Here is a 72,089-nt window from a genome sequence, read left to right as displayed (position 1 = left end):
TTCTTGGGATTATCTCAGTTCACCAAGAGTTAGTGCTGGTGGTAGAGAGGATGATGGGCCCCTTCTCCACAGTGATTTCTCCCCTCAATGACAGTGGCAGGGCCAGGCTGGATAAAGGAGCAGTTATGTAGAGTGCAATGCTATCCCAAGACTCTTGGGGTCAGAGTCCTGGGCTATCTCCATCTTGGGTTCAGGGGAGGGTAACGACTTAGGTTGTAATAAAAAACTCGATAAATACAAAATATATAAAGAACTATGGAAAGATCTACACAAAGTGATGTAAACCTAAAACAATAGAACTAAATCTGTAGTTGACAGTGGGAAAAAAGGGAGGGAGGGAGAGAGAAACAGAAACTTTTTGTTGGTGTTTGTTAATTTATTTCTACCTTATTAGATGCCAGTGGTTTTATGTTCAAATGTACCCTTGTCTTTCATGTTTATTTGATTGTTTGATTTTCATGTTTATTAAATTTACACGAGTATGTTTTTAAAGAAAAGAGACAAAATAGGAGAAGGAGGCAGTAAGGAAAAGAGAAAAGAAGGGGAGAATTGAAAACTACATTACAATCATAAAACTTAGAACTCATAGGGTCACAGATTTAGACTTGTAAAGGATGTCAGAGGTCAGTAATCCAACACCCTAATTTTATAGATGAGGCTCAACGAGGTCATGTGACTAGCAAAAGGTCCCACAGGTTAGTAAAATAGCAGGACCAGTATTGAACCCAGAGCCTCTCACTCAAAACCAGAGCTGGTTCCACTGTGTCATTTTCCAAAAGATCTTGGAAATAGTCTAGTCCAATCTTATAGACATACTTACTGGAGCTAGAATATGAACCAAAGATCTGAAGATTAAAATGTAAAATTTATCATGATTATTAGAGTTTGGGATTTAAAATTTAGAAAGAAAAGTTTTGTAATCTTTACTGCCATCCTTTAGTACTGAATGTGCTTATTGGTCACATTCAGGATTTGTACAAGCTATGGTAGGGGGTAGAAAGTGTGAATGATATTCAGATTAATAAAATTTACATGAAAATGGTAGGTTAAGATATGTGTGTGTGTGTGTGTGTGTGTGGTGTGTGTGTGTGTGTGTGGAAGGCTTCAAGGAGTACAAAGAAGAAGTCGCTCTATAGTTTCCTGTCCCACTCCCTTTTCCTCTTGCCCTACCTGGAGACATGCACAATTTTAGCTCAAGAACAGAATGGCCCACATATAAGGTGGGGTCAGTTTTCCCTATTTATGATTCAGTGCTGGCCCTCTCAGAATGAGGCTCTGCAGACTATCTTAGTTGTCCCTCCATAGGAGGAAAGAAAGAATTGATGATCCATATAATTTTTAAATACTAGTAACACCTTCCAACACTACTAGTATAGTAAATTAGCTACTGACCTAGAATGTTCATTTTCTGAAATTTGGGGCAAATAGGACAGTGCCCTAGACATACAACAGCTATCTGTCCTCCAAACACTCCAAACTTAATATATAATCAAGGACTGGTAATGGAAAACAGAGCATAGATGCAAATAAAATTACTTTAGTGATGGAAAATGGAAACAGAAATGTAATATGAAAATATAATTTGGCTGCAAGAGAAATAGTAACCAAGTTAGGTGATGGTATCACTCAAGTAAATAAGTTCCTAGACTATTGTGATGACTTGTTCTTTTTCTCCTCTCCCTGAAACACAGTAATCTAGATTTTCTCCTCTAGCCCACTGACAATGCTTCCCATAAATAATAATTTCCACTGAAAGAGAGAGAAATAATGGTCCACTGTCCATTAAGATCCCTTGCCATTGATAGTGTAAACAGGAGTTTATTTGAACAGGTTTGAACTCATGTATACAATGTGTAACAACTGTTAGCCAAAGAAGACCTGGTAGGAAGCATTTGGATTTATTTTTCCTTTAGGGTCCTTAGTCATGGAGATCCACAGAATTCCATTCTGTCGATCCTCCTGTTCCTCCATGAGACCTCTCAGTGAGTGAATGAGAAATTGTGGATTATGCTGCCATCAGTATGCTAATAACCTGCAGTCTTTTGACTCCACTCTTCTGACCAGGTGGCTTTCCTATTCTTCCAGCATTAGAATAAAGGGATTCTCTAGAAATTGATTAATGGTGATGATAATGAGTGGTGTTTATTCAGTTGTTTTCCATGTAATGTGCTATAAGTGTTCACTCATCTGTAATAAGGAGCCCCATGTGCTGGGCGTTTTCAGGAGCATGCACGCTTCTACCCTTTGTCTGCAAAGGTGACAATGTTAATGGTATTATTGTATTTATCAAACCTCCTGCCATCTGTAGAGACTCTGTGAGGCTGGTTTTCAGGCAAAAGGATTGTTTCAGTATAGAAGAGGGGCATGTGTGAATTTGTGTGTGTGTGTGTGTGTGTGTGTGTGTGTGTATGTGTGTGTATGTATCTCAGCTTTGGGTTTCTAAGATTTTCATTCTTCCTTTCTGTCAGCAAATCAAATACAAGGACCTGGACCCCCTAGCATGTGTTTTGAGAGACTTTATCAGCCTTAGTTTACTCATCTGTAAAGCTGGAATAATAATGCTTTTATTTCTTACGTAACAGGGATATTGTGAGGAACAAATGAGATCTTAAGAAGTGCCTTGAGACTTTGAAGCCTATATCATGATAAGTAATATTATTATCATATAAAACATTTTAGGTACAGAATATGTTATATATATCACATTGTATAATTAATTATTATTGTTGATAAATTGGTCACTACCAGCAACATCATCCAAAACATTTGATTTGGTTCCCATGTATCCCAATCTGATTCAACTGTTTGGGAACTTAGAAAATTTAGAAAAAAGAGTTAGATAAGCTAATTATGCTTAAATCAGCCCATCTTCATTACTTCATGCTCAGATTCACATAAGGGAAGGTTGAAGGTCTTGAAAGGTCATACCTCGGGGAGAAGCAAAACAAGAGGAGGATATAGTCAGAGAGTTGGCAGGAAATTCAGGCCATGTCAGGGGGCTAATTATGCAGTGGAACTTGAGAAAATCGCTCTTGAACTTGGTAGACCTCAACTCTCTAGGTCTCTTCAATCTTCCAAGTTGAAAGCGGGGGTATGACTTAGACCCTCTCACCTCCACAAGATAGGACAGCTGGTTGAGGCAAAAAAGGGTCATAGGTTTATAGGGAGGGGTGGATTCTCACTTAGTAATACCTGATTGGTTTCCTGTCTTCTACCATAGACAGAGAGACACTAGGTATCGGTGAGACCCTGGCTATGTAGGCATGAAGCAGAAGAGGATGACAGGAGAGAAAAAATCCAGAGAAGAGGCCATCCTTCTGCAAATCAGTCTAGGTCAGAACCCACCAAATTTTGTTTTGCTTCTTACCAGGGGTATAGTGGACTACATTAGATCAAATAAATGGAAATAGCTTTTGCTCTGTAGTAGTTTAAAGTGTAAATACAGAAAATGTTGATATATGTAATACATCTATACAAAATAGACATAATTACAACAATAAAACTATAAAAACAATAATGTTACAAAGCTTTGGGCTTCCCTCCATCGCTCACTGAGAATATACTTGGGGATCCAATATTTTATGAGAGTTCTCTTACATTTTCACCTTTTCTATGTAGCCATTGTTAAATATGACTTAGACTTCATACTACAACCAAAAGCAAGATAGTTTAATCAAATTAGGAAAAACATGGTAATATGAAGCAGAGTTGCTCAGTAATTTATATGTGGCGTAAAATGCTACAAACCAAGTCACTTTCCTAAGGGACAATATACCCCTATGTCCTACTTCTTAATTTCTCTGTGTTTCATGACTCCTAAGTATGTAGGTTTCCTAGTAGTTGCTTCTGCAACTTCTCCAACATCTATATGTGAATATATGTATATATGTGTGTACATGTAATATCTCTGTGTATGTATGCATATGTACATGTGTACACACATATGTGTATTTTTTTCAATCAGCAAAAATCCACTCTCCCATCCCACATTGAGAAAAAAAGAAAACAAAACCACTGCTCCAAATATATAGTCAAGCAAAACACATTTCTGCATTGGTCATGTCCGAAAATCTATATCTATATCCATATCCATATCCTTATCTCATTTGGTACTCCAAGTTGTTTACTTCTCTATCAGGAGATACATTCTATATTTTATCATTAGTCCTCTGGGTCAAGATTGGTCATTTCTTTTATTTTTTAAAAGCCTTTTGACTTTATCTTAATGTTTCTATTAATCACCTGCTTTTAAGATTGGTGACAATGAGCTCTGTTGTAGCAAAGAAATGGAAACTAAAGGGATACCTAACAATTGTGGAATGGTTGAAAAAGTTATGGTATATGAATGTGGTGGAATACTGTTGTGTTATAAGAAAAGATGAAGGAGATTTTTTTCAGAAAACCTTGAAAGACCTGTATGAAATGATACAAAGTGAACTGAGCAGAATCAGTGGAACAATTTATTCAATAACAACAATATTGTAAAGACATCTCTGAAAGACTTAGAAACTTGAATCAACACAGTGACCAGCTATGATTCCAAATGACTAATGATGAAACATTCTTTTCCACCTCCAGATATACTCAGAGTACAGATTGAAACATAATTTTTCCTTCTTTTTTTCAGCTTTTTTGGATACGGCTATTGTAGCAATTTGTTTTGCATGAAAATACATATTTTAATGGACTGATTTCTTATCTTCTAAATGGGTGGGGCAGGGGGAGAAGGGAGGGAGAAAATTTGGAATAGAAAATAAATAATAAAATAAAACAGATAACAAGGGTAAAGTATTGGTGGCAATAGTGTAAAGTAGAATTCTCTCCAATGTCTGCAGGCTGAGGTGAGGAAACATTCTCCTTTTGTGGTTTATCTTCCCTTTCTGGGTCTCTGTTGGACTCACTTTTAGCTGTAGTCTTCTCACACAGAAGAATGAGTATCTGGGGGAGCTGATAGAGTCTCAGTCATGCATAGCAAGGAGGAGAGGGTGGTTATAAAGAATTTTCTCATCCTGACAGGATGGGACATGCTTCATAGCCACCCAGTAGCCACCGACTCTTTCCTCCCTCTTCTATCCTTTTCCACTATCCCTTTTCAGAGCCCCATTCCAGAAATACTGCCACATTTGGCTCCAAAACTTTTGGGGAAATAAAATTCAGGGAGAGTCACTTAGAATAAATTAAGTGGAGTTATACATTATAATTCACATTTATATGGTGCTGATGTTTTACAAAACGTTTTATATACTTTATTTTTTTGATCCTTGTGATGGTAATGCAGTTACTATTACCTTATTTTGTAGATTAGTAACCTGAGGCTGCCATTTTAGGCAAATTGCTCAGTATCACACAGCTAATCTGAGACAGGATTTGAACCCAATTGGTACTGAATTCCCCACTAATATTATAAACAAGCACCAGTGATAATATTTTTGTAGGGAATACAGAAAAATCCTGGAGCAGTATAGTCTAGCAATGTCAAGAACTCGGGTAGAAGGGGGTGATGCATTGAGGACAAGGAGGAATCACCAATTTAATTTCAAGTCAAGAAAAGTTTTATGTAAAAGGTAATACTTCAGGGGTTGGAGGCAGCCTTTCAATGGAAGAAAATAGAAAGTTTGGTGAGTTATAATAGACAAGGTTTGCTTTATACTCTGAGTACAGTGATTTGCATTTTTATGTATTTGTATATTTTGCAAATATTGGCCTACTCCTAAAGATAGCCATGGGCGGTCAATTTCTTTATAAAATCCTGGAACCCTTCTGCTTTGCTAGCTGCTTTGCCTAGTGAGAGCAGTGGAGCAGAAAGAGATTGAGAATCTAAGTTATGCTAAGTTTGGAAAGCCAGAATAATTTTGCAGTTCTATTCAACAACATTTATTTAGCACCAACTGAGTGCAATTCTCTGTAGTAGGAGGTAAGGATGCAAATTTTTAAATGAGAGTCCTTGCCCTCAAGAAGCTTGAGTTTTTTAAAAAATTATTTTTTTTTTTATTCTGAACTTAAGAAATAAAACACACGTTTCCATAACAAAGTAGAATAGGAAAAAAAGATGATTGTACATGAAACTGCAAATCTATTATGTACAACTTGCTATCCTTTCAAATACATAATAAATTATTATGTGACTTTATTTTCCCTCCCTCCTCTCCCCAGGATGGCAAACATTAGACACAAATACATATGTATGTGTCTATGTGTATACACACACTTACAAACATTCTATAAATATTTCTGTTTAATCAGTTCTTTTTCTGGATGCAGATAGTGTCTTCCTTCATATGTCCTCTATAGTAAATTTGAGTATTTATAATGGTTAACATGACTTAGTTGCTCAAAGTTGTTCTTAAAACAATATTGTTACTGTATACAATATTCTCTTGGTTCTGCATGTTTCACTCTTCATTTTTGTGCCAATATATCCATGTTTTTTTCTAAGATCATTGAGCTTATAATTTATTACAGCACTGTAGTATTCCATCACAATCATATTTCACAACCTATTCAGCCATTACTCAATTGACAGACATGCCTGTAATTTCCAATTCTTGCTGCCACAAAGGCAGCTGCTATAAATATTTTAGAACATATAGGTTCTTTTCCTTTTCCTGTAATCATCTTGGAGAGTAGCCCTGCTGGTGGTATTGCTGGTTCAAAGGATATAGGCAGTTTAATAACTTTTTGGACATAATTCTAGATTGTTCTCCAAAATGGTTGTGTTAGTTCACAGATCCACCAACAGTGAATTAGTGTCCGAATTTTTCCATATCCCCTCCAACTTTTATCACTTTCCCCTTCAATCATTTTAGCCAATCTAATGGGTATAAAATGATACCTCAAAGTTCTTTTAATTTGCATTTCTCTAATCAATAATGGTTTAGAGCATTTTTTCATATGACTGTAAATTGTTTTGATTTCTTCATTGGAAAATTGCCCATTTACATCCTTTGACCATTTATCAATTGAGGAGTGACTTGTACTCATATAGATTTGACAAAGTTCTTTATATTTGAAATATGAGACCTTTATCTGAGACTTTGTCTTTTAAAATTTTTCCCAATATTCTGCTTTCCTCTGGTCTTGCTACATTTGTTTTATTTGTCCAAAAACTTTTGAATTTAGTGTAATTTAAATTATCCATTTTATACCTCACACTGCTCCTATCTCTTGGTTTTTTTTTCATAAATTGTTCACCTATCCATAAGTCTGATAGGTAATATATTTCATGTTCTTCAAATTTTCTTGTAATATCTTTCTTTATATCTAGGTCATTCATTTTAATCTTTTCTTGGTAAATGGTGTAAGATACTGGTCTATGCTCAATTTCTGCCATAAAGCTTTCCAGTTTTCCCAACAATTTTTGCCAAATTATGAATTCTTATCTCCAAAACTTAAGTCTTTACACTCGTAAATACAAGGTTACTATATTTATTTGCTGCTATAAATTGTATGTCTATTCTATTCCACTGATCTATGTTTTTATTTTTTAGCCAGTACCAGGTAGTTTTGATTATTACAACTTCATAATAAATTTTGAGATCTAGTACTGCTAAACCTCCTTTCTTTACATTTTTTATTAATTCCTTTGATATTCTTGATTTTTTTATTCATTCAAATGAATTTTGTTATTTTTTCTAATTCAGTAATTTTTTTTTAGTAATTTAATTGGGATGGCATTGAATATATAAATTAGTTTAGGTAAAATTGTCATTTTTATTATATTGGCCCTGTCTACCCATGAGTAATTAATGTTCTCCAATTATTTAAATCTGATTTTATTTGTATACATTTTAAAAATAATTTTATTCATATAGTTCCTGGGTTTGTTTGGTAATTATATTCCTAGGTATTTTATACTGTCTAGAGTTACTTTAAATGGGGTATATTTTGGTATCTCTTCTTGCAGAGTTTTGTTTGTGATACATAAGAATGCTGATAATTTATATGGATTTACTTTCTTCCTGTTACTTTGCTAAAATCATTAATTGTTTCAAATGAATTTTCATTTTAGTCTTTGTGATTTTCCATGTATATCATCATATCATGTACAAAAAGAGATAGTTTTATTACCTGACTTCCTATTCTGATTCCTTCTTTTTTTTCTTCTCTTATTGTTAGGATTTCCAATACAATATTGAATAATATTGGTGACAGTGGGCATCCTTATTTCACACCTGATCAAACCTGAGAAGGTTTCTATCTTATCCTCATTACAAATAATGTTTGCTGATAGTTTTAGGCAAATACTTTTTATCAATTTAAGGAAAACTCCATTTATACCTATATTTTAAGTGTTTTTGATAGAAATGAGTGTTGTACTTTATCAAAAAGCCTTTTCAGCATCTATTGATAAAATCATTTTTTTTTTACTTTTATTATTGATAGAGTCAATTATGTTAATAGTTAATAGTAGGAAACTTGTTTTCTCCTGGCTTATACATCAGTACTCAAATAGAGGCGAAACACTCACAGCCTACTAAATCTCAAGTAATGCTCAAAATGAAGGCCAGTCTCCTTCCCAGAAAATAAAGGAGATCCAAGAAGCATATTTCTTTTTTAGATACCAATAAAAATGAAGTGTTCCCTAAAAGTTAAAAAAAATGGCAAGAAAAACTGCAATGTGGGAACAAAGAAGAAAAACAATTTGGCGGAGCACACAAAAATCGTGTAAAGTGCCAGGAGGTTGGAGTGTGAAAGAACATGGCATTGAGAAACAATGAAGGAAGGCCTCCTGACTCTAAGGAGCTAAGTAATGGACTGGAAGCTCTTCACAATAGCCACAGGAATCAGACCTTCTGAGCTGGAAGCAGATGTTTATTCACCAAAGAATGATGATGTGAGTCTAAGAGTGCCCTCAAGGTGAGAGGTCACACCATAAGGGTCACAGCAAGAGAAGAGCAGTCTGGGCTGGGGGGGGGGATGGCTCTTTGCTGAGGTGGAGGGACATGGACTGCATTTTGTTTGCCTGATAATGACTTGAGAGAGGCTTGTTCTCTTCCTTTGGCGTGTGCCCAGGATGTGATGGAAAATCTCCTAAGACTTGTCAACCCAATGACTACCCATTTCTGATGATTCATGCAGACACAAATGATACTTCCATGAGGAATTTAGGGAGCATTGCTTTATAACTGCCAAGGGCTGATTTCGAAAGGGCAAAAGAATAGAGAGGCTGGACCTGGTGATTTGAGTGTGAAGTGGGAGGGGAGAGAAAGGGAGGAACCTGGGATCAGATTATTGCTGGCAGTATAAACTGCAGATACCTTGTATGTACCTCTTTTATTATTATTTTAAAGGAAAAAAATAAGAAGAAACTTTTTTAATGAGACCAGATGAAGAAAAAAACAAACAAAATGGTTTGGGGCCAATTTGAAGACATATTTCTAGTGGAGTGCCTCCAGAATTTGCACCTGTTCCTGTGCTATTTGATATTTTTATTAATGAGTTGGATGAAGTTGGATAGAAAGCATGCTTGTCACATTTGTGGATGACTAAAAACTTGGAGGGATGGCTTTCACACTGGAAGATGGGGTCAAAATTCAAAAACATTCTGATGGATTAGCTTTCTGGGTGGAACTGAAGAACATGACATTCACTAGGGTAAATACAAAGTGTAATACCTAGGTTCCAAATATTAACTTTATAAACACAAAATGGGGGGAGCATGTCTAGGTAATTAATAATAATAATAATTCATATAGTGCCTACTATGTGCCTGCTACTATGTTAAGTATTTTACAAATATTATCTCATTTGATACAACAATCCTGGGAGGCAGGTGCTGTTATTACCTCTACCTTAAAATTGAGGAAACTGAGACAAACAGAAGGTAAGTGACTTGCTCAGGGTCACACAATTAGTATGTGAGACTGGATATGAACTCAGGTCTTCCTGACTATGAGGTCAAGAGCTCTCCCTATTGTGCTCTATTCGAAAAATAATTTGGAGTTTTATGAGTAGATGAGTATATGCATATATATGAGCGTACTCATAGCCCATATGAATACACAGTGTGATATGGCAATCAGGAAAGCTGAAGGGGCCATAGGATGTGTATAGAAAGCCATAGCTTCTAGGACTAAGGCGGTAAATTACTGTGATTTACTCTGCCCTGACAATTTGGAAGTATCAGTTCTGGGTTCCATACTGTAGGGAGGACATTGATAAGTCTGTTAGAGTTGGACACCTAGGAATGATGAGGGGCCTTGAATTCATAGCATGTTAGCATAGGTTGCAGGAACTCTGGATCCTCAGCCTAGAAAAGGCTGTCTTAAGATATCTGAAGGGGAGTGAATTTTATTTGGCCCAGAAGTTAGAACCAGTAGCCATCAGTAGACGTTGGAAAGAATCAAATTTAGGCTTGATATAAAGAAAACTTTCCTTTCAATTAGAGCTGTTGGTACTGTTCATCCTTCATTCTGGAGGAAGACCAGTGGCATCATGAAGGCGATATCTTGACTTAAGAGTAAATTGAATTTAAGTGAGGCAGAGCGGCACAGAGTCATTAGTCTCGATCTCTCCTGAAGTCATTGGAGTCCAGTGGCAAGAAAAAAGTCAAGGTGATTGATGATGGCCCAGGATGCAGTGCAAAAATTGAAATACTACCTTGGGCAGGAGTGGGGTCCTCAACATTGGAGACCTTTAAGCAAAATCTGGATGACCCTTTGTCAGGTGTGCATCAGTGAGAACTGTTTTGGAGGATATAGGTTATATTGCATGGTCACTAAGGTTCCTGCCTATTCTGAAAGTATTTAATTTTGTTATCTAAAAGTAAATTCCAGTAAAGTTTTAAAGATCACATCACCCCTACACTACAGATTACAGATACTTTTTATAAGAAAGACCATTTTACCAGACTCCTTCTGTGAGACAAGTGTGATCTTGATACCCAAGCCAGGAAAAGATAAAACAGAGATGGCAACAACTACATACCAATAATAGGTGTGTGTGTGTGTGTGTGTGTGTGTGTGTGTGTGCGCGCGTGCGCACGCGTGTGTGCATGCGTGCGTTTTGAAGGAATGGGTTGGGGGACCAGACCTATGATTTCACTGGTTTAAGGAACTCTTACTGAGGAACTTCCTCTATCAATAACAAATTTTCACTCTTTTAGAAAGAGTTACTCTTTTAGAAAGAAGATAGATGATTTGCTCATGGTAACAAAGCCAAAGTATTCAGAGGTGGACCCTGAATCCAATTTTGTCCCATGTAACTCTTTAAGAATGTGAACATTTGTATTGGTAGGAAGAAGAGTGTCAGAGATACTTAGCAATTTTCAAGTGACAAAATCCAAGAAAGGTAGCAAAAATAAAACACATGATCACAAATGCACAGAAAATGAATAATAAGGAAGGATAATTAGGATTCCTAATACAAGGGAATGAATTTGACTGACTAGTTATCTTTGAGACTTGGTGAGATATCGCTGAGACTTAGATACTATGACTGGATTCTTTGGACAGATATTTACCAGATTTGAAAGGAATAGACCTGGTTGAAGTGGAAATAAAGAAGCTTTAAACATTAAGCAAATATATCCATTTGAGGAATTACAGGGACCAAATGGGAGAACCTTGGTGAGAACATGCTGAGAAATATCAGTGGAAGCAAGAAGGAATTGTAATTTCAGTACGTACAGCAGGTCACCTGACCAAAGAAATAGATGAGTTCAAGAAACAAACCACAAAACTGGTTCAATGGCATCTGATACTAGTGATGAGTGACTTCACTTATCTAGACCTCTCCAGGAACTTTCTTTTTGCCAAAAGCAGGACATCTAATAATTTATTAAGTTGCCTTAATGCCAATTTAATCTTTCACAAAATCAAGGAACCAAAAAGGGGGAAATTCTAATTTGGACCTGGTTCTGGATCAGCAAGAATTTGGTTATTGGGATGGAAATGATATAAACTCTGCAGTAGAGAGAGAGGAATGATTATTCTCCTTTAGTATTTGCAAAAGAGGAGGGGAAAGTAGGCTAAATTTTAGGAGAACATATTTCTTTTTTTGAAGGCAATCAGGGTTAAATGACTTGTCCAAGTTTATATAGCTAGTAAGTGTCTGAGGTCAGATTTGAACTCAGATCCTCCTGACTCCAGGGTTGGTACTCTATCTATTGTGTCACCAAACTGCACCATGAAAATATTTCAGAAAGTTCAGAGAAGGGAGTATAGGATCCCATAGACTAAAATTTTGTGCAGGAGGTTGGTCCAGTAAAAATGGGAAGATTACAACCAAGAATGAAATGTTGAAGACAACAAGATGGGAGGGTGAATACAAAAGTATGATGTAGTTTTTAAGATATTGTAAGAAGCATTTATAATAATAATAATGATAATGATATTGATAATAATAATACCAGCTAGCATTTATATAGCTATTTGAGATTTGCTTTGATGGTGGCAAATAACTGCACATGTTATCTCGTTTGATGATTATGAGTAAACTGCTACTATATCCCCATTTTATAAGTGAAAAAAAAAACAAGTTTAAGAAAGGTTAAATGATTTGCCCAAGATCACATAGCTTAAGCTTTGTAGTAATTGAAGCTGGCTAGGCAATGTAAAGGCAATAAAAAAGTAGTTTTATTTGAAATATATTTGGGGAAAGGAGCATAATCAAAAAAAGAAATAAAATCCCTACTCAAGAGAATGGAACAATGACATTGGACAATAGAAAGAAGAAAAATCTATTCAATTCTTATTTGGCTTCTGTTCTCTCTGCCAAAGAACATGATCTTTGGACTGAAAAACACAGAACAAAAATTACTTTTAGAGACTTAATACTCATAGTAAGGAAAAAAGTCAGTAGCCAGCTGCCCTTGATAAATTCAAGTTAAATTGATCTCAAGTTGAGATTAATTAAATTCCAGGAAAATGAAATAGCTGGCAAATGTGATTACTGAGCCACTGTCAGGGCTCTTTGAAAATTCATGAAGAGATAGTCAATAGCTTTGTAAAAGAGGCAACAAAAAAACTTAAGAAAATAACATCTTAAAAACCAAAATAGGCCAAATGGTAAAAGAGGCACAAAAATCAGCTGAAAAGAACTCTTTAAAAAGCAGAATTGACCAATGGAAAAAGATGTACAGAAAGACACTAAAGAAAAGAACTGGCAACTAGAAGCTAATGGCTCCATGAAACATCAAGAAACAATAAAACAAAATCAAAAGAATGAAAAAATAGAAGAAAATGTGAAATATCTCATTAAAAAGCAAAAAACAAAAACCCAACTGACCTAGAAAATAGACCAAGGAGGGAAAATTTAAGATTTATTGGACTGCCTGAAAACCATGATCACAAGAAATTATAAAGGAAAACACTCCTGATATCCTAGAACCAGTGGGAAAATAGAAATGGAAAGAATCCCTCAATCTCCTCTTGAAATGAATCCCCAAATGAACACTCCTAGGAACTTTAGAGACATCTCCACTCCAGATGTTCATATGAACTCTTTTTGCCTGGACTGTGGTAGAGCCTTCCAAGCTCATATTGGTCTGATCAGCCACAGTCAGACACACTATACCCTGACTCCAACATAGTGATGTCATTTTGATCCTCTTTGAGAATGTCAACAACCAATCAACAGCTAAATTCCAGAACTTCCAGGTCAAGGAGAAGGCACTGCAAGCAGCCAGAAAGAAATAATTCAAATATTATGGAACTATAGTCAGTATACACAAGATTTAGCAGCTTTTACATTAAAGGATTGAAAGGCTTGGAATATGATATTCTCGAGGTCAAAGGAGCTAGGATTGCAACCAAGAATCACCTACCTAGCAAAACTGAGTATAATCCTTCAAGGGGAAAATGGATATTTAATGACACAGAGGACTTCTAAACATTCCTGATGAGAAGAGCAGAGCTGAATAGAAAATTTTATTTTCAAATACAAGATTTAAGAGAAGCATGAAAAGGTAAACAGCAAAGAGAAATCATAAGGAATTCAATAAAGTTAAACTGTTTATATTCCTACATGAGATGATACTTGTAACTTCTAAGACTACATGGGAAGATTATAGTTGTAACGCCTAAGAACTTTATCATTATTATGGCAGTTAGAAGGACTATACATAGACAGAGGACATGGATTTGAGTTGACTATGAGGGGATGATATCCAAAATAAAACAAAATTAAATTAAGGGATAAGAAAGAGAGAAACACTGGGAGAAGGGAAAAGGGGGGCACAGAATAGACTAAGTTATCTCATATAAAAGAGGTACAAAAGAGCTTTTACCCTGGAGGGGAAGATAGGGTGTTTTTTATCTTTGTTTTCTTTCACTATATGACTAATATGGAAATATGCTTTTCATGACTGCACATTTATAAGTATCAAATTGTCTTCTCGAGGGAGGGGGAAGGTGAAGGGAACAAGAGAGGGAGAGAATCTGGAACTTAAAATTTAAAAAAAAGTGTTTCAAATTGTTTTTACATGTAATTGGAAAAATAAAATATACAAATATTAAACAAAATTTCATGGGGAAGGGAAGAGATTTTGCAGGACTGGAGAATGGCAAATTATTCAATTTTCAAAAATAGGTAAGAGTCATTTTCAAACTATAAATCAGAGAACTGATTTTTAATTCTTCAGAAAATTGTAGAACACAATATTAAAGGGTTTTTTTAGTGAAGATTTCAAAAACCAAAAAGTCACCATAGCTTCTCAAGAACATATCCCGTCAGGCTAGCCTATTTTCCTGTTTTGGCAGGAGACTGTTAGATTGATCGATCAGGGAAAGATGCAGGAAAATTTACATATATTTTAGCAATGTATTTGATACAATCTCCCATATTATGCTAGTAGACAAGATAGATAGATGGGAGCTACATGCTAGGTAGCTTCAGAAATAGTGGAATGGCCAGATTTCATTAATAGTTTGATGTCAGCTTGGAAAGTAGTCTCTAGTGCAGTGCCGTAGGTATCTATGTTTGACATAATGCTGTCTAAAAGGAATTTTTTTATGATTGACTTGGATAAAGGAATAGATGTCATGCCTTTCAAATTTTCAAAAATAGCATTAGTTCATAGATTCTGGTTGCAAAAAGATTTTTAGCAAGATGGAACATTGGGTCAAATCTAGCAAGATTAAATATAACAGAGATAGATGCAACATTTTGTTTCTTGGTTCCAAAGATCAATTTCACTATTCCAAGACTGGAGAAGTGTCTAAATAGCAGCTTGTCAAAAAAAAGTATTGCAGTGGACCAAAAACTCGGTGTGAGTTGAGAGTGTGATACAGCAGCAAAAAAAAAAAAAAAAGAAAAAAGATAATGCAATCTTAGACTGTCTTATTGCATGCACTGTTCATAACTAGGGAAATTATAGATTATACTCTGCTATAGTCAAACTACGTCTGAAGTAACATATTCAGTTCTTGACACCATAATTGAGGAAGGACACCAATAAACAAAAGAACATCCAGAGGTTTATGGCAATGATACACGAGGATCAATTTAAAGAAGTAGGGATGCTCAGCTTGTGGGAAAGAGAAGGCTTTATGGTGGACGTGATAGCTGTCTTCAACTATTTGAAGGGAAAGAGTGAATGAATGAATGAACATTTATTAAGTGCTTAGTGTATGCTCAGCATTGTGCTAAGCATTAGGTGTACAAAGTAAAGACAGTTCCTGCTTTCAGGGAAAGTTTTGTAATTGGGGGAGAGAACACCCTAAATGATCTATAGCCAGTGAAAGATATTTTGGTCTAGAATGTTACAGGAATGGTGAGTGGGGCTTTGGGACATTAGATTGACAAATTCCTTCCAGGAGTAGGTTGACTTGATCATGATTCCAGAACTGCAGAAGATGTTGGGCATGTGCAGGCTCTTGGTTGAGCTGTCAAGATGTCCAGGGTAGTAGAGAATAAAATTAAACATGGTTGGTTCACCTGAAATAGTGACCCAGTTGCAATAAGTACCAGTCTGGATAGTGGGGCCCCAGGTGGAAGTTCCAGAGATGGAAAGAATAAAACCTCCAGGGCATGGTCTCTGGTCAGGACAGCAAGGCTGTTGGCAAAGCGGTCTAAAAGATGACTGGGAAATAGGGAGTTAAGGTATAATAATAATAACTAGCTTTAGGGTTTGCAAAGCACTTTACAAACATCATATTTTAACCTCTCAACAACCCTAGGAGGTAGATACTATTATTAGACCCATTTTACAAAAGAAGAAACTGAGGAAGACAGAGATTAAATGACTTTCCCAACATCACATGGCTACTTAGTGTGTGAGGCTGCAGTTGAACTCAGGTCTTCCTGACTCCATGCCTAGCACTAATTACTGGACCATGTAGCTGATTCAATCATGTAAGTTCCAAAGAGGGTGCTTTCAGCTTGACCTAAGGGAAAAACTTCCTAACAATTAGATCTATTCAATAGTAGAATGGACTGCCTCAGTAGTGGGTTCTATCCAGGGATGTGCTAGTAAATGTTTAACATCAGGTTCTCTGAATAGCACTACTCATTTGAAGTTTAATTTGCATTATTAACATATCCTCCATCATTTTCTTAAGTCAAGATGAGAAGACAATAAATCAAACTCTGATTTGTAGTGTTTGCCCACTTCCAAGGTATAAATGCTCACACTAAAAATTTAACCATCACTTCCAGCAGTCCTCTGGTTCTCTCCCATTAAAAGTCTTCAAATATTAACTACAAAGCACACAGCAAAAGAACTGATAAATACAAGTATATATAAAATGGTTTTACATATATACATATTCGGGTCTAATGGTAGCCATCTCTCGGGTGGGGAGAGAGAAGAAAAAAGGAAGAAAAAACAAAGTTACATGATTACTTTATTATGTATTTAAAAGGAATAGCAAGTTGTACATAATAGATTTGTAGTTTTATGTGTAATCTTTTTTTTCTATTCTTCTATGTTAGGAAATACTTGTTTTATTTTATAAGTTCAAAATAAAATTTAAAAATCTTCAAACAGAGGCTAGATGACCACTTTTTGAGGTTGGGATGGGATCTTATTCATATAAAGGTTGGATTAAATGATCTTAGAGATCCCTTTTGAGATTCTATGCTTTTGTGATTCTGAGTCTCTGCCATGGCACCTCTTATACATTAACTTCTTGACTTGCTGTAAGACGTAGTCTTCAGTCCTCAGTCCTCAATCCTCCTGATTACTAGATTGCTGCCTGCAGCATCCTATTTCACAAGCTCATTTTCTTCTTCAGAGGATTAGTAAAATTTAACCTTGCTTGTGTTCAGTTATGCAAAGAAAATGGAAACCATTGGAATAGAAGAGAGTTTTTATGGTAGCCAGAATAATGAGTTGACTTTTAAAGAGGCCTGCTCTGCTGTTTTTATTAGACACACAGTATTGAGGACATTATGGAGAAGTGTCACTGGCAAAAACAAACAAAAATGGGTCCTTCAAAGAACAAAGTAAATAATGCCTCTTTTTAAAGAAGCTTCATTGGGTGAAGGGGCGGAGTTCTACTAAATTAGTTTCAAAACTACGTCTTCATCAGGGAGAAGCTAGCAGTTACATGAAAGCAAATAACAGACGTATCCAGGATTAAAAATAAAAAGCAATATTAACATATGTGGATGGACAGAGCAGTCTTATTAGTCAAGAGAATTCACTGTATAGAGTAGTATGCTGGGAATCAGTAGACCTGGGTGCAAGTTACAGCTCTGCTATTTAATAGCTTGTGTGATTCAGACAAATCCTTTAACTCCCTTGAACATCTGGCTCCTCATCAATAAAGTAAGGGAACTGGACTAGGTAATCTCTACCTCCCCTTTTAGTTCTTCCGTTCTAGGATGGGATGGTCATGCCTTTTGTCTCCATATCCCAAGCTTGATTCTTTAAACTAAATGGGATAATCTCAAGTTATCAATAAAGAATTTTCTCCAGGCACGGGGCATTCGCCACTATTGCAATTTCAATCTTCCCTGATGAGTACTTAGGGCCTACCCTCCTCCATATTTGTAGAGCCTGCTTGCTGGGTTCTACTGGATTGCCCCTAGCTGGCTTTTAGTCAAAGTCTTCTCCCTAACCTGGAATGGAATTTGGGCTGCTCTGCTCCAAACCTTATTCTGTGATAATGACAGAGGAGCTACCCAAGAACCATTGTGAGTTGGCTGCTTTGCGATTGAGTAGGAGGTGGCTGGGCAGGACCGCTCAGAGGACAGCAGAGATGTGGAAAAACACCTCTACATTTCTGTTTCTAATAAGTCTTTCCCAAGTCCTGGAGAAAGAAGGGAGGTTCAGACTTATCAACTGATAATACTTTCCAGACAAATGGCCATGAAGATTATATTTACAAAGAAAGTCTGGTAAGCTGATATTTCTCAAAGTCTAGAAAGCTTTCATCTGATGTAGGCTCATTAATTATTACATGTTTTTAAGAGGATTCAATTCAGTGCCACCAAAAATGTGATGACCCATTTAATATCAATTACCTATTTAAGTAATGACATGACATCTATCACTCTGGGGCCTAGGTACTCATACATACCAAGAATATGCCAAAATAAGTTGGATCTGGTCTATGTATCACTCTATAGGTGAGCAATATATAGCTTATGAAACAGTTGTTCTGGACACCTATCTGTGGTTCATGAGTATTCATGAGGCTCTAACCACCACCCATACCCACATCTTATCTCAGCTCCTGCCCTGAACTGAGAGTGGCCATAGTGGCAGAAATGTCATTGAAGAGGACCAAGCTCAAAGACAAGAAGGGGCATTAGATCATACGTCATGTGAAAGACTCTGCAGGCCTTGAATAAATGAACATCAAATGAACAAATTGTTGTACCCCCACCAAATCACGCCAACTCTGATATAACAGATGTTAATAGCACACCAGGTACAGGAGAGACAGCTATGTTACCATTTATCAGATTTGCATATGACATAAAGCTGAAAAGTGTGAATTAGAGAAATTGCAACAGCAGTGTGCCCTATGTCTGAAATTAAATCTTTGTTGGTAATTTAAGATCATATGATTTAATATAGAAGAGTTGTCTTGGTAGGAGGAAAGAAAAGATATTAGTATTCGGTTATAGAGACAGCTGGTGGTGCAGTGGATAGAACATTGGACCTCAAGAGTCAGGAAGACCTGAGTTCAAATTTAGCCCCATGTACTTATTGTGTGACACTGAGAATGTCACTTGACCTCTGTCTACATCAGTTTCCTCAACTTGGTTCTTGGTTATTGTGAGGATAAAATTAGATACTATTTATAAAACACTTTGTAAACCTTAAAAGCACTATATAAATGTGAGCTCTTATTAGCTATCATTATTATTAAGAACTGGAAATCAATTAATAAATATTTATTAAGTACCTACTATGTGTTAAGAACTGTGCTAGGCAGTGTGGATACAAATGCAATGAATGAAACAATTCCTACTATCAAAGAGCTTACATTTTTACAAGGGACTGGAAACCACCTTAGACATTATAGTCAAATCCCTTCATTATACAGATTTCCCTATATTGAGTATCAGCTCATCAGTCATTTATGCTGTGTCCTCTTGAGTCTGAAGCTGATATGATCATGGACTGCAATGAGGGTGGTAGAGCATCGAGTGTTAAGAAAGTAATAGTCCCATTACACTCAACCCTAGTCAGGCCACAACTGGACTATTGCATTTAGTCCTGGGTGCCACATTTTAAGAATGACATTGATAGCCTGAAGAGTAGCCAAAGGAGGTGGTGAAGGGCCTGGAGTTGATGCCATGTGAGGCTAAGCCTACAGAGGTCTATGAAAAGGTCTATGAACATGAAAACTGCTTTTGTGTATTTGAAAGGCTGATCACAGTATCATAGATTTAGAGCAGAAAGGAGTCTCAGAGACCATCGAGTTGAACCCTGTGTTGGGATTAGGCTTGTTCTCTTTGGTCTTTGGCTCAAGAAGGTGGAACTAAGAGTTATGAGTGGAAATTACAAAAAGACACTTTCATGCTTGCGGTCAGGAAAAAAAATCTTAACAATTAGTTATCCAAAGTGCAATGGAGGATTTGGGTTTGCCCTCACAGGAGGCAAAAACACAGGTTATATTGCAGAGGGCATTCTGGTAGGTTGGATGGATTAGACAACATGCTCTATGAGGTTCATTCTAGCCTTAAGATTCCATCATTCCAATGGATTTCCAGTGTGATCATATGACATTCATGAGAGGATCTTGATTTTGTTGAATAGACATGCAGTGAACTTGCATGGTTCTAGGTTTGAAAACTTTAATTTTAGAGTTAAGGACTTTCTCATCTTTTCCCAATGAAAATAGACCCCACAAAGGAGTGGGAAAGGCTTAGTTAGAGTCAAGGCTAAGAGAAGACCAGAATCACAGAATCATACATGGAGAGCTGGAAGGGACCTTTGAAATGATCAAATCCAACCCTTTTCTTTTAGAGATGATGCCATGTCATATGGATAAGCTACAGTTCAAGACACGGCCCTCTGATCCCCAAATCCAGTGTTTTCTCCACTGCATGACACTGCCTCTGAATAGTATAATTTTAGCTTTCTGAGTAGAAACACATAAAGTCCCCAGAGCTCTGTGGAGTTATGAATATACCCAGCTTGCAGCAGTCTAGTTTTATTTTCTTTTCATTTTTTTTTGGTGGGGGGAGGCAACCAGGGTTAAGTGACTTGCCAAGAGTCACATAGCTAGTAAATGTTGTGCAGGGGTGGGGAACCTGTGGACTCAAGGCCACATATGGTTCTGTAGGTCCTCAAATGTGGACCTTTGAGCAGATCAGAAGGGCTGCAATTGAGGACCTAGAGGGCCTTTTGTGGCGTGGAGACCGCAGGTTCCCCACCCCTGACTGAGGTCTGATTTGAACTCAGGTCCTACTGACTCTAGAGCATGTGCTCTATTCATTGTACCACCTAGCCACTCCTTCTTCATCCTCTTTTAATATTTTTTTCTTTTAAAATTCCATACAATTGTCGGGGGAGGGTTAAAAAGATGCAGAAATATTATAGGCGACAGTCTCTGCTGGTTCCCTGAATACAGTTGTTAGGTTGAGTGTTTTCTTCACACACATGAGTATTTAGTAGTCTTCCTATTTCTCCTTTATTCTGTATTGATTGCTGTGACTTCTATGTATCTCACAGACTAGGAACTTGCCTTACTTGTTCCTTCAGTTTTTACCAATGGAAAGAATGGAATCACATGTAATTATAGGTCACAAGAAAACTCAAGAGCACAGATGGATGTAAGCATGTGGAACCTCTGCCCTTGTGGCCAGACACTAAAGCCCAATGAGTTACTTGGGCCCCTTGACCCCTTGACCATCGTATGGCACTTCCCACTGAGGCCACCAGGGAACGTCAAATTCACCAAGCAGTGACACATAAAAACCCTTGAGGAGAGAGAGAGAGAGACAGAGAGGCAGAGAGAGAGAGAGAGAGAGAGAGAGAGAGAGAGAGAGAGAGGCAGAGAGAGAGAGAGAGAGAGAGAGAGAGAGAGAGAGAGAGAGAGAGAGGCTAGGTCAGGGAATCTGGGGACCGGGTGAGAAGAAAAAGCAGGATTGGAATCAGTGTTAGAGCTGGAAAGGTCTTAAGAGCGCATTTAATTCTGGGATCACAGATCTAGAGTTGAAAGCAATGGTGAGCTGGCGAATGTTTCACAAATGACTCTCTGTAAAACAAATAAATAAATAAAATAAAAATTATACCAGGCACATTTTTAAGTCCAATCTGCAATATGATATCTTGTCCCTTACTTTCTTCGGTCGAGACTATCGGTGAAACAATAGATCAAGCCCTCATTTGTAGCAATTGTTGATTTCCAGGGTGTAAATATTCACAGTGAAAATTTAGCGTGCAAACGGTAACAGCTGGCTCCATCACACCCCTGGCTGGAAGGGACCTCACAAACCATCTAATCCAATCCTCATGTTGTAGGACCATGGGATTACAGATTTACAGTTGGAGGGGACCTTAAAGGCCATCTAGTTAAACTCCCTCATTTTACACATGAAGGAACTGAGCCCCAAAGAAGGGAAGTCACTTGTCCAAGCTCACACCAGTGGCATAACTTCAGAAGGAGCATGTGAACTTGGTTCCTTTCAAAAGAGACTGCTTGTGCTCTTTCCAATGGACAAGTTCATTTTATGGGTGAAGAACCTGATGCCTAGAAGGGTGAAATAACTTCCTGCTGGTTCCACAAGGCATTGCTTGATAGCACAAGGAAATATCGATCCGAGGGTCCTCAGATGAAGGATCTTTGGGCAAATTTTCTTCAATTAAAGACAAATATACTTTTGACATAGCAGGAGAAGAGAGTGGAAAAACTCTAGGGAAGAAAGAAAATCCATTTTCTTGGAGAGAAAACTCTCTAGGCAACATCAGGCCCTGGATTTGAAAAGACTGGGTGATCACTGTTAAGCTGTTTCACTGGATAGTAGGAAAATATGACTTCAACTACATTCTCTGCTAGCCTCAAATGGGTTAAATTGAAAGGCCAAATAACTTGCTGTGATTAAATGGGCTGTGTTCCCAACATAGAAAAAAGCATAGCCCAGTTCCCTAAAAGGAAAAAGCTCTCTCTGGGGAAATGGTCTGGAACAAGCCCACTGAGAAATGAATAGTCTTATGTGATGCCCCCATTTCGCTCACTCCCCACCCCAGGGGAGACACTTTTCTGATAATCGGGAATAACTAAGCAGCTTTTGCCCAGTTTTCTCTGTGGGGGCTCCAGGGTTGCTGAGGCTGCACCCCCTTCTTCCATCTGCTCTCTACCCATCTCCCCTCAGGGATAGACTGAGCTCAGCAGCCACAGAGGCCTTTGGCTCGAGGAGGGTGTTAGAACCCTGGTTTTTTAAACTTAGTGCTCTGACTTTTCCCTTGGCTCTCTGTGGCTATTGTCTTAAATTTCCCTCAGGGTAGCTTCCATTTCTTTCTGGATATAATGATCTTTCTTTCACACTGATTCCCAACTGAAAAAAAAAAGGAAAAAGCTCCAGGCTGTGTTTGTTTTGGGCTGGGATTTTGAAAGAAGGTTCATTTCAACTTCCAACCTGAACATTTCTCAACATCCGTTTGTTTTTCCATGGGTAACATGGAGCAAGAAAAGTTGGGGCTTGATTGTGGAAGTGGGCAACAACCAGATTAAAGGATTAAATCAGAGTAGCAACTCTCTGTATGTGCTCTTTATGGTTAGCTATGTTTGTGGATTCTCAGTTTATTTATTGGCCAGACCCCTCCTCACTCCTTGTCCCACCTACTCCTAATCCTGTACCTCAGAAAGATTACTTAACACCACCACTGCCACCACCACAACAACAAAAGTGCAACAAATCACTTGTGGCTTTGAATCTGCTAAAGAAAATCAAGCAGAAGCTTGTAAGAGGCTAGATGAGAACCAGCATCCATCAACCAGAGGGCATGATTGAACAGTCCAGAGTGCACAGTGTGTCTAAAGGGCTCAGAATGTGACTCCAAATTATAGCCTTTGAAAGGTCACAGTGGAATTTAACAGACTTTCTTTCAGCTATCAATGTACTGAGCTCGTAGATCAGGGCTGCTTGTGTTCCCAGATAGTGACAGGCAAGATTGCTTTGCAGTAGTGAAGAGAGGTAGTCAGAAACCAGCCACGTGAGCATACCTAGACAGGTTCTTCAGGTATTGGTATTGTTGTTCTAGCCTACATAGGTAAGGTTCATTATTGTAGACTGTAGGAGCAAGCCACCTGACAGCAACAAAGCTGGGCAGAGCTGAGTCAATTCACAGAACCATCTCTGCCCTCTAAAAGCATCTTTTCAGAGAAGAAATATGGTGGCTACAAAACAATGGTGTTGGTTAGAGCTTGAGTTACTCATTTTTTTTTCATTTCCTGATAGAAGGAAAATCTGGGACCACAGCCAGTGGTGATGACTGCTTGGAAGAGGATGGCTTCCTAAAGTCAGAACTGGTTTTGGGAGGAATAAGCGAATAAGTAATGAAAATGGCAGTGATGGGAAAGCATACCCTCACTTCTTTCTTCTATTTCTTCCCAGCATTGGGCTCACAAAGATTGCTGAGACAGTTCTGCAGATGGGAAGTGATGCATTGGGCTTGTATAGTAACAAAAAGCTGACCCATATTTGATGTAAGGGGGCATGAGTAATGGATGTGGGATTTTTCCTCTCCTGTAATATGGCATCTTGATCTACTCCTGATCAACTCTTCATTATAATTGCAGTTGCACTGAGTGACCACACCCTCTAACTTAGTTTCTAGTTTGGGATAGAGATAGGAATCTTATTCCCTCTTCTGTGCAGTCTGTCTTTCCACTAAAGTGCCTCCACTTTACCCTTGGCCAAGAAGAAATCTGAACTTTTATGGAGGAATTCAAACCCTTTCCTGTGAAGAGAGAAAGAAAAAAAGGGCATTGTCAAAGGCCATCCAGGTGTATAAAAGAGCAAGTAGATTTTCCTCCTTGGATCAAAGAGTATTGGAATAAGGGATAAGAAAACTGGGCCCTAATCCATTTTGGGGTCTACAATAACTAAACACAGTTCATTGAGAACAATCCATCAGTCAACAATTTTTTAAAGTAGTTAATAGGTACCCGACACTGTATTAAGGACTGAGGATACAAAGATAAAAGTGAAGCAATTCCTGACCATAAGGAGCTTACATTCCAGTGGGAGTTACAACACATTTATATATATTTTTGCATGTACATATATATATATATATGTATATGTGCTATATACATATGCACATGATAAAACATGCACAGGTATAATATATATACTACACGCAAGTTAATGTATATATATAATATATAATACATGTAGATAATATGTAATCTTATATATGTATATGTTAGGTGCTTCAGTGGATAGAGTGCTGTGCCTGAAGTGAGGAAGATTAATCTTCCTTAGTTCAAATTTGGCCTCAGACACTTGCTAGCTCTGTGACTTGGGAAAGTCACTTAACACTCCCCCCACCCCCAATTTGTCTCAGTTTCCTTATCTGTCAAATGAGCTGGAGAAGGAAAGGACAGACCATTCTAGTATCTTTGCCAAGAAAACCCCAAAATGGGATCATGAGGAGTTGAACATGACTGAAATTACTGAACAACAAATATATGTGTGTATATATATATATATACACACATATAACTGTGTATATATGTATACATACATATATATTATATATAAAATAAATACAAAGTATTTTTTGGGGGGAGTGCATTAGCAGCTGGGAGGATTAGGGAAGGCTTAATGTGAAAGGCAGTGCTTGAACTGTCTTGAAGAAAACCAGGGATTCCAAGAAGCAAAGATAAGGGGGAGCACATTCCAAGCATGGGGGACAACCGTTGCAAAGGTGAAGCATCCTGGTGTATAAAAGAGCAAGCAGATTTGCCTCCCTGGATCAAAGAGTATTTGAATAATGGATAAGAAAACTGGAAAGCTTGAAAGGGGCCAAGTTGTGAAGAGCTTTCAATGCCAAACAAAAGGATTTAAATTTGATCTTCAAGGTGATAGAGAACCAGTGGCTTGTGTGAAGAGAGATGAAGAGAGGAGGCAGGGAAACTAAATCAGATGTTAGTGCAATGATCCAGGCATAAGGGGAGGAGGGTAATGGTTGTATAAGTGGGCACAAAAACACATGGTTTTGCTTCCTGATCCTGGTCACCTTAATATAATGCTATAACTTTGACTATTTGGACTTTTCATTTTGTTTTATTCTGTTTTATTCTTGTCCACTCTAAATGGAGTGAAGGTTGGGGGTGGGGTAGAGGAAATCAAATTTTTAAAATCACTTGTTTTTAACCTCAAGGACCTGAAATTTCATTGGTTTGGACAACCCCATCATTGTGGGTAGCAATTCTTCTCTGACTTAATAGATTTTAAGCTTTCTTTGGAACATATATTTTAGGACTCAAATCTATCAAATACCAAATAATATAACTTTTTCTTCCTTCTTTATCTTTATAATTTTCTAAGCCCCTACTTATATAAGGGCACAATGTTAGACTATAGAGACAAGTTCAATAGATAAGGGCCATACCTTCCAAAGGGGATAATTAAAGAATTTGATTCTTGTATTCATTGATTTATTCAGCAATTATTAAGTAGCTGCTAAGTGTAGAGCATTGTTTTAAAAGGTAGGAGATATACAGAGTTTAGATAAGTCATATTCCCTCTCTCATGGAACTTATAGTCTTAGATAACAGACATACACTTATAATATTCAATATTACATAATAAGTATATTGGAGATCTGTAAAACAAAGTTCCATGTGAGGTTTGAAGGGATGCTCCTTTTGTGTAGGAATTGTTTCATTCTTTATTTGTATACCTAGAACCTAATTCAGTGCCTGGTAACCAGTAGGTGCTTAATAAATGCTTATTGATATAATTAATAATTGATTAACATGTTTGGGGGAATCATAGAAGGCTTCATGGAGGAGTAAGTATTTGAGCTAGGTTGCAAAGAATGTGGAGGGATTAAACAGGTAAAGCAGGTGGGGAGACATTCGAAGCATAATGACTAGAATGAGCAAAGGCATGCGGGTCAGAACTGGCAGAATTATAATGACAGTGGAAGAAATATCATATGCCAGATTAAATTAAGAAAGTATGCTAGACTGTACATGCCAAAGATCTGCATTATGGGGGGAGCAATGGAGACTTTGTATGATTCGACAGCCTGGGCTCTGTGGGCAGTAGTAGAAATTTCTACTTTTCCAATAAATCAGGCTTCATTTCACTGAACTGGTGAAGAGGGACAAGTTACTTCACAGTTTGGCCTAGCTAAGAGCCAGCTTTCTGCCAGAAGGGAATGACCAAGCAGAGCCACAGCTGGCTCCATGATATAGGCTGTATTGTCAAAGAGAAGTCCAGAAACCTGATGGGCCAGATTCTCACCCTGCATATTTTAGTTCCAGGGGAAGCTCTTCAGCACTCCTATGTAGGATCCCAAGCCCTGTGTTCCATATCACAGGATTCTCCTTCAGAATAATTTTAGAATAGTTCATTGTTTGAGAACAAAGCTTGGATTTGGACCAAAATAGAAGAGCACATGAAGCATTGAAGAGAAATCTTAAAATCCCAGGGGGCATAATATTTACCAATCTATTTTCTCAAAACCATTTCCCTTTATTATCCTTGCCTCATGGGATCTCTGTCAGGAGGACTAGGCATGAGATTAAGTGCCTTTAGCTCTGTCACTTTGCATAAATCACTCTAAGTCTTTATTTCATCTGTTGTAAAATGAAGGGGTCCGATGGGATGATCTCCAGAGCCCCTTCTAGCTCTGACGTTCTATGATCTGTGAAATCAGATCTGACTTGGAACCTAGTCACCTTATGTCTGGACAGATGACTCTTCTGGCCTCTCCACTGAATTCTCTTCCCTGAATTCTCTTCCCCTCATCATTCCTAAGAGTAGTGTGAGTTTAAGGTAGTTTTGGGAGAACCTGGAAAGACATCTTGGAACTGATATAGGATGAAGTAAGTACAACCAGAAGAACAAGTTATACAGTGGCAACAATATTATAAAGAAAATTTTGAGGACTTTGGAATTCCAATGGATGTAAGGAGAAACTAGCATTCCAAAGAATCAAAGATGAAGCATACTTCTCATTTCCTGTAAGGGAGATGATAGACTAAAAATTCAGACTGAGTTATACATTTTTGGACATGACTGGGAGGGAATTTGCTTCACTTAACTATGCACATTTGTTATGAAGATTTTTCTTTTTCTTTTCAATTGTTATTTTTCCTGGGGCAGGGTAGGAGGAAAAGAGAGAGGGAAAGAGAAAATAAATGCTTGCTAATTGGAAAATAATAAAATTTACAAAGATAATTTTCTCCAACCCCCTCCCTTCATAGGTGCTGAAATTGAAGCCCATGGTGGTTACCATGACTTCACTGAGGCCACACAGTTAGCTCATAGGGGAAATCTACTTCCATCTCCCTAACTCTGTCCAGTGTCATCACAGCTAAGCATTGCTTCCCATTCACAGCCTAATTCCAAGTAAGATGGATCCAACTCCAGCTCTGTTAAAATTCAGAGCCGTGGAATGAGCAAACACTGATTCTTTGACAGAGGCGGAGACAATATTTGAGAATCTTCAGATTGGATCAGGGCAGACTCCTCTTTCTCCTTCTTTCTCTGTCTGAGCAGTGCTCAGGAGACTTTGTAAGCTTAGCTCTCCATCCTCATCAGAACTTAAGGGAATCATTCGATGAGCCTGCCATAGTGCTGCTATTACATCTATCTGCCTTTGGTGGAGGTGGCAACAGTGGTAACTCTCCCATCACTGCCACAAGCTGCATCAATTTGTGGTGTGGTATTATTTTTATTTTACTTATTTGTTTGTTTATGTTAACCTACACCCAACTGAAATTTAAATATGGCTTTTCTTGGTCATAGTCAGTTAATCCATGTTCATTCATTTCAGTGACATTTGCTTTGAACACTCTATAGCTAATCCTAGCCCCTCCACCTCTGCTGCGATCTAGAGCATCCTCCCCCAAGGCAGGTATCTCATTAGCTTCTGGACTTAGGATCATAGAGTTTGAAGTGTAAGGGACCTTGTAGATGACCCAGCCCAACTCCTTCATTTGGAAACTGAGGCTTATAGTGGTCAAGTGATTTGCCCAGAGTCATACAGATGGTAAGAGTCAAAGCCAAGACTCCAGCCCAGGTCCTCTGAATCCAAATCTAGCCTCCTCCCCCCACCATGGTGCCAACTCCCTATTTCCCTATGAAACTATCATATTCACAGCCATGTTGCTTCCAGGGCTACTGCCAACATTGTAGATTGAAGTCATGCATTCAGAGAGAGAGGCTATGGATTTAGAGAGAGAAGGGGAGAAATCTCATTCATGATACTGTCCCCACCCCCATTGCCCAGAATTAAAACATTTGGTAGAAGAAATCTACCAATATGGTTCTGATAGGTAGAGGGAAAGATCTATTTCTGAGCTCCCTAATGAACCAACCTTCCCACTTCCACCATCTTCAGCTTTAAATACTGTAGCATTTGACTATTTTTTCCTAACTTAAATCTTAGTTAGCATTAACATCTATTATTTTCTTAAGGAAGGAGAGGTTTGAGACCTTCAAACAACAACTAGTAATGGTATTTACCTCCACTTTGGTCTGGAGGGAAATACCCTTTAGATTTCTACCACCGCTCTTGAAATTTTGAAGTTCTGAAGAGGGAAATGTAATGTGAGAGGCAACTCCTGGTGACAACCGTATACAGGGCTGGAGTAAGTGAATAAGAAAGGAATAATTGTATTCACATATTTCAGAAAACTGCAGTTTGCCTCAGTAAAGTAACTGTTGCTCTATTGGTTCAAGCTTTAAAGATCTAAACTAATGAAATCCAATTTTGTTGAAGATTGCTTCTTGTAGTGTCTTGTGTTAAAGAGCACTGCATGCCACCGATTTTGTTAAGAGGTGAGGCTCAAAAATTTAAGTCAGTGACTTTGGAATTCCTGCATCCCATTTTGTCTGCTCTGTGATCATATCAAAGCACTCTGTCAGAAACAGGGGCAGATGCTCACTCTCTACCCCCCACCCCCCATATCACCATCCTCCCACCTGCAACCAGTGATTGGGTGCTTCACCTATCAGTTGGACATAATTAACAAACCAGAAGTCAAACTAACTTTCCCAGCATGATATAAAAATTACAGTGCATTTGACCCAAATAGCAGCATAATTGTGCTATTTTTAATTATATATTGGCATGTAGCTTAAGCAAATGTGAAATATCTGTAGACTTTAAGCTAAGTTCTGTACTGGCTATCATGAATAAATTCAAAGGAAGTAAAGGAAAATCAACAGCCTATCTTCTTCAACTCCTCTGCTTCCCTTCTCTTTTCCCTAAGAGCACCTCTTTGCCCTAACACATAAACATCATTCCTTTGGTGATACACCTGTATCCTGGATTTTCTAGGACAGTCCAGAAATCAAGAAGAGAAAATATATGCTTACTGAGACTTTGCCAAAGGAATATCCTTTATAGTAATAGCTTACATCAAGGTAGACCATTCCTCAAAACTGTGCAAGGCAAACATTTACAGGTACTATTGCCACCCATCATTTTTACAGAATAGGACATGAATGTTTTGAGAGGTTAAGTGATTTGTTTGTGCCTACACAGCTAGCAAGTGTTAGAAGTAAGATTCAGACTCAGCCCTCCTCCTGCACACTGCCTTCTGATTCTTAGTCCCCACTTCCCCATGCCAGAATCTATGTAGCTCTTGTCTAGTTGCTTGTAAAAATAGGAAGGCAATCCCTTAACGCCAGTGGTTACATTGCTTTGAACTGGTTTTCTCTATCTTTGTTTCTGTGTCTCTCTTTCTCTGTATCTCTCTGTCTCTATCTCTGTCTCTGTCTCTGTCTCTATCTCTCTCACTCACACACTCACACACACACACACACACACATCACACACACACACACACACACACCACTTTATGTTCCTCACCCCCATGGAATATAATGTCTACATGGGCAGAATTTACCATTGTTTAGGGGATCCCTTGCATTGCTTTCAGGCCAAAGACATAACGATAAGCAGTTTCTGGTAACTGCTTAACCCTTGGTTGACTCTGTGATGTTGCCCTTCATTTTTCTGGGATCAGATTTATACAAGCCTGACTAAATCACAGCACTACTGAGCTGTCTGGAATGAAATAACCTAACATACTGCTTGTTTACTAGGTATACAGGTTGCCTCTGTGTACTAGATGGACTATGTATTTTGATCTCAGCTGCAGATTCCTGGCTTCTCCCCCATCTTATCTTCAAAAATAGATTGATAAGCTCCTTATATGTTGTTAATTTCCTTTCCTCTCTGCACGCAATTTACAGCCTGAAACTTTCTCTTTGCAATTGTATTTCTATTAATAGCATAATTACTGCCAAACCTGTCATATGTGACAGAGGTTCATTGAACCAACATGGCTTCCAGAGTCAGAGAGAAATTGCTTTCCCTCCATCATCTCCACCCTTGCTCTGAATGCTAAACCTGAGGATAGGCTGGAAGACATAAGAACTAGTCAGTTATAGGCAAAGAGGAATGGAAGAGGCAATGAGCTCAGGTTGTATGGGGTGTTCAAGGGAAGACTAGCACCTCTGGTGTGAGAGCTGCTCATCCACCTTTGGTGTCCACCTGACACCCAGCTCTCACCTTTGGCTCCAAGGAGCTATAGTATGTGCATTGGCCACATGCTGGCAAAGCCTTTTTGGCAGAGGGGCTAAACCAGGTTTAGGGTAACTGGTGGGCCTCAAACCCCTCAGTGAATCAGAGGGGTGACTGCCGTAAGCATGTGAAGACTTCCCTGGTGGAATAGGCAGATGTGAACATTTTGTTTCAATGGGCCACAAAGGCAGAGGAAGCAGGTACTATGGAGGGCTTAAAGCTTTGTCAGTCACCAAAGATGACAAGGTCATCCATGGCATTGACAGTGGTCTTGACTTTTGTCTTGCCACTAGAATTCAATGACCCTGGAAGAGAGAGTGAGGCTGATGAGTTGGTGCACCTTTACCTTTACTTCAAATCATTGGATTTAATTGGATTTATGTTTGAGTTAAAAGGCATTGCTTATGATATTATTTTGGTCCTCTTTAAGCATGAAGGAAGAACAACAACTTTGATGGTGGTGAGGGTGTAAAGAATCATTTGAAATTGAACATCAGGCCATAAAATGGGCAAGATTTTTCACCAATTTAATGCCTGATGGCGAGCAAACAGGCCATCTCCAATCATATCAGATGTGTTGTTTCTGTCTATGTATGATTTATGCCAGACTCATGATTTTTATCGCCAACTGTGAGAACTTTCATGCAGGTCATTCAAAATAAAGGCACTTGTTACGTATTTGATTCCTAGGGATCTGGTGAGACTAGATTAGATACTTCTGAGAAGAGCATTATGCCTTGGAAAAAATATCATATGAAATGAACAGAATTTCAAAAGTCAGCTAACCCAACCCAAACTGAACATTTTAAAAATGGCGTATTTATATAACATGTTAAAATTTGAAAAGCCCCTTATATGCATTATGTCTTTGGATCCTCACAACAACCCTATGAGGTAGTTGCTATTATCCCCCTTTTACAGATGAGGATGAGAGAGCTTATTCAGGGACAAATAAGTGACAGCTAATAAGTATCTAAGGTGGGATTTGATCCAAAATCTTCTAAGAACAAGCCAGGAGCTTGGTGTATTACATCACTGCTATTTAAATATGCCTAATGCCCCTGACAAGTGATCACAGAGACTTGCTTAAAATCTTCTAGTGAGCTAGAAACCTACCACCTTCAGACATAGGCCATTAGATCTTTTAGATTTAGAATCAGAAGGCCAGGGCTTAAATCTTGGCTCTTAAGTCCCTTGTCACCTGGGGCAAGTTATCTTCACCTCTCTAGGACTCAGTTCTTCATCTGTAAAATGAGAGGGTTGGATTACATTGCCTCTAAGGCTCCTCTCAGCCCTAAATCTATGACCCACTTCTTATTATTAGAAAAAATTTCCTTACATTAAACCGAAAAATGCGTCTCTGAATCCCCGCTGCTCCTAGCTCTGGCCTATGGAGCCAAGCTGAACAAAAGTAGTATTTCTTCCACATGACAGAACTGTGTGCATGTATGTTTGTGTATATGATATATATACATCTATACATATACATCAATCATGCCCCCCTTTAATCTTTTCTGAGCTAAACATTTGTATTTCCTTTGAACCCCATCTGTCATCATATTGAGCTATTTTACCATTTAGATTGACACTTTGGACACTCTCAAATTTATTAATGTGGCATTCAAAACCAAATACAACATTTTAGATATGGTATAACTAGGTAAGAGTAAAGTAAAGCTATCACTGCTCTCATTCTGGACCTTTCCTAAAAGATTACTGGGTTTTTTTGGTTGCCATATCATACTCCTAACTCATATTGAACTTTTATTGCATTAAAGAACCTAGATGTTTTTTGTTTGTTTGTTTTTTCAGTAGATAAATCTGTTAACCAGCCTCTCTTTCCTCCAAGCCCTGAATCTCACATGATTTGGAGATTGACTCCAAAAGATGTTAGGTTCTTTGGCTTGTTTGCTGCTAACCAAAACTTACACTGGGAAATCTCCAAATATTCTTATATTTAGGTTTCCAAAGATGTGTTCAATAGAGTCTTTAGCTCCTACACAAGCACTCTATGTAATAAAAGCATATTGGATAGAGGACAAAGATCTCCCCACTCCAAAAATTCAGAAGATGTAAAATACTCATAGGAACCCATAAACAAATACATAAAAACTCATAAAGTACTCATAGTAGCCCATAAACTCTTCTTTGAAGGGAACCAAACCTAGGGTTGCCATTGGTGCAACATGTTAGAATTCCAGTGAAACCCCCGCCCCCTACACAATTCCTCCCAGATTCATAGTGCCATCTTGTGATTGTGACTCCTTCCATAAGACAAATATATTTCAGAACTGCTAATTAAGCACTCCTTCCCCCCCACCCCCACCTTCTTTCATGCCTGCCCTATATGACTGTAATATTATGTATAGTGCGGAAGGGAGATGTCACGGTCCCTATCTCCTGTTCCTCCATGTTGCCATGGTCTAGCTGTGAAAGGGTGCTTGGGTGAGTTGTAATGATCTTTTCCTTCCTAAAGGAACACTGGTTGGGAATTACCCCTTTCTTTCTAAGAATTACCCTTTCTCTCAGATCTCCAAACTCTCTACCTTGGGTATATTCTAGAGGAAACTGCCCAAGGTTAGAAGAGTCCAAGAAATTTCTCTTCTCTGCAACAAGTCTAGATTTCATGATTATGCTGCACAGAAAATTTAGGCTTCTCTTTTACAGAGGAGGTTGGGCGTCAGTAACGTTTTTCATGAACTCTCTCCTCAGGCCACATGGTCAAGCATATTCCTACTTTTTCTCAAGCTCATGTCACTCCATCTCTTTCCCAAATGCTCTGGTTTGTCTTTGGGTTCTATAACTCTCCTCTTGGGCTACATAGGCTTGAACTGCATATCATGCTTCTTTGCCATTATCTATTGCCAGGTGGGATTTTGGGGGAAAAGAAATTCCCCTCCACTCCCGACTTATTTACTTTGAAAGAAAGTGACAAAAGACAAAGTGAAAAAGGACTTAAGCACTCTTCCAGCTCTCTTTTATAAGCTAGCACAGAGGAGTGGCTATTTTAACTAAAATCCATCTTCCTAAGTGTACTAGTCAATCAAATCATCTCAGGAGCAATTCCTGTCACTTGAAACCAATCAGGAGTTGGCTTTGTCCTATTATCAAGATATTAGTGATAATACCCGTGTATATAGAGAGGTGTCTATTAAATATTATTAAATATAAACAAAGGCATTCAGCCATATATAAAGTCATCAAACTGAACTAATCAAGAGAACTCGCTTGATCAACACCCCTTGTAGAGATGATTAGTCTGATAGACACTTCCTCTCCCTATTTTGGACTTCTGAAAGTGATTTTTAAAATGAGAGCATGAGACTTTACATTTATTCCTATTTTGTTTTATTCCAATGTTTTAGTTATGGTTTCTTTGGGTCCTGACTGTCATCATTCAACATTTGTTGTATTATCATTTGTGCTATCTGCAAATTTGATAGGTGTGTCATTTATTTCTTTTATCTGCTTCTTTAATATAAATGTTGACCAGGACAGAGCAAAGCATAGATTTCTAAATAACTCTAATAGACGCTTCTACTCAAATTGTCATCAAACCAATGTTGATTATCCTGGGGATACGTCCATTCGATTTAATTCCTTGAATATTTATTAAGCATTTCTTATGCATAAAATATTGTGCTCAGCACTGGGGATTTGGAGATAAAATTAAAGCAATCTCTGGTTTCTAGGAGCTTATATTCTATTCTACCTTATATCATCATTATTATTTTTTACTTTAATTTTTAATTTATAGAATAAAACAAACATTTCTATAACATTGCACAGTAAAAAAAAAGATGATTGCATATGAAACTGTAAATCTAATATGCCCAACTTGCTATTCCTTTCAAATATACAACAAAATTATCATATAAATTTCTTTTTTTTTCTCCCCCAGACCCTAGAGATGGCTACCATTAGACACAAATAAGTATAGATATGTAAAATTATTCTATACATACTTCTATTTATCAGTTCTTTCTCTGGATGTAGATAGCATCTTTCTTCATATGTCTTTTATAGTTAATTTGGGTATTTTATAAAAATCAGAATAACTTATTTGCTCAAAGTCATTCTTAAAACAGTATCGCCACTATATACAGTGTTCTCTTGGTTCTGCTCGTTTTGCTCTTTATTATTTTGTGCAAGTCTTTCCATGTTTTTCTAAAATCATTGATCTCATCATTTCTTATAACACAGTAGTATTCCTTGTATTATTTGAAGGAGACAGCAGTGCTACTTCTTCAATGTTGTTTTTATTCCTGTTGGGTAAGGAAGAAAATCATTGAATCAGACCACAGTATCTCTATAATTCAGGAGACAGTTATGGAGAGTTGTTGAAAAAATTCATCGCCTTGAGACCAACCTGGTAATGAACCTCTGTGACTTAATGAAGTTGATTCCTGGTCAGTAGACAATGGTCCATCACTGGGTTCATCTTCAAAGCCCTTCTAGAACTTGAAAGAGCATGTACTCTGTTGGCATAGTCTTTGAAAACCCAGGGACACCTCCACACCAAGAGGGAAAAAGTACTCATTAATTGATTGACTGGAGTAGGGTTTTAATAAAAGAAAGAATACTATCTACAAGAAATACCCACGTGGTAGAGTCAAGAGCCAGATAGGATACTGGTAGCAAACATTGTACCAGAGTATTCTGTTCTTCAAATAACCCAAACCACAGGACTAAACCACCTTATTTACAGAAGAAACTAGCTCTTCATTAATGGTTTTGGTCAATAAATTAATGAGGTTAATGACTTTAGTGGTCATTGCTGTGTGTGTGCTTGTGCGTGTGTGTGTGTGTATGTATGTGTGTGTGTGTGAGAAAGAGAGAGAGAGAGAGAGAGAGAGAGAGAGAGAGAGAGAGAGAGAGAGACAGAGACAGAGATAGAGACAGAGACAGAGAGAATATGAATGGGAATGAGTTCAATGCGTTGGTTTGTCATTAGCTTTTGATGAAAACATAATCATCCACCACACCCCAATCTAAGGTAGAAGATATGTATAATTTTGTGTTATGTATGAAGAGGTTTAGCAGGTTGAAGTGAGAGATTCACTTATGTGTGTGATCTGTGAGTGTTTTCATTATTTTGGTTTGGGTATATGGCACTTTTGCTTTTTTAAGAACTGGTGAGGGGGGTGGCTTCCCTTCATTTGATGGGCCAGAGCTTCCTCCTTTCCTCATGCTTCTGTTTACTGTTGTCTACATCCTTTCTGCCATTTCTCCTTTCCAATCTATTTTTCCCTCTCACCTTAAATATAAATTTTTTGTTGCACAGTTGAGATTACTATGTTGTTGTGAAGGAGTGTTCTGGTTATTTCATTACATGGTATAGTTGAAATTTCAAAATTACGTTAATACCCACCAGAAAAAAAAAATCCAGACCAAGTAGTGATGACAGATAGTGGCATCACAGAGTCACATACATTTATAGCCGGAATAGACTATAGAGGTTAATGCCATATTTTACATGTGAGAAGACTGAGTCACAGAGAGATTAAGTGAATTGGCCATGGTCACTCAGGTACTACAGTGGTATGCAGATTAACTGGGACAAAGTAATTAAATTTATTGACTTATACAATAGGCTTACAAATGTTTATATCCTTAAAGCTTTTTTGTTAATTTAATTTATTTAATATATTCAGTTTTCAGCATTGATTTTCACAAGAGTTTGAATTACAAATTTTCTATCCATTTCTACCCTCCTGCCCGCTCCAAGATGGCGTATACTCTGATTGCCCCGTTCCCCAGTCAGCCCTCCCATCTGTCACCCCATTCCCCTCCCATCCCCCTTTCCCTTCTTCTCTTGTAGGGCAAGATAAATTTCTATGCCCCATTGCCTGTGTATCTTATTTCCTAGTTGCATGAAAAAACTTTTGTTGTTGTTGTTGTTTGTGAACATCTGTTCTTAAAACTTTGAGTTCCAAATTCTCTCCCCTCTTTCCTCCCCACCCACCCTCCCTAAGAAGGCAAGCAATTCAACATAGGCCACATGCTTATAATTATGTAAAACCCTTCCACAATACTCATGTTTTGAAAGATTAACTATGTTTTGCTCCTTTCTAACCTACCCCCCTTTATTGAATTTTCTCCCTTGACCCTGTCCCTTTTAGAAAGTGTTTGTTTTTGATTACCTCCTCCCCCTGTCTGCCCTAGCTTCTATCATCCCCCCTTTTTTATCTTCTTCCTCCTTCTTTCCTGTGGGGTAAGATACCCAATTGAGGGTGTATGGTATTCCCTCCTCAGGTCAAATCCAATGAGAGCAAGATTTACTCATTCCTCCTCACCTGCCCCCTCTTCCCTTCCCAGAGAACCACTTTTTATTGCCACTTTTATGTGAGATAATTTACTCCATTCTATCTCTCCCTTTCTACCTCTCTCAATATATTCTTCTCTTATCCCTTAATTTGATTTTATTTTTTGAGATGTCATCCCTTCATATTCAACTCACTCTGTGCCCTCTGTCTATATATATATATATGTATATATATATGTATATGTATATGTATATATGTATATGTATATGTATATATGTATGTATGTGTATGTATATGTATATATGTATGTATGTATATATACACACATATATATACAGATACCTATATATGTAAATATATATTCACCTACATGTATACATACATAGACACACACATATGTATATATATGTATACACACACACACACACACACACACACACATATATATATATATATATGCATGCATATTCCTTTCAGCTACTATCATATTGAGGTCTCATGAATCATACACATCATCTTTCCATGAAGGAATGTAACCAAAACAGTTCAACTTTAGTAAGTCCCTTATGATTCCTCTTTCTTCTTTACCTTTTCATGCTTCTCTTGATTCTTGTGTTTGAAAGTCAAATTTTCCATTCAGCTCTGGTCTTTTCACTGAGAAAGCTTGAAAGTCCTCTATTTTATTGAAAATCCATATTTTGCCTTGGAGCATGATACTCAGTTTTGCTGGGTAGGTAATTCTTGGTTTTAATCGTAGCTCCATTGACCTCTAGAATATCGTATTCCAAGCCCTTCAGTCCCTTAATGTGGAAGCTGCCAGATCCTGTGTTATTCTGATTATTTTTCCACAATACTCAAATTGTTTCTTTCTGGCTGCTTGCAGTATTTTCTCCTTGACCTGGGAGCAATGGAATTTGGCGACAATGTTCCTAGGAGTTTTCTTTTTGGGATCTATTTGAGGAGGTGATCTGTGGATTCTTTCAATTTCTATTTTACCCTCTGGCTCTAGAATATCAGGGCAGTTCTCCTTGATAATTTCTTGAAAGATGATATATAGGCTCTTTTTTTAATCATGGCTTTCAGGTAGTCCAGTAATTTTTAAATTATCTCTCCTGGATCTATTTTCTAGGTCAGTGGTTTTTCCAAGGAGATATTTCACATTGTCTTCCACTTTTTCATTCCTTTGGTTCTGTTTTATAATATCTTGATTTCTCATAAAGTCACTAGCTTCCACTTGCTCCAATATAATTTTTAAGGTAGTATTTTCTTGAGTGGTCTTTTGGACCTCCTTTTCCATTTGGGTAATTCTGCCTTTCAAGGCATTCTTCTCCTCATTGGCTTTTTGGAGCTCTTTTGCCATTTGAGTTAGTCTGTTTTTTAAAGTGTTGTTTTCTTCAGTATATTTTTCAGTATTTTTTTGGGTCTCCTTTAGCAAGTCGTTGACTTGTTTTTCATAGTTTTCTTGCATCATTCTTATTTCTTGTTCCAATTTTTCCTCTTCTTCTCTAACTTGCTTTTCCAAATCCTTTTTGAGTTCTTCCATGGCCTGAGACCAGTTCATGTTTTTCTTGGAGGCTTTTGTTGTAGGCTTTTTGACTTTGTTGACTTCTTCAGGCTGTATGTTTTGGTCTTCTTTGTCACCAAAGAGAGATTCCAAAGTCTGAGACTGAATCTGAGAACATTTTCACTGCCTGGCCATGTTCCCAGCCAACTTACTTGAGTCTTGAGTTTTTTGTCAGGGTATGACTGCTTGTAGAGCAAAGAGTACTTTGTTCCAAGCTTGAGGGGATGCACTGTTGTTTTCAGAGCTATTTCTATACATCCAGGTCTGCTACACCAGCACTCCTCCTTCCTCAAGAACCACCAACCTGGACCTAACACAAATCTTAAGCAGGCTCTGCACTCCTGCTCTGATCTGCAACTTAATTCCTCCCATCAGGTGGACCTGGGGCCAGAAGTAACTGCAGCTGTAGTTCTGTAGCTGCATCTCCCGTGCTGTCCCTGGGGCAGTGGCTGAACTGTGAACTCTGTCCCCCGCAGCTTTTTTCACTAACCTTCTCTGTTGTCTTTGGTGTTTGTGGGTTGAAAAGTCTGATAACTGCCACAGTTCACTGATTCAGGGTGCTAGGGCCTGTTCTGCCTGGCTCCCTGTCTGGTTGGTCCTGCCACTGCCCACACTGAGTTCCACTCCCTTCAGCTCCGTGCAGTGATAGACCTCATCCAGCGACCATCCAGGCTGTCCTGGGCTGGATCCCTGCTTCCCTCTGCTATTTTGTGGGTTCTGCAGTTCTAGAATTTGTTCAGAGCCATTTTTTAAATAGGTTTTTGGAGGGACATGGTGGGGAGCTCATGCAAGTCCCTTCTTTCCAGATGCCATCTTGGCTCCACCCCCCTCTAAAGCTTTTAATGTGTGATACGTCCTCCTTTTGCTACAGTTACTTGTCTTACACAATTTATCATTGAGTTCCCAAGATTCTGACACATCCTATCACCTAATCAAAATCCTGGTAGCTGTTGTCTACAGACCTCCAAATCATTCCATTTTCTTCTTCAGTGAATTCAGCTCACATTTTTTTCTCTCCTCCCTAGCTCCAGCCTTCATTCTAGATTTCAACATATGTATTGACTTTCTTCAAACACTTTAATCACTCAGTTCCTCAACTACTCCCTTTCTATGACCTACTCTACTTCCTTTCTTCAGCTACCTATAAAAATGGTCATACCCTTGAACTTGCCATTATCCACAGATGTACCACCTTCATGTACAAGAATTCTGAAATCCACTTGTCTGACCATAATCTGCTGGCTTTTTGCCTGTTCCTAAGCCTTCCCTTACCAAATCCTGCTCTTAGTACATACTATGACCTCCAGTTCCTCAGACCCTCAGTTCTCTCCCAGGCCATCACCCCTGCACTAATTACTTTCTCATTTTCCCCCATCTTGACCTATTGGTAAGCCAAGAAATTCAACTCTGTACTGTCCTCACTTCTTGAGTCCCTGATCCAAATGATCATATATATCCTATCAAACTTTAGCCAAGAGTCACTCCCATTATCCGCTGCCTTTGCTCTTACACACATGCTGATGAATGAAGATGGAGAAAATTACTGTCTGGGTCCATGGGAAATTCATGTTGCATAATCTCAACTAGGTCCTTGCTGCTGTTAGGCAATCCTTTTATGCTTCTTTTACCATCTCATTCTCCCATTCTCATCAGAGGATCCTCCAAAACTTTTCATCCCTCCTAAAACTTCCAGTGGTTCCCCATTCCTCCACCTCTTAGGTCAGAACCATATAATATCCAATCCAATCACTTCCATACTCATTCTCCTTGACCTCCCTGCAGCATTTAACAAGGTCGATTATCCTTTACTTCTTGATACTCTTGTATTTAGGTTTCTGGGAAACGTTTCTCCTGGTTTGACTCTTACCTATCTGACCACTCCTTCTCAGTCTCCTTTTCTGGATCCTCTTCCAGGACATTCTCTGAAACCATAGGAGAGCCACAGGACTCTCCTGTCCTGGACCCTCTTCTCTTCTCCTTCTACATTACTTCATTTGGTGATTTCATGAACTCTCATCGATATAGTTACTGTCTATGCTGATGATTCTCAGATCTACCCATCCTGCCCTAACCTCTCTGCTTGCTTCTTGTCTTGTGTCTTCGGCTGCTTTTAGACATTTCAAATTGATGTCTAATAGACATCTTAAATTCAACATATCCAAAACTGAACTCGTTATCTTCCCTTTCAAACCCTCATCCCCTCCAAACTTTCCTATTATTATCTAGGGCACCATCATCCTCCCAGTTCCCAAGGCTCACAATCTAGGTATCATCTGGGATTCCTCATCATCTCTCACCTCCTTCCTCCATCCAATCTGTTGCCAAGGCCTGTTGATTTCACCTTTGCAAAATATCTTGAATATGTCCAACTTTCTCCTCTGACACTGCTGCCATCTTGGTGCAGGCCCTTGTTACCTCATGCCTAGACTACAACTACAATCTGCTGGAGGGTCTACCCTCCTCAAGCTTCTCCCCACTCCAGTCTAACTTCCATTAAGCCATCAAGTAGTTTTCCATCTCGTCATTCAACTAAAACTGTTCGTTCCAAAGTTATCAGTGATCTTTTAATTATCAAATATAATGGCTTTTTCTCAATCCTCATCTTTATTTACCTCTCTGAAGCATTCTTCATGTTCCATGTTTTGACTCCATGTGCATTTATTGACCGTTCCCCATAACTTGAATACTTTTCTTCCTAGTTTCCAGGTTTCTTTCAAGAGTCAGCTTAAATTTACCTTCTTCAAGAGGACTTTCTCAGAACTCTCCACTTCTGATGTTCTTCAGACTCTTTGTGACTTCATTTGGGGTGTTCTTGGTACAGATACTGGAGTGGTTTGTCATTTCCTTCTCATTTTACAGATGAGGAAACTGAGGCAAACAGATTAAGTGACTTACCCAGGATCACACAGCTAGTAAGTGTCTGAAGCTGAATTTGAACTCAAGTCCTCTGGACTTTAGGTCCAGCCACGTAGCTGCCCCTGCCACTTCTAAAGATTTCCCCTCTCAGATTACCTTCCATCTATCCAATATCCTTCCATCTATCCAAATCTCATATGACCTAACTATTTACATGTTGTATCACTCATTAAAATGTAAGCCACTTGAGGTCAGGGACTCTTTTTGCTTTTCTTTGTGTCCTGGTGTTTAGAACAGTGCCAGGCCCATGGTTATCATTTAAAAATGATTATTGACTAATTAGTTTCTCTAATTCTACTCCTACCTATCTACCACTCTTCACTCTCCATTTCTGGATCATTATTCAACTCTTATCCCCTAAATGTGGTTGTCTACTTAAGCTCTGACCTGGGTACTCTGTACTAGGAAGCTGGAGACCCAGTATATAGAGCTAGAAGATCTGAATTAAAATTCAACCTGACACTTATTAGCTGTTTGACCCTGCCAGGGCCAAACCTTAATCACTGCCTCAGGTTTCTTAACTATAAAGTGGAGATAACTGCTTTACAACATAAAGAGCCTTGTACATAGTAGATCCTTCATAAATGTTTGTCAAATTAAACTGAGTTATGACCCTGGTGAAATGTCTTCAATTCCATCCCATGTTTATTTGTATAAAGTTATCCATTTAATATAGGCTGAATCATGTTTTGGGTTTGGGTCATGAGATTCTTAGTAGCACTTGGTGTCTAATAGACATCTTAAACTCTATACATCCAAAACAGAAATCATTCTCTTTCCCCCTTTACCTTATCCCCACCTCCTACGTTCCCTCTTATTGTAAAGAACAACAGCATCCTCCAAGTGCCTCAGGATCATAACCTAGGAATCATCCTCTGCTCCTTACTATCTTTCATCCTCTATATCCAAGCTATTGCCAAGGTCTATAGATTTCATCTTTGTAACATCTCTCCAATAAGCCCCCTTCTCTCCTCTGACACTGCCACCACTCTGTTGTATGCCCTTGTCACCTCACACCTGGATTATTGCGATAGCCTCCTGGTGGGTCTTCCTGCCTCAAGTCTCTCCCCATTCCAATCCATCCTTCATCCAGGTGCCAAAGTGATTTTCCTAAAGCCCAGGTGTGATCACGTTGCCTCCTTACTCAGTAAACTCCAGTGGCTTCCTGTTGCCTTCAGGAACAAGTTCAAAATGCTCTGGCATCCAAAACCATTCATAATTCAGCACCCTCCCCCTTTCTAGTCTTCTTATACCTTAGATGTAATGAGGCTGGCCTCCTGGCTCTTCTTTGAATGTGGCACTCCATCTTTTAGCTCCAGGAATTTTCTCTAGCTGTCCCTCATGCCTAGAACACTTTCTTTCCCTCTTGCTCTGACTACTGCCATGCTTGTTTTCTTTTAAGTCCCCACTAAAATTTCACTAAGCCTTCTACAGGAAGCCTTCCCTAACTCCTCTTAATTCCAGTGCCTTTTCTCCGTTAATTATTCCCTCCTTATCTTGTATGTAACTGGCTTGGTATCTATTTGTTTGCATGTTGTCTCCCCCATTTATGAGCTCCTTGAAGACAGGTACTGTCTTTTTCTTCTTTTTGTATCCCAAACACACAGTGCCTGGGACATAGTAGGTACTTAATAAATGTTGATTTCATTGAATGAATGAACTAATGAATGAATGATCATTTCATCTCATTTGGACCCATTGAAAACTCCTGTTATATCTGTATCATAAAATCATAGATTTATAACTGAAAGGGACCTCTAAATCCATCTGACCTAATCGTCTAATTTTACAAATGAGAAAACTGAAGTTCAGAAAATTTAAGTGAGCTATTAAAGCTCACACACATCACAGATATTAGAGGTGGGATTCAGATCTAGATCTTCTTCACTACAATTCTAGCACTATCCACTTATGGGCTGGAGGCCAAATCCTACCCACCTCTTACTTTTGTATGGCTCCATAAGCTTTCTCTGCAAGTTGTCTCACCCGCCACACAAAAAACAAGCTGTAGACCATATTTGGCCTTCTTGCTGTAGTTTGCCAACCCCTGAATCCACACTGTCTTTCAAAATATGTATTCCTTCTGACTGTGCTTTTAATATGCCAGTCTTCGTGACCATCTTCTCATGGTTCCATGTACCCGATGCCCCCCTTGCCCTTTTTTAGGTCCTTTGGTGTGTTGTCTTTCCCAATTAGAATGTAAGCACCTATGGAGTAGGGACTATCATTCTTTTTGTTCATATTTGTATCCTCAGTTCTTGGCACATAGTTCGTGCTTTAAAAAAGTTTATTAGATTGGGTTATTAGATTAGTGTAGTGCATGGCACTTAGTAAGTCCTTAATAAATGCTTGTTGCCTAGTTTGCTATTAGTTAACAGGGTACACAATTTTTAAAAGGTTGTGACAGCTCTATCTTGAATCATGACTTGCGGTCTTTTTTATGCACCTAAAGAATATGAGCCGAATGCTTTGTATTTTCACTGCTGCCAAGTGAAATAGAAAGAATATAGGATCAGGAGTCAAAAGCTTGGGGTCTTGCCATGTAGGCATGTTGCTTCTCCCCCGTGGTGCTCAGGGTCTTTAACAATAAAATGGGTGTCAGACTAGATGATTTCTTAAGGGCCCTTCCAACTCGAATATTCTGAAAACCAGGAACTTAGATAATGTGATGATATATAATATGTACAAATATTCCATGTTGCTCAAAGCAGCCCAAAGTTCTGGGAGAGTTCAAGTTACTTTTGTGCTCACTTGGTTTAAGCCCTTGTGCTAAGTGAGATGGTCCGATGTCACAAAGAGCTCATTGTTTCACCCTGAAACGCTGGGTATAGCGGAGGTGCAGCACAGTTTTTATAGTAACTAAAATACTCATTCTGCAAATATTTGTTTTTTTTCTTCCATTTTTCTCCCTTTGAAACAAAATGTATTTTCACAAAACTGTTCCCCTTCCCCCACACCCCCACCCCCCACAAAAAATGCCTGTCTTATTTTTAAGCAGTTCTGCAGATCGTGTTTGCTGAGCAGTGCCAAATGGGAGTTCTTCTTGACTTGTTTAGTTTGAGGACTTGATTCATAAAACTTGGCACAAAAGGCATATTATGGTAATTATACCTTGAAGAGTTTCACTAAGAATGTTGCAAAGGGGGAAAATGTACATTGGAATCATGTAGCAACAGATTGGTTGGCCTATTAGAGGTTATTATAGCCTTCCTCTGTCCCCCCCCCTCCCCGTCTCGACATTGCTAGATAAAACAAAGAGATGCTTACAGGGAAAATCTTAGGACTGACAAGCCAGTTCCTGCCATGGTGGTGACATAGTGTTTGAAAGTGGCATTTGGAAGGGAAACACATTGCCTGAGTTACAAAGCAACTGCATCTCATTTGTAGCTGCTCCAGGCTTTTAATTAAAAAAGAAAAAAAAGAGAGAGAAACAAAAACCACAACAACCAGACCTAGCTCCTCAGTAAAAAAAAAATGACTTATTAGTCGAGATAGAAATACCAATAAACTTCTGGTTTCCCTAGATACCCATGCAAACATACGTTGTCAAAATACTGAGTTGAGTTTATCAGAGCTGCTAGAAAAAAAAGTTTGGTTCCACAGAGTAGTGATGAGAAAAGTCACTTGTTCATCTCAGAAAAGCAGCATCTAGTCCATTTGGTGTCCATCTCTCAAGAGGAGCAGCTAGTAAGTCGTGAATGCACTCAAACACCTCTCAATCCTTCTAGGCTATGGAAGGAATAACACTGATTACTTAGCATGGTAACTTTCAGGTCTAAGACTTTTGCTAGGGGTGCTTGGGAAGAAGGTCCTTGAAATGTTATTTTCCAATGGCAAGATGGGTGAGGCAATTCAGCCCTGACCATGAGAATCTGTTAGTGGGATAGAGCTTTTTATCCTTTACTTGAATCTAGGACCATTTGTATCTCTGAATCTACCATTGTCAAGTGATGGGGAAACAGTCATTTACCCTCAGAATATTTGCTAGAGAACATAGATCAAAGCAGGCCCACCATCATTCTTTGCTCTTATCCTACTTCTTTTTCCTTCTTCCTGAGACACATTTTTAAGGGACTCAGGAATCTATCCATTAAATCACATAACCTAGGATTTTAAAAGGACTTTGGAAGGATTCTGGTCCAATCTTCTCCTTATTCCCAAACCATCGCCCTTAATATAGGAATCACTTCTGCCTTCTCCCAAAATGTTTTGGTCACACTTGTCTACAGTAAAAACTCATTTTTGGTAAAGAAAAAGGATTGATTCACCCAGACATGAGCATCACATTGGTCCATTACTCCAGCGGAGCTGTGATCTCATCATTTTGGGTAATTCCTCCACCAGTACTTCTCACAACCGTTCTGTGCTCATCCCACATGACTTCTGTCCATAACCACCACCAAATATCCCACAGGGAGTCCTCTAATTAGGCAGGAAGCCTTTCTATACATCACTTGACATTGCATGGGTATCAGCTATTTATTCCTAGCTTTCTTTTTAAAAAATATTTAGTATTTTATTTTTCCTCCATTCACATGTAAAACAATTTTAAACATTCATTTTTAAAACTTTGAATTCCAAATTCTCTCCCTTCCTCCCTTCCCACCCCTCCGCCATTGAGAAGGCAAGCAATCCGATATAGGTTATACATTTGTAGTCATGCAAAACATTTCCATATTAGTCATATTGTGATTGTGAAAGAAAAAATAGAGCAAAAAAACTTCAAGAAAAATAAAGTAAAAAAGTATGTTTCAGTCTATATTCGGACACTAACAGTTCTTTCTCTGAGTATGGATGGCATTTTTCATCATAACTCCTTCCGAGTTGTCTTGGATCATTGTATTGCTGAGAATAGCAAAGTCATTCACAGGTGATTATCTTACAATATTGCTGTTACTTTGTACACTGTAGATTTCACTTTGCATCAGCTTATGTAAGTCTTCCCAGGGTTTTCTGAAAGCACCTTGCTCATCATTTCTTATAGCACAGTAGTATTCTATCATAATCACATAGTAAAATTTGTTGAGCCATTCCCCAGTTGATGGGCATCCCTTCAATTTCTAATTCTTTGCCCCCAGAAAAAAGCTGCTATAAATATTTTTGTACATATAGGTCCTTTTCCTTTTAAAAAAAATCTCTTTTCTGGTACATACCTAGCAGTATTGGTAGGTCAAAGGGTATGTATGATTGTATAGCCCTTTGGGCATGGTTCCAAATTGCTCTATAGAGTGGTTGAATTAGCTCACAACTCCACCAACAATGCACTAACATCTCATTTTTCCCACATCACCCCCAACATTTGTCATTTTCCTTTTCTGTCCTATTAGCCAATCTAGTAGGTATGAGGTAGTACCTTAGAATTGTTTTAATTTGCATTTCTCCAATCGATAGTTAGTTATAGCATTTTTTTCCATATGGCTATAGATAGCTTTGATTACTTCATCTGAAAATTGTTCATATCTTTTGGTTATATATCAATTGAGCAATGGCTCTTATTTTTATACATTTGACTCAGTTCTGAATATGTTTGAAAAATGAGGCCTTTATCAGAGAAATTTCCTTCAAAATTCTTTTCACAGTTATTATTGCTAACTGTATTTCCCTCTATCCTATTTCCTCCTATGCTTATTCTATTCTCTCTCTCCTTTCACCCTGTCCTTCCTCACAAGTGTTTTACTTCTGACTACCCCCTCCCCCAATCTGCCCTCCCTTCTATCACCTCCCCCCTTCTCTTAGCCCCTCCCCTCCTGCTTTCCTTTAGGGTAAGATAGATTTCTATCCTGATTGAGATTGTATGTTATTCCCTCTTTGAGACAATTCCAATGAGAGTAAGGTTCATTCACTCCTCCTTCCCTCTCACTTCTTCCTCTCCACTGTAAAAGCTTTTTCTTGACTCTTTTATGTGAGATAAGTTACCCCATTCTACCTCTCCCTTTCCCTTTCTCCCAGTACATTCCTCTCTCTCCCCTTAATTTTAGTTTTTTATATATCATTCTTTCATATTCAACTCTGTGCCCTCCATCTAGATATACACTCCTTCTAACTGCCTTTATAATGAGAAAGTTCTTATGAGTTACAAGTATCATTTTCCCACATAGGAATGTAAACAGTTTAACCTTATTAAGTCTCTTATGATTTCTCTTTCCTATTTACTTTTTTATGCTTTTCTTGAGTCTTGTATTTGAAAGTCAGATTTTCTATTCAGCTCTGATGTTTTCGTCAAGAATGCTTGAAAGTCCTCTATTTTGTTGAATATCCATTTTCCCCCCTGAAAGATTATACCCAGTTTTGCTACATAGGTGATTCTTAGTTGTAATCCTAGCTCCTTTGCCCTCTGGAATATCATATTCCAAGTCCTCTGATCCTTTAATGTCGAAGTTGCTAAATCTTGTGTTATCCTGACTATGGTTCCATGATACTTGAATTGTTTCCTTCTGGCTGCTTGCAATATTTTTTCCTTAACCTGGGAACTCTGGAATTTGGGTGTAATATTCCTGGGATTGTTTATTTTGGGATCTCTTTCAGGAGGTGATTGGCGTATTAATTTCTATTTTATCCTCTGGTTCTAGAATATCAGGACAATTTTCCTTAATTTCTTGAAAGATGATGTCTAGGCTCTTTTTTTATTCTGGCTTTCAGGTAGTCCAGTAATTTTCAAATTACCACTCCTAGATATATTTTCCAAGTCAGATTTTTTCCAATGAGATATTTTCATTGTCTTCTATTTTCTTCATTTTTTTGGTTTTATTTTATTGTTTCTTGATTTCTCATAAAGTCAGCGTCTTTGATTTGCTCACTTCTAATTTTTTGGGTTTTTTTTGTAGGGGAAGGCAGGGCAATTGGGCGTAAGTGACTTGGCCAAGTTCACACAACTAATACATGTGTCAAGTGTCTGAGGCTGGATTTGAACTCAGGTCCTCCTGATGCCAGGGCCAGTGCTCTATTTGCTGTACCACCTAGCTGCCCCTCAATTCTAATTTCTAATGAATTATTTTCTTCAGTGAGCTTTGATACCTCCTTTTCCATTTGACCAATTCTACTTTCAAGGATTTTTTTCCCAGTGAATTTTTGGGCCTCTTTTTCCATTTGGCCAATTCTACTTTTTAAGGCATTTTTTTCCTTATTGGCTTTTTTTAAACCTCTTTTACCATTTGGCCTTGTTTGTTTTTTTAAGGAGTTATTTTCTTAAATATTTTTTATCTCTCCTTTATGAAGCTCTTGACTTGTTTTTCATGATTTTTTGCATCACTCTCATTTTTCTTCCCAATTTTTCCTCTACCTCTCTTACCTCATTTTTCAAAATCCTTTTTGAGCTCTTCTGTGGCCTGAGACCAATTTTTCTTCAAGGCTTTGGATGTAGGAGCTTTGACTTTGTTATCTTTTTCTCAGTGTATATTTTGATCTTCTTTGTCACCATAGTAACTTTCTATGATAAGAATTTTTTTCTGTTGTTTGCTTATTTTCCCAGCCTTTTACTTAACTTTTAGCTCTTTGTTAAAGTAAGACTCTGCTTCCAAGGTGGAGGGCACACTGTCCCAAGCTTTAGGGGTTTTTTGTAGCTGTTTTCAGAGACATTTCTAGTCACCTTTAAATTTTCAGTTGTTCCAAGGTGGTGCGTTCCAAGGAGAGGTGTTTACTCTTCTCCTAGCCTGTCCTCTTATCTGTGAGTGACCACAAGCACTCTTTTCTTCCCTGTAACTGTGAGGAAGGCCCCCTATCCACTGCTACTGCAAGTTCTGCTGTGCTAGTATTCCTCCTCACCCTGGGACTGCTACCCAAGACTGTGACCTGGATCCAAGTATGGGCAAAGCAGCAGAGTCCTGACTCAATGCTAGCAAAAAGATCCCTTTAATCTTCTTCTGATCAGTTGTTCAACTCTTTTACTGTCCGTGGGCTGACAGCTCTGGATGCAGCCACTTCCCCAAGGCCTTCTCCTGGTTTGTGGAGGCCGGGCCTGTGCTGGCATGGCCTGCACTGGACTGTGCTCCACTCTCACCCAGATGTGACAGACCTTTCCTGATGACCTTCCAAGTTGTCTTGGGCTGGAAGTTTGTTTCACTCCATCTTTTTGTGGGTTCTGCTGCTCTAGAATTTGTTTGGAGTCATTATTTAAAGGTATTTGGAGGGGTTTGGGGGAGAGTTCAGGCAAGTTCCTGCCTTTACCCTGCCATCTTGGCTTTGCCCCTCTTATTCCTAGCTTTCATCACGAGCCTGTCTTATGTTCTAGTCATACGTCTCTGTGATGATATTCTTTAAGCCAGTTCTGCACAATTCTTCATTGATAATACTCTGCAGCCTGTTTATACTTAGTGCCTCTCTATTGTCCTGGGGGTGACCTGAAACTTAATTCTTCATAGACTGTTATGTTCCATGACTCATAGCCATATAGTATCCCTGGGAGACTATTAATACTGAAAATATGGGATATTGTTTCAGGGTAAAAATTTTGAGTCATTAAAAACACTACAGTTGCCCAAAGGCAATCCAGACTGCTTTCCTTTGACTCTTCAATTCTGGATCCAGCTCATTGTCTATCCACCGTGTTTGTCCAGGTATATTGGGTTGTCCAAAGTCTGAACAATAGACATTTTTGGTTTTTCCCCTTGTGAACAGTTAGGTTGACCTCTTGTCTGTTAGTCTGAATCTCATTTAGGGGGTATTGTAATGCTCCAGGTCTCAATGCAGATTTTTCATAACAAAACAAAATTATGAACATATTTTTTCAATGAAGCCCTGCTTCCAGAGTCCTTCCGCTTTCCTTCCCAAGGAGACATTTCTAGCTGATGAGTTTGCCTGCTGACTCTTAGAGAGTATGGACATCAGAAGAAGATTTTCTTTCTTATTTGCAATAAAGCTTGGTGGTGGCTGTTGAACACTTCTAATTTTAATTTTCTGCAAGGTGAAGAGAAGGGCTAAGAAAATGGAGCTTTTACCTCAGGAAGTGAAACTAAAAGAAGCCAGGAAAGGGAGAAGAGCAAGGAAGAAGCTCCATATTAATGGAAAAATGAAAATGTGAAAGAAAAAAAAACAAAACAAAACTAGAGACATCTCAGCTTTCCTGACTACCTTTCCCAAAGAGAATGAAACAAAGAATAAGTTCTTGAAAGGAACCTGTAGGTCATCCAGTTTAGCCCCCTCATATTTGTAGGCAAAGAAATAGGATCACGGAAATGATGTGACTTGTCCAAGGTCCCGTGAGTTAGTCTTAGAGAGGGCTCTGCCACCCAACCTCAGGATTCCTAAGAAGACACTCTCCTACCACGATGGAAAAATCCTGTCATTTGTCCAAACTGTTTGAGGAGCAAAAATAATACACTAGGAAATCCAGTGGGCTTGTCTTTGAGAATAAGTCATTCTACATAATCCAGAGAGACCAAAGACAGAGAAAAAGGTTATGACCAATAGGAGTTCTTAGTGATCTCCTTCCAGGTGCTCATAAACCAAATGTATTTTTTTTGTAAAATATATTGAGAACATGGGGACATGGACTAGTCCTGTGATGTTATCACTATAGGGAACTCCCAAATGAAAAAAATTCCTCCATCAATGTAAAAGGCACTTTTTCTGTGTCTTAGAGTATTAGAGAGCTGCCCACAGCACTGAGCAGTGAAGTGATTTGCTCAGGGTCACATTGTCAGTATATGTCAAAGAAAGGACTTGAATCCAAGTTGTCCTGGCTTTAGGCCAGCTCTCTCTCCATTTTACCAGCATAAATACACACACAAATCCAGTCTCAGACATTTACTAGCTATGTGACCCTGGACAAGCCACTTAATCCTGTTTGCCTCAGTTTCCTCATTGATAAAATGAGTTTGATAAGGAAATAGCAAACCACTTCAGTAGCTTTGCCAAGAAAAAACCCTGAAATGGGATCGCAAAGGGTTGGCCAGGACTGAAAAATGACCGAACAACAACGAGAAATAATAGCTCCATTTGTATAATGATTACTCTGTGATAGGCACTGTACTAAGTGCTTTACGTTTATTATTTCATTTGATCCTCACAACAACCAAGAGCGGTAGATGCTATTATTCTGCCCATTTTACAGATGAGGAAACTGAGTCAAAAGGAGGTTAGATGACTTGCCCACAGTCATATAGATTATAAGCATGTTTGAAGCTGGATTTGAATTCAAGTCTTTGCATGTAATTATATTCTACAGAATTTCTTCTTGTAGCAAAGATCTTGAAGGAAAGTGGGTATCCATTAATTGGAGACTGGCTATAATAATGGAATATTATTGCACTATAAATATTGCTAAATATCCAGAGAAGCTTGGGGGGACTTGTATGAATTGGTACAGAACAAAGTAAGCAACCAGGACAATAATTCGCATGATGACTACAATAATGTAAAGATAAATAACATGGAAAGGCTTCAGAATTCTGACAAATGCAGTGACTAACCATGACGAGGAAACGTGTCTCCTGACTCACTGCAGAGAGGTGGAAGACACGAAGTGTGGAATGCATCAGACATTTTCACATATGACCTGGGTGATTGTTTATTTTGTTTGGATATACTTATTTTTTATAAGGGAGGATTCCTTGGGAGTGGGGAAGAGTAAAGTAAGAGAACCATTGGGAAATGATAATGATTTTTTTAAAGTGTACCAATAAAACATTTAAAAGGGGGGGGGGAGAATAGGGCATGGCAGACTAACTTCACTTGCTTACAAGGATTACTAAACTGATAAATGGATCAGGGAGGCCATAGACAAAATAGATGCCAGAGTTGGGTTATATCTGCTTTGGCTAGGGGGTTCCCATCCTGGGAGTTTCCTATGCTGCTCGTGTATTCTGACCAGATCTGAGAATGGTCAGAGGAAAGAATGCAGGCTCTTTGAAGGTAAGAAATAATGTCATTTTGGGGATGGTGAAGGAGACAAAATGAAACGTAGGGAGCATACTACAAAAGCCACCAGGTAGAAAAAATACTAAACAATGCAGTTCTTCTGGGGTGAAGCTTAAAGAAATATATTTTGTTTGGCTCACAATCAGAACTATCTAATTATTAGAAAGATTCAAAACACAAGTTTCTCATAGAGAGGTTGAAATTTTGTCCATACTCCAGAGCCTCTGGTTCCCTGGATTTTGATTTCATTGATTCCAGTACATGTATAGAGTTTGGTTCTGACTCTAAGCTCTAACATTCTATGCTTGTATATAGGAATTAATGGAATTCAACTATGGTTTCCAACTAATTATATTAGCACCCCTATTCACTTTGATTGTAAGTCATAACGTAAATTAAGGCAAAATATGAAGTAGGCTTGGCAGGGGAAGAGGGAATAATAAATAATGTGTGACCCATCTGTGTAATCTGCATATTTATTTTGTTAAAGTATGTGTTAGGAAAATGGAGAATGCATGGAACATGGTGGAGTAAGGAAAACATATTATGTGACATTTGGGAACTGGACTAATGAAAAGTCAGAATTCAAAAAGACAAATGAATTTAGGATATTTGGCAAGATGCAAATTTTCAAAATTCAGCACTGCATTGATCAGAAAATGTTATCACCTGAGTGACTTAGACATTGACCTAACTGATAGCAGAACACTGGACCAGATGAGTGTTTGAAATCCCTTCCAACGCTATGATTCCATGTCTGTTTCTTGCTACTATGATGTCACTTGGGAGAAAAACAACTTGTCTATGTCTACAGATGGATTCATTATCACAGCCTCTGGGAAAATATAAATGGTTTCAGGATGTCTGGTACAATTTATGAACTTTTTGCTGCTACATTCCATCATCCTATTGGAGAAAACTCTTGTCTAAAAGCCAGTGAAAACCCTTGATATAAAGCTAACTTCATATTTTAACAAAATCAAACCAAGTCCCTCTTCCCCACACACATATTCGCATCCCCAAATGGCTTTTCCAAGTTAGCTTTCATGGGAATCCATATGCTCGTAAATCTCAAGAACCTACCTATTAAGTAGCATTTTTTTCCTTTTTAAAACAAATATCAACAAACATCAACATATTAACATATTAAAAAATATATTTTATTTTCATTTTATATCATTGTTACTTCAATAGAGCTCTTCCTTGTAACAAATGACCAAAATCAAGCTCAAAAAGAAATCAACACATTGGCCACATCTTCAAATATATGCCTTGTTCTGCATTGATAGTCTGCCACCACTCTTCTGAGCAACAGGAGATATGACTCACAATCAGGCCTTTAAAGTCACAATTGGACACTACCTTGATCGTAAGAGAAAGTATTTTAAGTCTCCTTTTCCTCAGTCACCATCATGTAGCCATATTGCTTTTAAAGACCATTGATTTGTATGTCCCCATAGCTTACTTTAATCTAACTTAACTTAATAGACTCTTATTTGGTAGCCCATATATGAAAGGGGCAGCTAAGTGGTGCAGTGGATAGAGTGCCATGTCTGAAGTCTAGAGGGCTCATCTTCCTGAATTCAAATCTAGCCTCAGACACTTACTAGCTGTGTGACTCTGGGCAAGTCACTTAACCCTGTTTGCCTCGGCTTCCTCATCTATAAAATGAGCTGGAGAAGGAGATGGCAACCCATTCTAGTACCTTTGCCAAGAAAACCCCAAAAGAGGGCACAAAGGGTTGGACATTGCCAAAAATGAACTAAACAACAATAGCAACACTATGTTAAAGACACTCTCCTAACCACTGAAGATACAATTATGTAAAATAGTACAGTCACTGCCATCAAGAATCTTGTAGACTTATCAGTGATATTTATATCTAGGATTCTTGCTCTTGGGACAAATTCACTTAAGGGGAATATGGAGCATGAAGATGTAAATTATGACATCTACTATGGGTTGTTGAAATAGATCAGAGACTGAGGTCATGGGCAAAACTGGGAAATTGTGACACCAGGGTGTTGGAAGGGGGAAGGCTCTCGGGTAGAGAAGATTTTAAGCCTGATATTTAGCTCCTTAGCAAGAATGGACAGTAACCTGGAGGTTTGTAGGTGGCAGCAACAAGAATCTGGACAGGATGGATTGAATTTTAAAAGAGAAGTGGAGAAAATCTGGAGAGCCTGGAAAATGAGTAGAACCAAGAGAACATTGTATACAGTAATAGCAATATAATTTTAATAATGACTTTGAGAGAATAAGTTATTTTGACTATTATAAATATTCAAATTACAAAGGACATATGAAGAAAGATGTTATCTGCATCCAAAGAAAAAACTGATAGAAGTGTGTATAGAATAATTTTACACACATACACATATGTATATATACATGTATATGTGTGTTTATATAGACCTATTTGTGTACATATATGTATTTTTGTATGTATATACACACACACACACACACACACATATATATATATATATATATATATATATATATATATATACATATATGTGTACATATACCTATACCTATACCTATTTGTGTTTAATGATAGCCATCTCTAGGGCAAAGAGGAGAGGAAATAAAAAATAAATTCACTTGATAATTTTGTTGTATAATTGAAAGGAATAGCAAGTTGGTAGTAGATGTGCAGTTTCATATGCACTCATCTTTTTTATTGTACTATGTTATGGAAATGCTTGTTTTATTCCATAAATTAAAAATAAAATAAAAAAAGAAAAGTGGTTTCTGAGTGATAGTGACTCAGTAAGAGCTTGAACATGGCAATGAGACCAAGGAATATGCCAAATCCTCCTACTAGTCTACATATCAATCACAGGGTGTGAGAAGATGAGCAGCCAGCATTGGAAAGGGTGACGAGATGCTGATGTCTTACTGCCTTAGAGAGTTGCCTAGAATCCTAGGAAGTTAATTGACTTGGTCAGGGTATATGTCCCAGTATTTGTCCCAGATAAGCTTTAAACTCAAGTCTTCTTAACTGCATGGCTATTCCTCTACTTACTACCCCATTATGCTTCTCAGGGGACAGGATAAGTATGTTCAAGTCTTTTTGAAGGGTTATCATGTGGAAGAGAGATTAGACTTGCCCTACTTGGCTCTGGAGTACAAAACTAAGAGAAATGGGTAAAATGTACAGAGAGCAGGACTTCAGCTCAATGCAAGAAAAATTTATGCTAGTAGAATCAAAGAATTAATAGACCTTCAGAGTAAGCAGGCACTCCAGTTATCATCTAGTCCAACCCCTACCTGAAATGAATCTCATTATAACATACCACTAGTCATCTGGCCTTTACTGAAGACCTCTATGAAAAGAGATCCATCTACCACTTCCTGAGTCAGCCACTCCAGTTTTCGATAGCTCTTATTGTTAGGAAATTTTTCCTGACATCAAGACAAAATTAATACCTCTAGGATAAGAAGGGAAGTGGTTAAATGGGGAAAAACGATATCATATCGAATTTCTTATACAAGAACTCTATACTCAAGATATACAGATATCTAAGATGTATATACAACCAAGGCCATTCCCCAGTAAGTGAATTGGCAAAGGATGGGAGCAAATAATTCTCAAAAGAAATGCAACCTATTAAGAATTGTATGGGAGAATACTCAAAATCATTGATAATAAGAGAAATTCACATAAAAATAACCTTGAGATTTCACCTTCTGTCCAGGAAATTGTCAAAGAAGACCAAAAATGGGAATAGTCAATGTTGGAGGAGATGTGGGAAGATAAGCACATTAGTACATTGCTGGTGGAGCTGTAAATTATTACAACCATTTTGGAAAGCAATTTGGAATTATGCAAATAAAGTGACTAAAGTGTCTATACTCAAAGAATGTCACTGAGAAGAGGAAAGTTTTCATATACACCAAAATAGTTCTAGCAGCACTCTCTATGATAGTAAAGAATTGAAATTACAGTAAATACCCACAAATTAGGGAATACCTAAACAAATTATGGTACTTGAATGTAATGGAAAATTGCTGTGTTGTAAGAAATGACAAGTATAATAAGCACAGAGAAGCATGGAAAGATCTATATGAACTGATACAAAGTGAAGTACACAGAGGCTACCCAGACATATATGTATACATGAATATGGGTGTGCACACGCATATACCAGTCATATGGAAGAATGATCAAATCACTAATAATAAGAGAAATTCAAATGAAAATAAACCTGAGATTTCACCTAGATAGATATATATGTGTATATGTGTGTTTATAAACAATAATTATAATGCTTTTTTTGCATATTATCATTACCCACTAACCACCACAACTACCCTGAAAAAGTATATTCCTTAGTAATAAATATACATAGCTAGCAAAACACATCAACATATTAGCAAGGTATGAGAATATGTATTTCATTTTTCATCCCAGCTACATTAATTCTGCAAGAAGTAAAAAAAAAAGTCTTATCATTAGTCTTTTGAAGTCACAACTGTTGCCTGTTTTCATCAAAGTTCTGAGATTTTTCATAGTTTTTTTCATTTGTTATTGTTATTGTCATTGCATAAATTCCTCTCCTGATTCTGCTCATTTCATTCTATATCAGTTTATATATGTCTTCCATTATCTCCCCAGGTCTGCCATATTTATCATTTTTATGGCACAACAATATAACATTACATGCATTTACTACAATGTATTCAGCCACTCCCCAGTTGAAGGGCAACTATTTCCCCCCAGCTTGTTGCTCCTATGAAAAAGTTGATGTAGATATTCTTGTACAAAAGGGTTCTTTACCTCCAGCCATGATTTCCTTAGGATCTATGTCTGGGTGTATATTTTCCATGCAGAATTAACATTTCTAAGAAGAGATTCCAAAGTAACCTAGAAAGGGGGAGGAGGTAAGAAAGAGAGATGAGTGAAAGCAATACTTCTTGGAAAACAGAATTATTACTTAAGGTTGCTGGAAAAAAAAGAAGGGGGATGATGAAGGGTTGAGGTAGGGGAATAGAGAGGATTAGCTGCCACACTCTTGGCTGAACTGGGAAAGGGATTATAGTTAAACAAATAAAAGAGAGAGAGAGACTAACATAGAAATAAATTCAAGAAATATTGGATTGATCAGGGCGATGAGAAAAAAATTCAGTTTCAGATTAGTAAAATCAAAATAAACCACACAGATGAAGTGATAAAGTCTATCCTTTGCTACTACTCACCTTCAAAGTTTGATACTTCTCCTATGTGCTGCTGTTATCTTAAAACTTTGCCTTATTGCATTTCCCACCTATTCTGATGCTTCAAGGTAGTATGATTGTTCTTAAAGAGTGAGATAGTCTAGAATTGAATGCAAGTCCAAATCGAATCCAAACTTCACAGAACAAATCCCCTTAATGAAAGGATTTGTTCTGTAAAACTTGGACTCAGTCAAAAGGCTGCATCCAAAGACCTTGAAGGCCACTTGTGGCCTCAAAGCCACAGGTTCTCAACATGGGTACAGACTAATATACTTTGGGCCACTCAACAAATTCTCAGCTCCATTTCCAAGCACTTTTACAGCTCTGCCTTGACTGGTAGAAGGATCTATACAGCTTTAAGATTTTAGGTATCCAGTTTAATTATGGTGACTAACATTTTTTGCTCTCTTAATGTGCCAACTTGGAGCTGCTACCTTTATCCCACCATGATTAATACCTCCTGCTCAGTCTTTCTGGGTTTGGGAATAGACACATGTCCCCGTTTTCATTCCCTTTCAATTCCCATCGCTTCTGGGGCAAATCCTTGGACATGGAAATTGTTTTTTGAAGATTCTGTAAGATTTAAGAAGGCACCAAAACACTTCAGGAGACATGGTAGGCACTGAAGGCAAAGCTCTTATCTCCTCTATATAGGAATAATGACCACATTACTTCCCTGCTCAAGAAGCATTAAGGACTCCCTATTACCACTAGGATAAATGAAAACAGCTCAGCTTGGAAGCTAACGCTTCTTTAAAAAAAAAAAAAACGGCATAGAAAGATTTCAAAGAGGAGATGGGGATCTAGCTCACTAAATTTTAACAGGTTGTAAAAACTGAAGAATGTGCAAAGCAATACTGAGAGACAGAGGCATATTTGCCTGACAAGAGTGGAGAAAGGGCTGAGTAGGGGAGGAGTGGGAGACAAAGTTTGAAAGGGCAAAATCTTGGAGGTTGTCTTAAGTGACAGACTGAGGAATTTGGACTTTATCCAGTTGGCAACAGGGAGTCATTGAAAGTCTCTTGAGTAGGAGTAGTGTGACGGGATGAAAGTGCTGTAAAGAGGATTCATCTGGCTGCCCTATACAGGATGGAACCTGAGAAACTATGGAGGAGAGAGGGAGGAAGTTACTGTACTCTTGGTCTGAGGGAAGGAGGGCTGGAAATGAGGTGGGGACGGAAGGGAGAGAAAGAAAGGAAGGCTTCTTCTTCAACATGAGCATTGCCAGAGTAGTTGAAGGGGTTTAACTACAGTGGGAGAAAGTCCTCAAAGAATCGAGAATGATCACTGAAGCAAGAGGTAATTGTATTCAGATGTTCATATACCTCAACATCAAGATTGGAAAGGGCAGAATGAGAGAGTAGCTGTCTAGGGTAGTTACGTTGTTTTGACTGAAAACTTTGACATCTGACTTCAGTTTCCTTTGCGCACATGATACATAATTGTTTATCATCAAAGGTCTTTCCTTTAAAAAAAAAAAAAGCTGTGGCTCGTTCTTCCCCTCCCCCACTTGTCCTTGTTGCTTCCCATCATGATACCCCCTCCTGTTCTCTTCCCATTTCCTCTCTTCCCATTAGTCAACCAAGAAACAGTCTCCTGCCTCTGGCGCCCCCCTCCCTTTCTCCCAGATAACTTCCAAAGCAGTCTTCCAAGGGCTCTGATCTGGGGCCCCATTCTGAGGCAGGAGCAGTATAGGGCAAAACACAAGCTGATTCCCATCTCTTGTGCCACTTAATTAACTGTTTGCCCTGCTGACTTACCACTTGAGACTATGGGAGAGCATGGAAAATTTCCCTTGTGTGAGTAAGAGAGAGAGAGAGAGAGAGAGAGAGAGAGAGAGAGAGTGTGTGTGTGTGTGTGTGTGTGTGCGTGCACACGCATGCGTGTACAAGAGTGGAAAGGCTCTTAGCTCCTATGGGACATCTTCGTTGTTTGCATTCATGATATTTGTGGAAGAGAACCCAGCAATACTATCTGGAGGAAAGCATGATTTTTGAAAATTACACGCACGCATGTACAAGAGTGGAAAGGTGCTTAGCTCCTATTGGGCATCTTCGTTGTTTGCATTCATGATATTTGTGGAAGAGAACCCAGCAATACTATCTGGAGGAAAGCATGATTTTTGAAAATTACAAAAGCAGATCTTGAACTTGTTTTGTTGAATCCAAGGTACTAGGTAATTTTTATCTGGTCTGTTAATTTCAGTGGGATAGAGTATTGTGGTAGTGGGGCAAGATTTCAGTTCCTGGATGGTTCAGTCAGCAGCCGACAGAAAAACTCAAAGTATGATTTGGCAAGCCTGATGACTAATGCACTTTACCTCAGGAAGATTTTAAATTTGCATTTTGAAAAAGAATCTTTGAAAAAGGTTATGCATCCATAATGAAGATCAATTAACAAATTGATTACTGAGGATGGGAATGGGGGAAGAAAAATAGAAGGGGGGTGGAAGATTATAGATAGTTTAGTGTAATGATTGGCCTCTAATGGAAGAAAACAAAACAAAACAAAACTTCAAAGTATACATCTTTGTAATGGCAGGCAAATAGTATATATGATGGAAAACCTAGCCACTCCAAAAAGGATAGAACAAATTTTTAGTTTGAAATTCAAAATTAGCAACTTTGAAGTTCTATACAAACAGTGTAATATCAAAAGGGAACAAGCATTTATTTATTTTGCAGAGATAACAACATATTTATTTTTTATTAGTTTATTTATTTTTAGTTTTCAACATTCACTTCCATAATTTTAAAATTTTCTCTCCTTCCCTACCCCTTCCCTCCTCAAGATGGCCTGTGATCTGATATAGGCTCTACATATACATTCCTATTAAACATATTTTCACATTAATCATGTTGTGTAGAAGAACTATAACAATTGGGAGAAACCATGAGAAAGAGAAAAAAGAAAACAAAACAAAAAAAGAAAATAGTTTGCTTTACTCTGCATTCAGACTCCACAGTTCTTTCTCTGGATGTGGATGGCATTTTCCATCATGAGTCCTTTGGAATTGTTTTAGGTCCTTGCATTGCTGAGAAGAGCTAAGTCTATCAAATTCAGTCATAGCACACTGTGGCTGTTACTGTATACAACGTCTCCTGGTCCTGCTCACTTCATTCAGCATCAGTTCACGAGTCTTTCCAGGTTTTTTTGAAATACGTCTGCTCCTCATTTTTTCTAGCATAATAGTATTTCATTACATTCATAGACCACAACTTGTTCAGCCATTCCCCAATTGATGGGCTTCCCCTCAATTTCCAGTTCTTGGCCACCACAAAGAGCTGCTATAAATATTTTTATACCTGTGGGTCCTTTTCTCATTTTTATGATCTCTTTGGGATACAGCCCTAGAAGCTGGGTCAAAGGTTTGCACATTTTTATAGCCCTTTGGGCATAGGAACAAGCATTTATTAAGTACCTACTGTGTGCCAGTCACCATGTTAAGTACTTTACAAATATCATCTGATTCGATCCCCATAACAATCCTGGGAGGTAGGTTTTATGATCCCCATTTTACATCCAAGGTAACTGAGGCAGACAGAAATTAAGTGACTTGCCCAGAGTTCCATAGCTAGTGTCTAAGGTCAAATTTGAACTCAGATCTTCCTGACTCCTGGGCCAGCACTGTAACTGTTGACATCAGTTTGGTGAGCTCCTGCAACTGACATTAATTCTTATGTGGGGGAAAAAATAACTTCAACAACAAAACCATGGCTTTTTTTTCTTATAGGATTCAGGAAGCTGTGGCACAATTGATGAAAGTGGATGTTAAGTAAGAGAACCTGAGTTTGAATCCTAATTCTGCTGCTGTATGACCCAGAAAAAGTCAATTTACCTCTGTAGACCTCAGATTCCTCATCTGTAAATAAGGAATGGCAGGTTGGGCTAGATTCTCTATCCTACGATCTGTAAGGACTGATTCTGAATCCTATTGAAAATTAAGGCTGAAAATATAGTAATACATCATGACCCACGTGATCTATTCATAAATTCTAAAAATTTCTAGCGGGGATGAACGCATTTTCCCTCCTCAATAAGACACTGTTATCTCTTGGACTGCAGCTGAGTCCTGATGGAAAGGGGGTGAGAGTCTTTACACTTTTATTTATAGAGTGCTAGCTGCCAAAAGCAGAGAGGAATTTCTTGAATTCAGGAGTCTAGGAAGACTTGGGTGTAAGTCTTTTCAGGTCTGGGCAAAATCAAGTTGGAACCAAGTATGTTTGACTTATGGACAATCTGACACAGTAGGACCAGTTGCTGTGGCAACAGATTATGTCATCCAAAGTTTAGAAGAACGTTTAAAGTTGTCAGAGGAAATGAGTAATCCTTACCTGGGGAAGTAAGGCAGGTAGCTGACACCTCTTACCAGAAAGTGACAGTGGGAACTGAATAGCTAATTATCTGGTGTCTATTCTGTTCAGAAAATGTGCCTGGGTGGGATTTTTTTTTGGTTGTTGTTGGCTACCTTGAGCTGAATCCCCCCAGGATAAGTAAAAGCTTCACCTCTCTTGGTAGTCTGCTTTAATACACAAGTCATACTCAGAACTTGGCAGATCTCCCTTTAACAAAATAAAAAAGAAATTGGCAACTCTATGTTTTTTAAGTCTCTGATGAATCACCTTTTGAAAGGGAGTTTGATCACGAATACAATGTGCTACAATTTTGCATGTGTCAGATATTATTTTGAAAGAAGTAGAAATGACTGCAAACATTTTTTTCCTGTTGAGAGAACAGAGAGGGCTATTACAATATTTTTTATAAAACTTTAATCAATTCTTTTTGAATAGAAAATCGTTTAAGAGAAATCAGTTTAGAACAATGCTGATGCTACTAATGCTATTTTGATGTTTAGAGGAGATGTAATTAAGTTGCGCCAGCTCATCTCCTACTTATCCACTGATACCATTTCATGACTCTGACTCAATAAAAGTGGAAGAAAAAAAAACTTGCATAAGGCGATGGGGGCAGTCACTTGATGAGTTTTCTTGTAATCAACTTGATGAAATCACAGGGGGCTATAATTTGTCACATATCTTCTACAAACTCGGGACATGTACTCTGGTCCCTTGCTAAGGGGACCCAGGGAATGCCTCTGGCTCCTAGGGACTGGGGCCGCCTACGGATGATTGGTGGATGTTGGAGGATGGTCTCTTCTTGGAGGAGCTGATTCTTTGTGGTGTATAAGAGCATGTTACATGACCCTTTAATTCCTCCCCTACCTTTTACTTGCATTTCTAGACCAAAGTTCAATAAGGCAAAGGAGGAGATTTCTCCTTCCTACTTCATCCCCCCCTCCTTCTCACTTCATCTCCCCTTCTCATCCCACCCTCTCAAAATATGGCAGCCCGCAGGAGAAGCACATGGTCAATGACCCATTATGCTTGCCCAGAAAAACCTAAGAGGGAAATTCCAGAACTTCTAATTCCTAGACATTTTCTTCTGACTTTGTTTCCTTTTCTGAGCACAAGGCAAATAATAGAGAGCCTGAGAATGGACGTTTTTAGCCTTAAGGGATAGCTGGTTAGTAATGCTGTGTTCCAAAATTCCAGAGGTCAGGGATCAGGCCTTTGGCCTCCCAGAGAGAGATTTTTTAAATAACATGCTTCTTATAGGAGAAAAGAATCCTCTACAGAAGAGTGGCCTGCATGTGAAATCAGCCAGTCAGTCAACAAGCATTTATTGTGTGGATGTTACATTTAAGGTGATTGCTAAAAGCTAAGGATCAAAAGAAAGGTAAAAATAGATCCTCCCCTCAAGGAACTAAAAAGCTATGTCATTAAAGGACTAACAGATCTAGAACTTTCAGTGATATTGCTGGGAATTACTCAAATGGTACAAGCGTGAGGTGAGTATTTGTTCAACAGTCCTACAAAGTATCCTTACCTCTTTGGGGCAGCCAGTGATTCCAAAGAGCTATTTGAATCTTTGGTCTTTTCTGTATTTGTTCATAACAGCTATGAGCACTTTGCATCATATCCATTTTCTGTGGTAGGAAGAAAAAAAAGGCTGTCCCATATCTTTTTACCCACATTGTATGATGAGTGCCTTTATGAGACTGAGGGAGTCTGTTACTTACATTTGGGGAGACCTAGAACCCAGCCACACCTAAGTTGTATTCAGGAAATCTCGATTTCCCTAGATTTTAAGGAAAAGAGTAGAGGCAAGAATCGAAAAGAAAGACTAATTCTCTTGAGGATAAGGCCTCTAGGCTTGGATCTGAGTCTGGAGTCCAGAGTCCTGAACTCCTTGAGCCAAAGGTCACCCATGTGTTCATGATTAACGGTTTTTATGTATGTGAAAATCTTTGTTAATGTCTTAATGCAAAACTAACAATTGGTTATTTCTTGGCTCTGGAGACCTTCTTTTTTCCTACTTGGGTCTTTAAAAAAGTGATAGACAGTGTGTAATAATGGATAAGGTGCTAGACTTGAGTCAGGAACAGCTGGCTGGAATTAAACCCCATCTTTACTTACCCTCAAAGGGCTCCCTCATGGACCTGCCACCTGTTTTCAATTTTCACCATTAAATTTGCTGCTTTAATTTAAGTCTCTGGAAAGCCCATGCTGAAATGCACATGGGGTATGGCAGCATGGTAGACATGGACAAGAGTCAGACATGGAACCTGTGTTCACATTGTGACTTTATCACTTCCTGGTTTTGTGAACTCAGGAAAGTCCCATCAGTTCTCTGAGCCTCAGTTTCTTCTGTTTACAAAAAAAAAAAGGATAATACTTGATGAGCTAGAGGTACAGTGGATAAAGTGCTAGGCCTCGAGTCTGGAAGATGAGTTCAAATCCAGCCCTGATATTTACTAGCTGTGTGACCCTGGGGAAGTCACTTATCCTCTCTGCCTTAGTTTCCTCAACTGGTAAAGTGGGGATATAGCTCCTACCTCCCAAGGTTGTCGTGAGGATAAAATGAAATGATAATTGTAAAGTGCTTAGCACAGTGCCTAGGGCAGAGTGAGTGCTGTAAAAATGTTAGCCATTATTATTGTTAAGGTTGTTGTGAAAATTAAATGAGATAATATTTGTGAAATGCTTAGCACATGGCTGGCACATAGTAGGTATTTAAAAATGTTTATTCCCTCCCTTTTGCAGGCTTGAAGATATGTTTTGAGGATCCAATATGATTTATATGTACATATGGCTTTGTAGCCATATAGTCATTATGTAAAAGAGTGTATTTGTGTGTGTGTGTGTGTGTGTGTGTGTGTGTGTGTGTGTTGTTTACAGGGGCCTGGAGGGATGGTTTGTTTCTGTGAATTCAGTGACGATGGGAATTCTCGAGTTGGAAACCTGTATCTATGAATAAGGATCAGCAACTTGCTTGTAACTTATATTCTTAGAAAGTTGTTTGAGGAAATGAGAGATTAAGTGTCTTGCTTAGGGCCGCATAGGTAACATATAGAAGGCTTGGGCTAGCCCTCCAGGCGCCCTCTGCCTCCTATTATCGCCTTATTCTGATGAATTTATAAGATTAGTGACCTTGAAAAGTAGATAGAAGACTCAGAGAACAGGAGCACAGATGAGGGGTTTTTTTGTTGTTGTTGTTGTCATTTTTGTTTGTTTTTAACAGTTGAGGAAACTTTTTTATTTTTTTTTTACAATTGAGAAAGTTTTTTAAAGCTGGGAAAAGTTGAAAACAATCTGAATCATAACATTGTATGTAGTATAAGGAAGGCAGTCTTGGGGAGAGAGACATTGTAACACAGAGCAGGAGGGGAGCACTAGCGGCCAGGAGGTAGAAAAACATCCTGACTGTAGGGGTAGGGGGGATGCTAGACAAGAGGTTGAAGATCTACGTACAGCCAACTCGGTAATTTTATCTGGAACTCTAGCTGCCAGCTATTAAGGCATTACTCAAACTGATGAACATTAAATACATCTCAATACCCCTCATTGTTGGTTATATATTTTGTAATAACCATATTTCCACTCTAAGAAGGAAAGTGAAATCTCATTTACAATTTAAATAAATTAATTAAATTCCCACTTGTCCAAGTTTCTTGGGTCATGATGCTTCAGCATGTCTGGAGCTGTCCATCTCATTCTGTTATTGTCAGTTTTGCCCTGAGCACTAAAGATTAATATTTGTTGAAAAATACTGTTCAAGAAATTGATTCATAATTTTTAGTTAAAAAAAATGGAGAGGAGGAAAAAAGATAATTTACTGCTTTTTGTATTTCTGGAAATTATCAGAACTAGGAGAATGGGCAGTATTATACCTTCTGAAGGGTCCAGAGGAGGAGCTTGAAAAGCAACAGCCTTACAACTTGTATGACAGATGTGTTCATTGTATGAATTCTTTGATTTGCAAGGGACCTCAGAGTCCAAACAAGTCAATGTCACTAAAAATGGCGGTCCATACACAGAGTAACACCTTCCTGGAGTCTTCATGGAGTGCCTCTTGGGCATAGCTCTTTGCTAGGCACTGAGGATTAGTGCCCTTATAAAATCCTGAAATTATTTTTCTTTGGTGTGTCTTTTGTTCTTGGTTCATCTCAAAATTCCAAATGCAGTCATAATCATCAACCTTGTTGCTCTGAGGATGCTACTATTGATTAGGATTGGAACTCTAATTTTTCAGACTTTTCAAAATTCACAAGGTCATCACTTGGTCAGTGAGAGAAGGGGAATAGGGAGTCACCTTTTACTTCTCTCCCCCCACCCCTAATCCCCTTCAAAAGCAAGCAGCCAGGTGGCACAATGGCTAGAGTACTGGGCCTAGAGTCAGAAAGACCCAAGTTCTAGTTCAGCCTCAGACACTTGCTAGTTGTGTGACCCCTGGCCAGTCACTTAACCCTATTTCCTTCAGTTTCTTTAACTGTGCAACAGGGATGATAATAGCAGCTACCTCCCAGAGTTATTGCTAGGATCACATGAGATAATATTTGTAAAGCACAAAGTAGGCACTATATAAATTCTTCTTGAAGAAATCAGTTGCAATTTATATAACATTCCATTACATTCTGATTTTTTATGTTTTTTAAAAATATTTTGATCATCGGTCCATTTGAAATTTATTATTGTTCAGGTCTGAGTTGTAGATGTAATTAGATTTATTTGTTTGCCTTACTACTATCTAATTTTTCAGATAGGTTTTATTGAATTATGAATTCCTTCCTTAGTGTTCTAGAGGCTCAGGTTTTATACAAACTGGTCTGTCATATATTTTTGGTTCTTCTTCTGAATTATTTAATATGCTTCTATTTTTTAAAAATCTAGGCCGTGATGGTTTAGTTGAGTGGCATAGATGGGTTAAGAGACTTTGCAAAGACGATAGGATTTTGTTATAATAGCAATGGTGCCAACTAGCATTTATATAGCTCTTCAAAGTTGGAAAGTGCTTCTCACTTATTCTTATTTGTTCCTCACAAAGCCCTGAGAGTTAAGTACTATTATTTCCATGCTGTAGGTGAGACAACAGGCTAGAGGCGTTTGAGTGACTTGCCTATAGTCACACAATTGAGGAAAAATCTGAACTCAGGTCTTCCTGAGTCCAAATCCGTCACTCTCTTTAGCACTCCATCTTACTGCCTAATTCTGACTTGGCAAGAGAGTCAAAGACTCAAGGGTCATAAGCAATCTTTGAAGCTTTAAGAGATTTGGGTTGTCCAAGTTGTACTCAAACACAAGTCTAAAACGCCTTGGCAGAATCCAGAGAATCTGAGAAAGCAGTATCATCAGTAGCTCGCCACCATCCACTTGTGTTCCAGCTTTCAGAGCAGAATCACGTGAACTCATTCACATTGTGGTATATTTATCTTCCTTTGATTTCCTCCAGGCAGGTATTTCAAAGCTCTCCCTCTTCCTTCCTCAAGTGTCATTGTTAGAAAAGATGAAGAAGCAGCAACAAATGAGTGCCTCCTTTATTTTCCGGACTGATGGGAATTCATTATGACAAAGTGTTGATCGCTTTTATGGGGTCGACCTGAAGGCTCATGCTCAGGAACCAGCTGACAAGACTTTACAAGCCTCTTCCTTCTTCAAAAAGTGGAAATTCGGGTCTGCTGCTTTGACAGCAAGATCTAAAAAACAAAAGGAAATATGTAGCTGGGAGGTTTCAGGCCAAGGCCCAGGCACAACCATCCTTTGCCTTTTCTTACCAACACCTATCTTTAGAGAGGATGGAATTAAGTGTGATTTTGAAATCCTATGACTTTCCACCTCTTCTCCTTCCCAGTCCAGGCTCCAACCCATTCTTAGAATGTATTGTCAAGGGAGCTGCTGCTGGGTCTTACCTAGGGAAATACAAAAGGCATCGGGAGAATGGACTGCACCTCATCTATGGTAGCATGTCTAGGTCTGGAGAGGAGCAGATCATGTGAGCTATTAATCAGTCCTACACTGTCCCCAAAACAGGGAAGTCTATTAGACTAAGTGGGGGTTAACATGTAGTCTGCTAATCATAACTCGCAGGAGGCATGCCAGATAGAAAGCAAACTTTGGTGGCAGAAAGTTCTTCTTCTGACATTTACCTTGTGATCCCGGGAAAGTCTTTTAATCTCTCACTCCTCTAGCCAGCTCTCTAAGACAACAAATTGCAGAGCAGGTGCTGACCTCCTCTGATAAAAGGAGTTCCTCACCTGGAGCTCTCGGTATTGATGAATAATATGTCCTGTCTGAAAAAAGAATACACATACACATACAGTATGACTTCATATATAACATTTATATGTGATATACAGTATGATATCATGCATCATGTGTTATACATAATATACTCTAATATTTCATATATAATTATTTCAATATGGTTGATTAGTTTTCAATAAAAAAAATGATTCTCAACGAAAGCAAAAGAAATTGTAGATCAGGATTCCATAACTTTCTGTTCTGGTCCCTTTTGGTAGTCTGTTAAAGCCTATGGATACCTTTTAGAAGGATGTTTTTAACTTCATAAAATAAAATACATGGAGTTAAAAAGAAAACCAATTTCATGAAAATACAGTTCTCTCTCTCTCTCTGTCTCTCTCTCTCTCTCTCTCTGTCTCTGTCTCTCAGTTCACAGGCCTTACTTGAGTGAGCAAGTTACCCTCTCAATTTCGTCATCTCTAAAATGGGGCTAATGATCTTTACAATACATAACTCAATGACAGTCACTGCCTAAAGGAAGATTTCCTTGAGTCAGAATGGGAGTAGGGAAGGTGACAGTATACAGACATATAAATATATACTAAATAAGGATATCCTAAAAATATGATGAGAAACAAGATAAAGCAGAGCTGGGTACTGGCAAATAATTGTGTGTATGTATATACGTATGTATACACATACATGCACATATATGAAAAATTAGATTTGTATTGTACTTTTAGACTTTTGTCACAGAGAAAAGAATACTATAAACCCTGAAAGCACAATAAAAATATAAATTGTCACACATATGTATATACATATACAAAACAAATACAATTACCCTATGAGTTAGGCAGTATAAATATCATGAGTTTTGGAGAAGGGATTTGAACCCAGACCTCTCTTGACTCCAAGTCCAGCTATACCATAATATAAGGTATTTTTGAAAAAAACATAAAATTCCAGCTCAATTTCAAAACAGTCCAATCTCTCAAGGTTCTCTGGCCCAGATATAACATTAAACTTGATCAGATTCCCTTAAAGATCATTTATGACTTGGACCTCCTTAAATAAATCTACCTTTGATTGATCATTCATCAATCCATTTCTGGAGAAGGAAGGCAGTTGCACCCAGAGCCAGAACCAAGCATTTGGCAAATATAAGCCCTGATGCACACCAGGTTACTGTTTATGCAAGGTTTTTCAGGTTTTATTATAACACATTTAACTTAACTTTTCACAAAATCAATGGACACTAGAAAGTGGTGGTGTTAAAAATATGCATTTCTAGAAAGTAATATTAAAAGATTGCCTGGGAACCCTCTTTGAGTTGTGTTCTAGGCAGCAGTCTGCCTTGCTTAGCCCTTAAGTGATTTGCTCTACTGGATTCTGACTGAAGTAGACATAACAGTGTCAGATGCCTCAGCTAAGATTGCCTTTCTGAGGTAGAGGTGCAAAGTCTTTCCTGCTTCTTCACTGTTGACCTGCCCTTTCCTAAAGATTTGTTGGTGCTAATGTTTCTACTTGCCAGAAGTAAGTTCAAAAGTCCTTTACTAACTGCTGCTCATTAAGACTTGGAAGATAAATGGGGTTCACCTTTCTAAAGAAGTTAGGACTACAACTAAATTTTTTTTCTGCTTATTCTCTCCTGCAGATTAGTTTTGGGGGATCCTACAGAAACTCAAACAGTTTCTTTAGTGGCAAGTGAAGCATATTACATGTAAAAAGTCTAAAGAATAGACTTTGGTACACTGGGTTATTCTTCAAGCGTTTTACAGCCATACTTAAAAATCTGTACTAGACAAACTAATATAAGAAAATCTCTGAAAAAGTAAAACATTTCCATCCCTGGCTGATAGCCTACTTATTTCCTAGTTGTATATGTATGCACACACCCACGTCCACACCCCCCACATATACTTATATGCATATATATGTATATCTACTTATTTAGTAAATACTTATATGTTTATATGTTGTCACCCCTATACCCACCTATCCCCCAGTGAGTGAAAGCTCCCTTTAGATAGCAACTGTTTAATTTTTATATTTGTATTCCCCAGCCCTGGCACAGTGCCTGGCATATAGTAGGCACTTAATAAATGCTTGTTAATTGCTTTCCTTTTTAATATTATCTTTTTCATTATGACTGATTTTTAATAAAAGAAAGATTCTCATCAACAAAAACAAAAGACTAGGGGTCATTAACCTTTTTGTGTGTCTTGGACCTCTTTGGCAGTCTGGTGAAGTCTACGGACCCCTTCTCAGAAACATGTTTTTAAGTGTATAAAATAAAATACATGATGTTACAAAGGAAACCAATTTCACTAAAATACAATCATCAAAGTATATATATATTTTAAATCATCATCTGTCATTTTATGTCAATCACATTCAAAAACCAGTATAGAATAATTATACTTAATAAAAATAATAGTGAATATTTATATAATACCATGTGCCAGGCACTGTGCTAAGCACGTCACAATTATTACCTCATTTGAATCTCACAAGTACAATTGCGCCAAGAGCAAGAATCCTAGATGAAACTCTGATAAATCTGTAAGATTGGTTTAAAAAATATTTTTATTTGTTTTTAGTTTTAACATTCGCTTTTATAAAATTTTGAGTTTTAAATTTTTTCCCCCTTCTTCTTCTCCTCCCTCCCCAAGATGACTTGCAATTTGATATAGGCCATATATGTACAATTATATTAAACATATTTCCATATTAGTCATGTTGTAAAGAAGAATTAGAACCAAAAGGAAAACTTTGAAAGAAAAAAAGAGAGAAAATAGTATGCTTTAATCTGCATTCAGACTCCATAGTTCTTTCTCTGGATGTGGATAGCATTTTCCATCATGAATCTTTTGGAATTGTCTTAGAAAGATCACTGAATTTCAGAGAAGAGCTAAGTCTATCAAAGTTGGTCATTGCACAATGTTGCTATTACTAGGTACAATGTTTCCCTGGTTCTGCTCATTTCACTCAGAATCAGTTCATGCGAGTCTTATCCAGGTTTTTCTGAAGTGCATCTGCTCGTCATTTCTTATGGAACAATAATATTCCGTTGCATTCATATATCACAATTTGTTCAGTCATTCACCAGTTGATGGGCATCCCCTCAATGTCTAATTGTTTCCTACCACAAAAAGAACTGCTTTAATTTCTTCATCTAAAACTGCCTGTTCATATCCTTTGACCATTTATCAATTGGGTAAGTCTGTAAGATTGCTGAAGTCAATGACTATACTGTTTTCCATGTTTACATCTTTGGTGCCTAGCACCGTGTCCTTCACATACTATCGTTATTATTGTTCAATCATTTCAGTCATGTCTGACTCTTCATGACCCCATTTGAGGCTCTCTTGGCAAAGATACTACTCCAGTTCATTTTACAGATGAGGAAACTGAGGAAAACAAGGTTAAGTGACTTGCCTGGGGTCATGCAGCTAGCAAGTGTGTGAGGCCAGATTTGAACTCAGGAAGGAGAGCCTTCCTGACCTCAGGCCCAGCACTCTATCCGCTGTGCTGCCTAGGTGTCCTATAAAGCCATACATTTC

The sequence above is a fragment of the Trichosurus vulpecula genome, chromosome 1 (genome assembly GCF_011100635.1).
Source record: "Trichosurus vulpecula isolate mTriVul1 chromosome 1, mTriVul1.pri, whole genome shotgun sequence".
NCBI classification, from domain to species: Eukaryota; Metazoa; Chordata; class Mammalia; order Diprotodontia; family Phalangeridae; genus Trichosurus; species Trichosurus vulpecula.
Note: the sequence above shows the minus strand (reverse complement) of the source record.